This window comes from Silene latifolia, chromosome 9 (assembly GCF_048544455.1).
Source record: "Silene latifolia isolate original U9 population chromosome 9, ASM4854445v1, whole genome shotgun sequence".
NCBI classification, from domain to species: domain Eukaryota; kingdom Viridiplantae; phylum Streptophyta; class Magnoliopsida; order Caryophyllales; family Caryophyllaceae; genus Silene; species Silene latifolia.
The window spans coordinates 208,070,633-208,142,721 of NC_133534.1; the positions used below are offsets into that span (position 1 = coordinate 208,070,633).

The following is a 72,089-nucleotide window of genomic DNA, read 5'->3' on the forward strand; positions in this document are numbered from 1 at the left end:
AGTGGAGACTAATTTTAAGGCCTAAGATGGTTAGGGTAATTAACTTGTACATAAATATGAATTTATGTAATTATTGTGATTTTAATAAGTTAAATCACGCAAATCGAAAAAACCGATTAATATACGATATTGGCTCTTAAAGGCGATTTAGCATAAAATTTGGCATGCTCATACATATTATAATGCTGCATTTTATTTATGATTGTCATATTTTAATTTTATGTAATTTTTGAATTATGTAATTTTACTTAGTATGGCCTTAGTTTTAATTGGTATTACCCGAAATGTATGGGAATATCGATTCGGTTGTAATTATTGTGATCTCGTATCACCGTTTTGTAATTTCATAGATTTATTTTTATTTTAATTACAAATGTATAATAGGAAATTATGTAATTCATTTTGTAAGTTATTTATTCCGGAGTACCTTGAAGACGGTGACACTCGAGAAGGCGATCCATCAAAGAAAGTGTTGCCTTGAAATGCGTGCCAAGACCGAAGTTCAAGGGACCAAAGGAGTTGGTTTCCGAATTTGTAATAGTTTATTAGATTTACTATTTTAGGAAGGCCATACTAGGATTTTATTTATGCTTTGTATTTTATTTATATGTTGCATGCATCTCTAAATCGCCATAACTAAACATGCATTTTAAATCGAGTTAGTCGACCGTGCCAGTTACAATTATCGTAGTTCACCGCTTTAGTTCACTTAAAACGTGATAGATAATAAATTGACATGACCTCTCGCTTAAATAAACAATTGAGACTTAGCCTTACCAAAAATAAGAAACCATGAAAACCTATTTCGTGAGGGAGTGCACTCGGCCTTACCGGGGTACAAACCTTGCTACGTAGGGGAAGTGGGTGATAAATGTCTACCAACCGAATTTATAAAGATAAGGGTTGTATTCGGCTTTACCGATGCCCAAGTTGATGTAAATTTGGATCATGGACACATTTATTTGAAATTTGGGTTGAACTCAACAAAAGTATTCTCGACGGTTGTCGGATGTGTTTCGGGCTAAAGATAAATATTAATGTATTTTTATCGACCAAGAGTTCTAAAAGTAGAATCGATTAAAGAGTTAATCCACCGAGTTATATTGATGAGGGATGAATCGGCTTTACCGTGCCCAAGTTAATATGAATTTGGGTCTTGGAATCATTTATAATAGTTGGGTAGAGGTCACTATATAAATGCTCATATCTTGTTAAAATTATTTACAAGTATGATTAAAAAATGACAAATGTTAATATTTCCTTTTCCTCCATACTTGTAGTTCATTACAATGAATCCATCAAACGCTACTACACCAATAACTATTGAGTCTTGCCACAATGTTTTTGACGACGTTTGCTTCAACAATGATTTCGACACTACTAGAGAACTTCATTTTGGGATAGGTTCGGATGGAAACATAAACTTCATCACTTCTTCTAAACCTTCTACCACTACAAGATTTCTTGTGAGCCGGTCTCAGAAAGACCACCTCATAAAATCTATAGGATCTTTGTCTTTGGAAGAGAAAGATGCCAAAACTAGTGGGAGCTCAAGCAATCAAGTTCTTGCTTCCAAGGGCAAAAAGTTCAAGAAGAAGGGAAAGAAAGGGAAAAACTTCAAGCAAGTTGAAGATGAGTGCCATTATTGCTATGGCATGGGACATTGGCTTAGGAATTGTCCCGTATATTTGCGAAATATAAGGGAAGGAATCATCGTTGCAAAAGGTAAAATTCCTAAGGAAATTTATGTTATTGATGTAAATTATATTTCCACTACGACATGGGTACTGGATACCGGTTGGGGTTCTCACCTTTGTAATCATTTACAGGGGTTAAGAGACGTGAAGAGGCTTAGCAAAGGATATGTGGATCTACGCCTTGGAAATGGAGCTCGAGTAGCGGCCGAATCCAAGGGAACTTATGTATTAGCTTTGCCTAATGGATTTGAGTTGTATTTACATAATTGTTTTTATGTGCCTACACTTTCTAAAAACATTATTTCAATCGCTATGTTGGACATGGACGGTTTTTGTTTTGTCATTAAAAATAATCGTTGTACTATTTCAAAGAACGACTTGTTTATAGGCCAAGCTCCTTCCATTAATGGCATTTACATTTTAGAAACCTCGAATCTGACTAATGACATCTACAACATTCAATCAAAGAAACTCAAATCAAGTGATCCAAATGAATCGTTCATTTGGCATTGTCGATTAGGTCACATAAACAAGAATCGCATCAAAAGATTAATTTCGACTAATGTGATTACACCATTTGATTATCAATCATATGGAACATGCGAATATTGCCTTCTTGGCAAAATGACTCGTAATCCTTTTAGCGGTAAAGGAACTCGAGCAAGTGAACTATTGGGACTCATACATACCGATGTGTGTGGACCAATGAGTATCACCGCTCGAGGAAATTGACTACTTCATAACCTTCACCGATGACTTTAGTAGATATGGGTATATTTATTTAATGAAGCATAAGAGTGAAGCTTTTGAGAAATTCAAGGAAATTCAAAATGAAGTAGAGAACCAATTGAACAAAAAGATAAAAGCACTACGATCCGATCGTGGTGGAGAATATCTTAGCCATGAATTCGATTCACACTTGAAAGGTTGTGGTATTATATCACAACTTTCTCCACCTGGAACACCACAACTCAATGGTGTTGCCGAAAGGAGAAATCGAACCCTACTTGATATGGTTCGATCCATGATGAGTCAAACCGAGTTACCGAACTCGTTTTGGGGATTTGCGATTCAAACCGCAATAAGATCTTTGAACAATTGTCCCACCAAAGCCACCGAGAAAACTCCATTTGAGATATGGAAAGAAAGAGTTCCTAATCTATCCTACAAGAAAATTTGGGGATGTGATGCTTATGTCAAAACCAAAAATGACAATAAGCTAGCCCCACGATCTGAAAAATGCACCTTTGTAGGCTATTCTAACACCCGAGGTTATTACTTCTATAAACCTCAAGAAAACAAAGTGTTTGTGTCTTGTGAGGCTGTCTTCTTAAAAAGAAAATTTATTTCTAAGAAACAGAGTGGGAAAAATTTTGAACTTGATGAAGTTCAAGAGCCACAAACTGAGTTAGAGACGCCTGAAGATGTTCCTTCGTCGTCTAGCGCGGTTATCCCTCCTTCACTTAGAAGAACGCGCCGAGTTATTCGTCATCCCGTTCGATGTGTGGGACTTATCGAAGAAGATAGAACACTCGATGTGTTGCTTTTAGAAAGTGACGAGCCCGCCACCTACAAAGCCGCAATATCTAGTCCAAATTCCTCCTTATGGCTTGAAGCCATGAAGTCCGAGATGGATTCTATGCATGAAAACCAAGTTTGGAACTTGGTGGATTTGCCTAAAGGGGCAAGACCTCTTCAATGCAAATGGATTTCATGGTCAAGAATGGCATAGAAGGACATGATGATGTCTACAAAGCTAGGCTAGTAGCAAAAGTCTTTACCCAAGTCCAAGGTCTTCATTATGATGAAACCTTTGCCCCCGTAGCCATGCTAAGATCCATACGGATTTTGTTAGCAATTGCCGCATTTCATGATTATGAAATATGGCAAATGGATGTCAAAACCGCTTTTCTAAATGGGCATTTAGAAGAGGAGGTGTACATGATACAACCCGAAGGTTTTGTCGATTCTAAAAATCCTAACAAAGTGTGCAAACTTAAGAGATCCATTTATGGTCTTAAGCAAGCATCTAGAAGTTGGAATCATCGATTCGATCATGTGATAAAAGAGAATGGTTTCACTCGAAGTGTTGAGGAACCATGTTTATAAATGAAATTCAGTGGGAACAATGTTGTGTTCCTAATCTTGTATGTCGATGACATACTACTCATTGGAAATGACATTCCAATGTTGTCTTCTGTTAAGAAGTGGTTAGGTAACCATTTCCAAATGAAGGATTTAGGAGAGGCACAACGCATATTAGGTATCCGGATCCATAGAGATAGATCCAAGAGGATATTGGCACTAAGTCAAGAGTCTTATGTTGATAAGATTCTTCGACGTTTCAGCATGGACAAATCCAAAAGAGGATTAGTACCTATGGTTAGTGGGACAATATTGATCAAGTCTCAATCGCCCACCGAACCTCATGATGTTGAACGCATGAAGTTGATCCCTTATGCTTTCGCCATTGGATCAATCATGTACGCCATGATATGCACACATCCTGATGTCTCGTATGCCTTGAGCATGACGAGTAGATATCAAGGAAATCCAGGTGAGAGTCACTGGATAGCCGTCAAGAACATCCTTAAGTACTTGAGAAGAACTAAGGATTCTATCTTAGTGTTTGGAGGAGACACCGAACTCCGTGTTAATGGTTACACGGACTCAAGTTTTCAAACGGATAGGGATGACATGAAATCACAAGCTGGTTTTGTTTTCAGTCTCAATGGTGGTGCTGTTAGCTGGAGAAGCTTCAAGGAAGCTGTGACTGCGGATTCAACAACGGAGGCTGAGTACATTGCATCGTCAGAAGCTGCCAAGGAAGCTGTATGGATCAGGCAATTCACGGAAGGTCTAAGAGTAGTACAAACTGCTAATGATCCTATCACTCTCTATTGTGATAATAGTGGGACGATCTTCCAAGCTAAAGAGCCAAAATCTAGTAATAGATCTAGACATGTATTTAGAAAATATCATGTAATTAGAGATTTCATTGAAAGAAAGGAAATTGCGATATGTAAGGTTGGGACGGATGACAACATAGCCGATCCGCTCACCAAACCTTTATCGCAGGCTAAACACAATGGACATATGGTGTCTATGGGTCTTAAACGTGTACCAAGTTTGTGTTAGATTTTGAAATGAAATAAAAGTGTTATTTTTGTTCATGTTCATAATCGCATTTGTCTTTTATCTTTTCTTTATACATTGTTACATCCAAACGGGTTGTAGAGACAATTGAACCCCGTTAAAGTGAACACAGATTAACATATTATTTGCCCATAATCACTTACATGAGGTGACGTCTCGAAGTGACTAGAGTGTGATGCGATTGATGGCAAGCTCAAGTGCCATACATCCATGTGAGATGACTAGTCGATCACATAGGCAGACTGTTAGGAACACTTTGTCGGGCCTTATGACCGCTTATAGAGTTCTGGCAAATTTATATAGCCTGGTCGTGGCAAGAGCTACTATAGTATTCTAATGAGTCGATTCTTTTGACTAAATACTGTTCGCTCAAGGTGGCACAGTTTCAGATTAGCTTTGATTTATGTTACTACGACCTTCGTAAATGGGGTCCCATGGGCATATTTTGGGCTATGATGGTTGTGGCTGATCGAAGGAAATAGTGCGATAGGAATTGTCCACCCCATATCAGGGTTAAAGCAATATCTCAGGGCCACTCGAGGAGTAATGAACTGGAAATGCGTGGCCACGCTCGGAAGGTGTCTATGGTAGATAATTCCGGTCAATCAGTTATTCTCCAGATCGAGGAAACCACTCTCGATATGATCACTTGCAAGTACGACCCGAAAGACACCTTGCATTGAGTGGGAGATTGTAATAGGACAAGAGAATTGGTGACGCACACTTGTCGAGGACAAGTGGGAGATTGTTGGAATAAGTGTCCTCCGACAATAATGCGATCACAACTGTCGATCATGATGATCACATGTTTAAATCTCATATTTAAGAATACACGTGGGAAGTAATATTTTACTGTCAATTGGTCCACACATATCGGTAATGATTGGCTGACTAGAGTTTGACATTACTGTCGTGCGACGGTGGTGATCAATTGATCCCCTTAGGTCATACCTAAAGGGTGACACTCTTAATTGATTATTTAATTGATCGTATGTCGATACGAGTTAATTAAATTGCTTAAAATTGACGGACGATTTTGTGAGTATAATTGACGTGTCTTATTGTAATTCGACTAAATAAGATACGGTCTAAGTAATCAAATTGTTTGATTACTGAGATTAAATTATTGTTTACGAAACAATTGAAATTGGATGAATAATTTATTATAAATACAAGATGTTGTGATTTATAATTCAATAAACCGTTCTGGTACAAGTAATTACGAATTACTAGTCGATTTTGTATATGACATATTTTTATTAGTATGTTGATTCTTAATGTGTTAAAAATACATAAATGTGAGACATAAACATGTAACATGTTACATGTGACATTGTGACAAAATTGACAAATTGACAAAGATAAAATGGAACCCATTTTATCTTACATTGTACCGAAATTATAGGGGTGTTTAGGGTTTTGTTGTGTTTTAAATTTAAATAAGAAAAGCACATATGATTACACTACTTCTAGCCATGCATGCCTAATTGCTTTTGTGAAGAGCATCTTGGCCATGCATTGGCTCCTTTTCTTTCCCCCATTCGGTTTCCACCTAGAAGAAGCAAGAGTTTTTTTCTTCTATAATTATTCTATTTTTACACTACATAATTTCTAATGTATACATTGATTCTACTCTCTAACATTACTAGAACTTAGAGATAGAAAATACTTCACTTCTTCCTTTCTCTTGGCCGAATAAACAAGAGAGCAATATAATATTTTGAGTCAATCTTTAAGCAAGATTAATAATATTACTAGTTCATAGTATTATTAATTATTAAGAGTTACACCTTGGGTATTCACTTTTGGGAGGGATTCTAATTTGGACCCTTTGTTCATCCATTTTAAGGAAGCTTAAGAATTAACAAATAGGAGAATTTGTTGGTGCCCAAAACCGAAATCCATAAGCTTGTATGGTGATTTCTTCTCTACTCTTGTTCAAGTTTGGATGCATAAGATCTAGATTTAATTTTATGACTAAATTATATGTCACATATATGAATATGTTAATTAATGAGATTAATAAATCTAACAATAGTATCCTTTCAAGTGGTATCAGAGCAAGTGGTTGTTGCATGCATAATCGGTTTGGTTTTTCCGAGTTATTTGTAACTTAATTAAAACAAAAATTTGTGATCTATAAAGATAAAGTCACGAAAATTTTTGCATGTCATATATTCTGGTCCTAAAATGAATTTGGGTCATTTTGATGATTTATGGTAATTTATGGCTCATTTTAATAATTTTTAGTAATTTTATTACATTTTATTGAGTAAAATAGTGTTTAAAATGCTAAAAATAGTTAGACTATGTCTCTGACCTTGAACTTTTTATATGACCTCACATGCATATTTTACTTATTTTATGTAAAAATTCGTATTAATGTGTTTAATATTGCATGATTTATGATTTTTATGAGATAAAAATGTCATAAATGAAGGTAAAATGGTTAAAATTAGTTATACTTCGAAACAAGCCATGAAATTTTAATATGTTGTCACATGCACATTTTACTCACTGTGTGTAAAATTTTAGATGAACATGATTCATTTTGTATGGTTTATGAATTTTTAGGTGTAAAAATGACATAAATGGTGACTATTTTAGCAAAAATAGCTAAAATAAAATTCATGGCATGATAAAATTATTTAGGTTGCATAATTATCCCACAAGTCAGATCTAAAGTTAGAACTTTGATTAGATTAATTTTCGTGTGCTTTAGATGTTTTATTTTATAAAACCGATAAATAGCAACCATATTTTCTCGAAATAAATTCGAAAATTTTAACCTTGATTTTGACATTATGAGTATTATGGAAATTTTCCGGAATGTTCAAAAATTTAAAATTCAAATTTTGAAATTATTATAATTGGATTTATATCATAAAAGGTTATTATTTTAAGGTAAAAAATGAGCATAAATGATAAAACAAGTTGAATTATTGTCAAAAATTGAGTGATGACTAAGTTTTGAGTCCTAAAAGGTTAGGATAATTAACTTGGACTAAAATTTGATTTTAGTAATATTTTGTGTAATTTTAATAAGTTAAAATTGCGAATATCCATAACACCGATTTATATTTATAATATAAGTTTAAATAGGGCAATTTGGCACATAATTGGCATGTTAGACACATATTATATTGCTTCATTTTTCATTGATGAATGTCATATTTCTTTAATATAATTTTGAATTATGTAATTTTATCTTAGTATGGCCTTAGTTTTTATCGATATTACCCGTAATGAAAAGGAATATTGATTCGGTTGTAATTTATTGTGATCTCGTATCACTTTTATTTTATTTCATTTGATTTTATTTTACAAATGTATAATAGGAAGTACAATGTACATTTTATTATTTAATTATTTGTAATCCCGGAGTTTCCTAAAGACGGTGCCATTCGGAAAGGAGTTCCGATCAAGACGGTGTTTATCCTTAGGAGGCGTGTCAAATGAAGATTCATGGGACCAAAGGAGTTGGTTTCCGAATATGTAATAGAATATAAGATTTTCTATACTAGGAAAGGCCATACTAGGAAATTTACTTTACTTTATTTGCTTGCTTTATATGTTACATGCATTGCCAAATCGCCATTATCATCACATGCAATTTATATATATTGATATCGTTTTTCGACTGTGTCGATTATAATTATCATAGTTCACTAATATAGTTCACATAAAAAGTGATAGATAATAAATCGACAAGACCTTTCACATATTTAAAATTGAGATTAGCCTTTCCAAATAGTAGGACCCATGAATCCCTTTGACATTTGGGGTAGATTCGGTTTCCCGTGGTACTTTCATTTTTCATCGGGTAAGTGAGGTAATAACAAGTTATTACACACAAAATTTGGTTGGTCTCAACGGGACATGAAGACTAGTCTTCTGTTCCGAGGCTAGAGATGAACTTAACGTAATTTCATCGACCGAGAGTTCTAATTGTAGAATCGGTTAAAGAGTTAACCCACCAAGTCATATTAGTGAGGGATGTATCGATTTCCCGTGCCCGATTTAATATGGATTTGGATCTCTGAATCATTTATATAATTAGGTGGAGGTCATTATATAAATGCTAAAAACATGCTATAATGTTTTCATGTATTAACGATGACTGTTTCTTTTCCAATTATTTCGTTGTTTTATATTGTTCTTTATCATCGCTCCTACTCATATACGATATCATTCGATTATAACACGAGTCTCCGCTAAACCACTATTACTAATAACAAGTATAATCTCTTTCTAAATCCTCAAATGAACCGTTTAAATAGGGCATGGACTAGTTCCATAGGAATCGTTCTATTCCATAGGACTCGATAGGAGTTGTCCTTTGTCATATAAGATTAGCATCTTAAAATTCCTAACATGACTATGTATGATTTCTTGTGAAGAAATATGACTAGAGGTAATGATTAGTCAAAACATGTTTTGATAATATCATCTATGCGTCTATGGTTCAAAAGTCTTATTGCTCAAGTTAAACACTTGTCATCAAGCCCTTAAGTTGATAAGAACATGACAATGTTAAATTGGTAAATTGATTTGTCAGAAATTTTGATTGACCAAATACCACTATAGAGTTCATCCTTATGAAGGATTAACTAGGAATTTATATGAAGATAAGTCTTCATCAAATAGAAATTCTTAAAGTTAGTGGGATCAATAAGAAGTAAATACCTATCTTAATTGTTAAGGATAGAACTAGGCTCGAAAGAGAAGGTGTTAGACACTAAAATAGATACAAACTCAATTAAGTAAAGATCAAGGAAGTTGGTTGTGTGACTCCAACATATTTCTTCTTGAATATCAATGACATTGACAATGCATTCATGCGAATTATCACGTCATGAGTATTTGATACTAATCTGTGAATTATGTTAAAAATTGCCACATTTCATGATTATAAAATATGGAAAAACGATGTCAAAACCACCTTTCTAAATGGGTATTTAGATGAGGATGTGTTCATAACACTATCCGAGGGTTTTTTAAATCCTTAGAATCCAAACATTAAATAATCGTATGACGACTAGCAAGAATAAATTTAGAAATTTACATGAATGGAAGTAGGATAGTTGCCATTTCATCCATGGACATATAAGTGTTATAGTATACTGATTTTAGTTTTGTATTTAGAAATGTACCTCAATAATTGTTATGATGTACACTAAGTCTAAATAAGAATATAATTCAAGTTTTCGTATGAAACACAAAGGGTTTCCCAATTATGCAATTAAAACAAGCGTTGTGCCCTATCATACCACGATTAAGTTTATGGCGAGACCATACAAATCAAGGTAATTATATTCAAACTAAAAATAGATGTCATATATACAAGACTGAAGTTGGTAATCCCAAATCATTTCTCAATTCTCGATTGAAAATTGCATTTAGAAACTAGTTTTGACTAGAGTCCCAAACCATTTGATCGGGAATCTCTTGGCATGTGCGAATCCTGTATTCAAAGCAAGATTAATTCATGACTTCTTTCTAGGAAATGATTATGAATAGAGCAAGATATTCGCCCTATTTACAATTTGAAGTGTATGGTCGAATACAATTTCAATCAGAAAAGGTTATTACTTATTCATCTCTTTTACCAACGAACTAGGTAGATACTTGGTATCCCCTTAATGAGGTAAGAAGAGAAATTCTTTGAATAAGTTCAATGAATGTTTAAAAAGTATCAAAACCTAGAATAAAACCAAAGTATTAGTACTTTGTTAAATAGGGAACAATAAAGTGAAGACTTTTATATGCACCAAAAGGAGTGTGATATGGTATCACAAGTTCACTTTCATTATGATATGATTGAATCTTTACTATAAATTTGGAAGTAGTTTCTATCACAATTTGTCTAGTATTTATTTATTCCACTAAAACAAAACATAATTAAAGCAATCATCTATATTTCATATGAGATATGATTAGGCATGGTGCCTGAATTGTAACTTGTTTCGATAATAAACATGTGCTCTCTCTTCCTACATTATCACGAGAACAAAGGGTTTGTGGCTCGTGATGCTGTCTATCAAAGAAAAGAGGATTATTTCTTATAGACAGAGTGGGAGAAAATGTTCAAGAGCCACAAACTGAGAATAAGACGTAGGAAGATGTTCCTTCTTGGTCAAAATCAGTAATTATTTATTCGAAATCTAAGTAGACAGGAGTCATGTTATTTTTGAAAGTAACAAACCTGTAACTTATTAAGATGCTTTATCTAGTTTCAACTCCGCAAAAATTCAAAACGAGCATAAACATGAAAATGTTTATTTAGCTTGGTTAGTTGGTGGCAAAGGTTTTGTACGCAACAACAACGCTTCATTGTATTCGAATATGATTTGATATAGTTGGATTTTAAAATCATCTTGCATGAGTTTTGTAAATCGCAACTATCCTAAGGTAGGATACAAACTTAAGAAGAAATCTTAAGTAGAAGTTAAGGAGTTGAATTGTATGTTCTGATCATGTGATAAACATGTCTCGAATTGTCGAGTAGTTCTGTTTATACATGGAGTTTAGTGGGAGTAATGTGGTGTTAATAGCCTTATATGTATGGGACATATTGATCATTGTGAATGATGAAAGACTGAGGAGAGGAATAATACATCTCCAAGGTATCCAGACCTATAAAGATAGTTCTAAGAGGATATTAGCGTTAAATGAATATTCTTATATTGATAAGAGTCTAGACATGTTCAAAGGTATTGAACATGAAGAAACTGAATCCACTTGCTTTTGCTGCGGGATTAATTTATTAAGCTAAGATGTATCGCCATTCTTATAATTTGTATACTTAGAGTATGACGAAAGGTTATAAATCGAATTTAAGTGAAAGTCACTATGTAGCCATATAGTCTATTCATTAGTACTCAAGAAGCACTAATGATATGTCTTCTATGTCTCATATGTAGATAACATATTATTCATTGAGAATGATGGGACAATACTCTCTTCCGTGAAGAAGTGATTGGGAGACTAGGAAGAGGTGCAAGACATCTTTAGTATCCGAATCTATAGTGATAGATTAGAGAGGATAAATGTGTAGAAATAATCATTGGATTTATGTGCAATAAATTACACAAAACTCATATGAGGTGACTTATATGAGGTGACGTCTCCAAGTGACTAGAGTGTGATGCGATTGATGGCAAGTTCAAGTGCCATAGGGTCATAAGGAATGACTAGTCGATCACATAGGCAGACTGTATGGGACACTCTGTCGGGCAGTGATCGCTTATAGAGTTCCAGTAATTCATATAGGCAACAGCTACTATACTATTCTTTTGAGTCAATTCTTTGACTAAAGACTGTTCGCCCAAGTTGACACAGTTTCTGAGTGACTTTGAGTTATAATCTACGACTTTCGTAAAGGAGGTCAAATAGGCATCTCTTGAGTCATGATCAGTTGTGGCTAAACAAAGGTAATAGTGCGATAGGAATTGTCCACCCCTTGTCAGGGTTATTTAAAAATCTCAGGGCCACTCGAGGAGTAGTGAACTAGAAATGCGTGGCCACGCTCGGAAGGTATCTTTGGTAGATAGTTCCGGTCAGACAGTTACTCTCCAGATCGAGGAAACCACTCTAGATATGATCACTTGTAAGAACGACCTGCAAGACACCTTGCATTGAGTGGGAGATTATAATAGGACAAGAGAATTGGTGACGCACACTTGTCTCAGACAAGTGGGAGATTGTTGGAGTATGTGTCCTCAACAATGGTGCGATCACGTTATTGAAACTCATGATAAGAATACATAAAGGGATGATTCATTTATATAAATCAACTTATCAACATTAGTCGGTAATGATTGACTGACTAGAGTTTGAAATTACTGTCGTTTGACGGTGGTGGTCAGTTGATCCCTTAAGGTCACACCTAAAGGATGAAACCCAAATAGATAATTAATTAATTGTGTTTGATACAGATTAATTAATCCCTTATTTATGTGAGTAGAATTGTACATCTTATTGTAATATGATTAAATAAGATTTAATTTATTAATTAAATGTTGAGTTACTAAATTAGTTAAGGTTTTATAAATATTTTGAGGTAGAGGTAATTAGTTATTTATATTTACAAGGAGTTGTAATTTAACTAACTAGTAATTATGGGACCCATTATATAATGATATAATGGTAGTATACTATTTAAGTGTTGTGCGTATATTATTTTATTAATAGTGATATTTAATTGTTAAATGATCATATTAATAATTAATTATATAAGATAATTGATCACATGATTTATAAGCATTTGTGGGACAAATGTTAAAAATCAAAATTGGAAAAATATGGCACTTGGCCACCGATTTTGGAGAGTATTATTTTACTCTTTACTTTGTCCAAATTTCTAACTAATGTCATGTGCATATGACATTAGTATCTTACACCATAATGATAATTCTTACTCTTACACTCAAACCTTTTGCATGCAAGATTAAAATAAGAGCAAAACCTCCACTTGTCATGTGGGTGTGCCGTGTGGTACCAATATAAGGAGCATTTTTGTGCTCATTTGTTGGTTGCTCATTCTTACTCCCTTCCATACATGCAAAGTTCTTAAGACCTCTAAAATACAGAGACTCTCCACATATTTATATTTATCTATATATTACTAGTGTAGTAATGTATATAATATTAGAGTAAAAACTAGGAAATATTTCTACTTAATATCTAGTTAATATTAGTAGAGATTTTGGGTTAGTCTTGGTGCAATTAAGGGGAGGTTCTCATACTATTGAGACAAGGAGGATCATCCATTTATTTTAAGCTCAAGAACAAGTAAGAAAGGTGTTCTCACCTGTGCCCTTAAAACCATTTTGAATATTGTAAGGAACATTTTCTTTACCTTTCTATTATTAATTTGTTATGCATGCATAAGATCAACATCTAATTAAAAGAGTTATTTAGATCTAAAATTAAATGAGTTTAATTAGAGGGTATAGTATCCTTTCAGCATCACCATATCGGTTAGTTTATGGGAAGTCCTGTTATTTACCTGTGGAGTTAGAGTGTAAGGCTTGGTGGGCTATTCGTGAATTAAACTTTGATCCTAAGTTATGCGGTCAGAATCGTTTGTTGCATCTAGATGAGCTGGAAGAGTTTAGGCTAAATGCCTATGATAGCTCGCACATTTATAAAGGGAAAACGAAAAGATGGCAAGACAAACGGATCATACCTTGATAATTTCATGTTGGGCAGAAGGTGTTGCTGTTTAATGCCCGACTGCGCTTATTTCCTGGCAAACTGAAGCCTAGGTGAAGTGGCCCTTATACAGTGACTGGTGTCACCAAATTTGGGTACGTTGAATTAGAAAGTTCCGTGGGCAACAGGTTTAAAGTCAATGGGCAATATGTAAAGCATTACCATGAGGGAAATGATGTGGATGGCAGAGTTGAAGTTCTCTACTTCGACAATCCTGATAAGCCAGAAAATTGAAGCCAAAAGGTCGTGCGGGACCTCTTACACCTACGCTATCCGGAAGGCAACCAGACCTGTTTTTGTTGTAATTTTGTTTAAAAATTTTGAGTTGTTTTCATGTGCTTAGATTCTAGTTTTACCAACAATCGCTGAAAATTTAAGTTATTTTGTTAGTTCCTTAGGATTTCTGCTATATTTTGCAGGTTTCACACATGAACAGTTCGATCGAGAGCTTTGTTCACTCGATCAAACGCTTCTGTTGCTCTTTCCCTTCGATCGAACCCCTGCTCTCTTCGATCGAAGGCCTGAAAAATCAGCCTTCTCGATCGACAACTCCTCCTTTTCGATCGAGAACTTCTACCACCTATCTTACTTGATCGAGTTCTTATGCACGTTCGATCGAGTGTTGTTGATATATCTCGCATGCTACGACGTTAATGGGTTATTTGCGACCTCCTATGTTCATGGTCAGTTTGGGGAGGTCCCTACTTCACGCTATATTGTAAGTATTCCGAGTCCTACTTTCCCTTTCCTTTCAGTTTACATTCCTTTCCCCATTTTTGGTCCAACGAGGGCATTGTACGGTTTGGTTTGGGGATGTATGCATCCATATCTGTGTCTTCATGTTGTTTTGTTGCACTTTAGTTTGCACGTCTATCTATTTCTGCATGCATTGTTGTTTTAATTACGAAAATCTCATTAAAATTCAAACAAATTCACGTTTAATTCTGCTTTTAGGTTGAGTCGGAACGTTGAACTTTTATGCTACTTTGAGTTTTTTTACCCTTACCTTGCATATTTTTAACATTCTATTGGTGTGGTAATGTGCATAATCTACGAGTTTTTGGTTTAAACTTATCTGAACGAATAGACTTGACTCTTATATTGGCAAGCTACATATACATTCTAAGATTTAGAGCCTGATAAGCTGGTGACATTCATGACCAGTTTCATATAGGATGTGAGTAGTACTCTCTATAAGGCATGTAACATCAATTTGCACGTGCATGACGCCCTTTTCTCGGTACGTGTATGCATTCGATTTGTGGTGGTGACACTCGTGGAGAGGTAACTTACAATCCCTTCTTTTATTACCACCCATAAACTTCACAATAGCCAAATCTGCCTTTTTGACCCCTTAACTACATCCAAACTTAGCTCGCCCTGTAAAGCTAGTTCCAGTGGTTTTCGCGGGTATGCTGTTACCCTTGTCTATTTGGCTCGCTTTGAAAGAATTGAAGTTGGTGGTATGAACTAAAGCAATGAATTGAAAGAAAGAAAAAATTGAAAAAAGAAATACGAAGAAAGCAAAATGATGAAAGAAAGAACGAAAAAGAAAAATACATATGCGAATGAGATCGTTGAATAGAACTCCCATGCTTATCATTACTTCTTATGGGGAGTCCTTCGTTGATGTGAGTGATGTTTTGCCACAATGGCAGAGTTCTACATTTTGTATTGCGTGGTGAAGCGGGATGATCTTCTCATTTGGTTATGGTTGTACTGGCTTGACTTTATCTCCACTTATTTAAATTCATTTTGCCCTTTTTACCCAATAACCTCACCTAAAGTCATATGTAAGTCTTCGGCGTATGTCTCGGTCCTAATTGGTTTGAATGTATATGTACGGTCGGTAGAAATCGGTTTCATGTCAGCTGCATGCATGCTTTTATAGGTCGAGTTAGGTGAGTGTCTCTACTTCTTTCTATCTCTTACCAATATACTCACCTTGTGCTTAATTTATATGATGAGCGGCCCGTCAGAGTCCGATATATATGAGTCTTGCAAGGTCGACGGTTCAATAGTTTAAAGCATTGACTTAACTCGTTTGCACCTGCTTATCGCCACTTTGTGAGTTGTTGCATTAAATTAGCTTGAGTGGACGATTTGTAGCTGATAAGTTGGTTCTGTTCCATTAGTTGTCTTTAGTTGCATTCATAGTTTGCTTGGGGACAAGCAAAGGTTTGGTTTGGGGAGATTTGATGCGTGTATTTTCTATAAGGTTTTTACCTCATATTCACATGCATTTCTATGTTATCTATGTGGCATCTAGCTACAAAATGCCCCCGAATAGTCTACTTTGGTTTACCTTGTATTAATTTCAGGTATGAACCGAAAAGGAGCGAAACTGAGCCAGAACCTGTCCTAATCTCATGCATTTTGGAGAAGGAGGAATCGGAACTTGGAATTGTCACTTAGAGATGCGTGAAGTGGCTTCGGAAGGTGTCAAGGAGTCCACCCGTGCTAATATAGCTCGATCGACCAAGTTGGTTGCTTAAACTGCACGATTGAATGCTTTATCTTGCTTAAGTTCTTCGATCGAGTTCCCTCTTTACTCGATCTAAATAGTCGTTTGTTGAAGTCCTCGATCGAGTACTTATGTTACTCGATCGAGAGGTTTGATGGGTTTTATCCTCGATCGAGTGGTTTCATTTCACTCGATCGAGAGGATTGGTCTTTTAGGCGGATTCTGAGTTTATTTCAAGATTTCCTTTTGTAATTAGGAATAAATAAGAATGACGGCAGTCATTAGTACGGCTCCCTTCTCCCTTCTTCGACTTCTCTCTCCCCTTTACTCTCTCTTAGAACTTTACTTTTGGAAAACCTAATTCTCATTTTTGGCCCTTTCCTTGTAACCGGTATTCTCTACTCTTAATTAATTACTTTGCTTTATTATTTTCATTCCATTAATCTCTATTCTTTTTATTCTCTTCTTAGACTTTTACTATGTTGAATTCTTCGAGTTTGTGTGTTGTTGTTTACTCTATAATTATGCATAACTAAACCCTTTTGCTAGGACATAGGGGAGCCATGATTTTAAGGGAATTATGAATAGGTGATTAGAATTCAGTGCGAATAAGATCTATGTTGTTAATCAATGCACTTAATTGTTCTTGTCTGCTTGAGTCGACGTAATTAGATGATTAACTTTGGCACACCTTGACCTGGATCAGAAGATTGGAATGGGTAAGACCTGCAGTGAACATTAGAGCATTTTAACGAGGGCAGAAGCTAAGTTAGTAATGTTTTAGGGCGAATAGCGGACCGCAAGGACCTTTTCATTACCCTGTAGATCGAATTTGCATTGACCTAAGACCCTAGACTAGATTTCTTAAGAATCATGGTGAGCCGACTGTCTTAGCTGTTTTTCTCTACTTGATAAACTCGCCTTATTTCTAATTTACTTTATTTCTCTTTTAGTCTCCGTAGTTTAGAACAAATCAATTAAAACACCCAAGAAACAGTTACTCAGACGAACTAAGTTTAGCAGACATTTTCCCATCTCCCTGTGGAGATCAACCCTACTTCCACTAGCTTCTGTTTGTAGTTTTAGGTATTTATTTTTGGTACTAAAACGACGGTATCAACCACGATTCAAATCTGTATAGGGAACTCACCAAGTACCCGTGTACCACCTTTGAGGAGGTACAACAGAAGGTAGTGGCTGTCATGCGCCTAGAGGAGGACGAATCCATGAGGGATGATTACGACACAGAACGTACCAACAGAAAAATCACCATAGAAAAGAATAGTGAAAGATCTAAACCGTACAGCAAGAACACCGTGAACAAAGTTTCAGGCGACACCGATTGGACGGAAATTGCTAGCTTGCCTCCCAAGTTAAGTGAGTATGGGTTCACCACAGGAATCGCCGGAGTATTGAAGGCATTAAAGGAGCTCGGACATAGAGTTAGGCGGCCGAAGAAGCCGGTACCCAGGGAGAACGACAAAGGGACGCAAGTAAGAAATGTGAGTACCACCACGACATCGGACACAACACAAAGGACTGCGTAGTCCTACGCAAGGAGATAAAGCACCTTCACGGAGCAGGCTGCCTTGATCATTTACTACCAAAAGGAGCCAAGTCCGGGAAGGTAAACACATTAGAGCAGGTACTCCCCTCACCACCTCTGTTGTACTCCAAGGTTGTGAACGTTATCACAGGAGGATCAGAGATATGTGGGCTGACTTATTCAGCAGCAAAACGCCATGCAACAGAGACTAAGGGAAACAAACCAGAATCCTATTGCCGCGTTAGCAGGAATGACTTGCCAGCAGTTACGTTTGGCGAAATAGACATCCAAGATGAGGGGGAGCAATATCACGACGCATTGATTATCACCCTCTCCATTGGAAATTTCCTGGTAAGGAAGATCCTAGTCGACATTGGGAGTTCCGTTAACCTCATAATGTTGGGAACTCTGAAAAACATGGGGTTTGGCGAGAAAGACCTGCTTAGGAAGGCGGTACCCCTGGTTGGGTTCAGTGGAGAAACAAAACACTCTCTAGGAGATATTGTAATTCCTACATTTGCCGGAGGAATTAACAAACATGTGAGATCTTAGTCATCGACGGCCCGTCCACTTACAATGTTATCCTTGGTAGCCCATGGATTCATGAAATGAAAGCACTACCATCTACGTACCACCAAAGCTTGAAATTCCCAACCCCTTGGGGAGTACAGGAAATACGTGGAGACGAAGAAGAGGATAGAGACTGCTACAAGGATGCCCTCAAACCTATAGCAAGCCCACTAGCATAGCAATTACAGAGACTGTGCGTCCAAAGGGAGTACATCGAGCCACCACAGGCAGAACTTGATGAAGTACATCTGGACGCGCAGCACGCAGAACTTGATGAAGTACATCTGCGTACTAACATGGATTGTTTTGCCTGGTCGCACGATGATATGGTAGGTATTCGCCCAAGTGTTATAACGCACGGTTGAACGTCGACACCAGTTATCAGCCAGTACAACAAAAAAGGAGGATGTTTGCTCCAGAAATAAACGGGGTAATGAATCAAGAGGTAGACAATCTGCTAGCAGCATGAAAGATCAGGGAGGTCAAGTATCCATAATGTCTTTCTAACGTTGTGGTAGTACCCAAGAAGAACAACAAATGGAGGGTATGCGTAGTGTTCATGGACTTGAACAAAGCATGCCCAAAAGATCCCTTCCCATTACCACACATAGACGCAATGGTGGACGCAACAGCAGGCCACGAAATTCTCACCTTCCTTGACGCATGGAGTGGGTACAATCATATCAAAATGCACCCGGATAATCAGGAGAAAATAGCCTTCATATCTTAGAGGGGCCTGTAGTGCTGCAACGTAATGCCGTTCGGCCTCAAGAATGCCGGTTCGACCTACCAACGTCCGGTAAACCAAATGTTCAAAAATGAGATTGGGAGAACAGTTGAAGTTTACATAGACGATATGGTGGTCAAGTCAAAGCAGACGGAACAACACATGGCCCACTTGGAGAATACCTTTGGGATACTCAGAAAGTACCACATGAAGCTGACCCCCTTGAAGTGTACCTTTGGGGTGTCGTCAAGAAAGTTCCTAGGGTATCTAGTCACCTAGAGGGGAATCGAGGCAAGTACAGAACAGATACTAGCAGTGCTATAGCTGGAATCCCCCTAGAAACTAAAAGACGTGCAAAGGCTCACGGGAAGAGTGGCGGCCCTGAACCTGTTCATTTCAAGATCCTCGGACAGATGTCGGCTGTTCTATGACATCCTCAGGAAGAGCAAGCGGTTCGAGTAGACGGAGGAACATGAAAAGGCATTTGATGAACTCAAAATCTACTTGAGCACACCTCTGTTACTCTCTAAACCGGAACCAGGAGAACCCCTGTACCTTTACTTATCGGTTACGGAGGTGGCAGTCAGCGCTGTACTTGTACATGAACACGATGGAGCACAGAAACCTGTATACTATATCAGTAAGTCTCTGCTACCTGAATAGATCAGGTACACCTCACTATAAAAACTCATTTTAGCACTTGTTATTGCTTCATATAAGTTACATCCTTACTTTGAATTTCACACCATCTCCGTGATCACGAACTACCCCCCGAAAGCTATAATGAGAAAACGTGAACTGTCGGGCAGAATGGATAAGTGGTTAGTCCACTTGAGTGGGTACGACCTGAAATTTTAACCCCAAACAACAATCAAATCCCAGGCCCTAGCTGACTTCGTGTCAGATTTTAGCCCAACCCTCTAACCTCAGGCCGACAAAGACGTGTTAACCCTGAGTGAGGACAAGGGTGACCAAAGGTTGGTACTGTCTGTTGACGGGGCCTCAAATATGAGGGGAATGGGGGTAGGCCTGGTCCTACGCTCACCGCAAGGGAAACAGATCGTTCAGGCAGTACGGTGTGAGTTCAAGGCGATTCAGTTTTAAACTTTGTCGGCTAAGCTAACCAATCAAAACAATATTTATAATCTTATCTAACTACTCTTAGTAGAGTGGCAAGCAAAGGTCGGATCCCAAAGGACGGGTATCGAATTAAGTTATCGGTTGTAGAGAGCTATATCTTAGGGTGTCATAAATTGGATTGAGATTGAGGTATCAAACTAAACTACTTAACAATGAAATGAAAAGAAATGAAAGTGAAACAAAGTAAGTAAACAAATAGGGGTTTGTGAACAATTGATTAAGGCACTAGAGTATCATGGGTTTATAGGGGATTCATGGTGGTGATCATACAAACATGTTTACATAGTTAGAAGCAAATTATTGTTGTAGTGGAATCGAGTTAGTTTATTTCTTGCAATTCCTTGAAGATTTGGGACCCGGAGCCGAGTCGGTCAAGACTGTACAACACCTACAAGTCGACTTAGTTTCTTCCTATTCAACTTTATGCATGGTCTAACAAGCCTTGAGTTAGTTTATATCTTACAAGTCTTGTTGAATGGATAAGAGATTTATGCATGCAAGGTTGTTAATCAAGCAATTTATCATGCATAACATGTGCATAAGTTGAAACTATAACGAGCAAGCAATCTTATGAAAGCATATTAGATTAAGTATGGATCTACCCCCATTTTTTAGTTCCCCTAATCCCCCATTAACCCTAGCTAGGAGACTACTCACTCATGGTCATGGTAAACATGCTAATAAGGGTGTCAATCATATTAACAAGTTAAACACGGTGAATGAGTAAAGCAATAATTAATTAAGCAAAGGGTATAAGAGATTATACCAACTTAAGGATGATCCAAATAATAAGCAAAGAATAATAGAAGAACACTTGATGAATGATGAAGAATTGTAAAGTCTTCAATAAACCCCAAATAGTCTTCAAATTACCCCTAAGAACACTTGAATGATTAAAGAGGAATTAAGATTTAATTAATATTGAATTGAGTGAATACAACTTTATTAAAAATTGATTAATAATGTAAAAACTTGATTAAATCGTAATTATCTTGGTAAAACTTGGTTCTTAATCCCCTAACACAATGGGGTATTTAGACTAAGTACAAGTATTAGGGTAACTAAGGGCTTAAATGACGATTAAGTCCCTAAGAAGAAGATTAGTGCCTTGCAAGTCTCATAAGGAGCCGCCCGACTCGACCTTGAAGTATGCTCGTGCTGCCCAGGGATCCGCTCGGCCTGGTGGTGAGACGCCCGGATTGAGGCTTGGGACGCCCGACCTGAGCTCCGGTAGTCCGGATTGTAAATCAGCATCACTTCTTCTTCTTTTGATTGCCTAAGGATCCGTGAGGATCATTAAGGGGTCGTGGGGGTCTTCATCATTGCCCATTCTACTTGATTTATTCACTTAGGCCTTTAGTAATGGTCTCCTCTTTGATTCTTGGTCATTAGATGCACTGCATTTAGCTCCACTTTGCTCCATAAATGCAAGGCTAGCAATCCTCTCCTACCAAGGACACAAAACCTCAAAGAATATGCAAAGTAGAAAGATAAGAAACGACCCTAATAAGTACTAGAAAGCATAGGAACGAGGCTAGTTCGGGGACTAAATGTGCGCAAATATGAGCCACATCAAATATCCCCAAATCGTACCTTTGCTCGTCCCGAGTAAAGAGGTGTTTAAAACTATGACCCTTATTAATACTAATAGCCGATGTTAGACAATTAGCGGGTCTCACTCTGCCCCTTCAACTCGCAACAAGACACCTATAAGGTAAGATGCCTTCTTGCAAGGCAAGGTGGGGCTTGCCAAAATGGCGAGACATCCTATCATTTAAGCACACAAGATCAAGTAAGAGATGCATCTACAAAAAGAATAGCCACTTTCTTCATCTAAGTGGCGGAAATCATCTAAAGGGGAAGCAATCTAAGGGTACACACGCCATTGTAGATATCATTTCTCCAAGTTACTAAGTCTAATAGGATACCAACAAATCACCTCCAAGTTGTGTCAAACTAGGGTACTTTTATCCTCAATCGCTAAATGCCTTCGTCTAGAGTAGACTCCCTATGGTGTTAGAAACACTGTAGGATCACGAAATTCCCCCTCTTGCCTAGACAAGAAGAAGGGTCTTCCTCTCTCCACCATGAAACAAAGAAAGGATCATCAATGGATAAAAGGGATCATTATGCTTTGAGTTTCACAATGGTAGTTTGCTTTTGGGTTTTCCCCCCAAATTTCTTGTGGCTTTTACTTTTGAGAATATTTCTTTGCCATTTTTGATGTTCGCCAATTTGATACTTGGCAATTCTTTGCATTCTTTTTGAATATTTTCAAAGTAACCCCATTTTATAGCAAGGGTAATTTTATTGAAGCATAGGAGTCTATTTTTGCTCCTCTTTTCATTGATACGAATAGTAAACTATTTGATTTTCACTTTGGTGCTTTGAAATCAAATTGGAGACTTATTGGGCCCATTCCCCTTTTGTTGGCAAAACACGACGATAGAAATGAAAGAACGGTTGCATGGCTTCAAAGGTCACCTTGGAATAAACGGTAGCCAAGGAGTCATCACACCACAAGGTACTCTTGACTAGGCCTTAGTCCATGGGTCAAAAGATACTAGTATGACACATCCTAGGGTGTCTCGAGGGTATTCTAGCAAACAAAGTCTCAAGGAGAAAAATTATCTACAAGGGCCTATATACACTTGCCAAGCTTCCCAAATAGACATTTTCACAAAAAATTTCCTAATATGCAACTACATGCCATGATGCAACTAGCATATATACAACCTAATGCAAATGCTACTATCACTAGTATGCCATATAATCTAAATGCAACTCCTATGATCACATTGGTTTGTACTGCATCAAGCAAAAAGAGGCGACATTGTCATTAACATATAAGAAGACAAAGGAGGTTTGGAAAGATCATACCATGCGGTCTTGATATTCCTCATGCCTCGAAAATGGCATAGTCGGTCCAATGTGATAAGAGTGAATAACAAACAACAAATATATACAATATATACATTTCTATACTACAAAAGAGAGGAACATGTTTTTGGATTTTTAAAATTTTTAAAATTTTTATCATTTTTGAATTTTTGAGTTAGATAGTGTTAGAAGTCCCCATCCCCACACTTAGAATGGATATTGTCCCCAATGGACAAAACAATAGCGAATTGTGCAAATGCAATGGAATGATGCATGATTCTATTCTAAATTCAAACTACATATGGAATATTTACATGTGATTAATATATACAAGTGTTGAAAACTAAGCTAAACTATATGATGCATGCTTTCTATTGTTCCGAGAGCTAATTTGAATTAACTCGTATTCCCTATGTATGAACTTCCATAAACCGGACAAAACAATATTGCTAGTGCAAAAAGAAGGGAAGTTCATTCACAAGGCATGAAATACAATGCATGAATGAAGATTGTCATTTTGGATTCTTCGTAGTAGGAGCAAAAAGATAAACACCTCAATGTGACCGAGGTGGGAGTCCTTTGAGTAGTGCTAGGACCCCAAACTCAAAACTACCAAGAGTCCAAGGTGACTCTCTAAAAGGTACAAGTTAAGTAATATACACGTTATAGAAACATGAGACAAAAACAAAGCAAAAGGAGGAGTAGGAGACTCACAATGGAATAGGTCAATACTAGCATAAGTCATCAACCCCGCATATGTGATGTCCTCCTTCGTGCTTTGTCAACCATCAATTGTCGCTCATCACGACATCATCATCATCATCTACCTCCATGGAACTGGAGGTTTCACCATCATCTTCTTCGCTAGAACTTGAATTTTGCTCTTCTTCGTCATCATCTTGGCAAGACCCACTACCTTCCCCGCTCTCATCATCAACTTCTTCCTCTCTCCTTGTTTCCCGATCATCCCTTTCTTCATCTTGAGAAGCATTAGGAAAGAACACTTTCCTATCCACCCAATTTGGCAAAGAACTCGACGGATCAAGGAGTCCTTGCCTATCAAGATGTAAAAGGGGTGGATATTGGGCGTATTAGGCATTCACCCGATCATTGTGTGCTTCCTTATGCATATGTTGCATTAATAGTGTCAAATAGTCATTGCCCACCATAACATCACTCGGTTTAAACTTGTGGTAGGCAAAGGGATATGGTGGTGTAACAACAGAGGAGGAGGGCTCTTCACTTGGATTTTGTTGTTGCTTGATGATGGTCTCGGCTCTTTCGGAAACGGGAATGAGGTAGTTGGTTCGGTTGGTGGAGATGCGGCAAATCTTGCTTGGTAAGACAATGGAATTGGCATCCTTCATGAGCCACTGATAGGTATGGTCTAAGTTATCATGCTTGACCCATTGAAATTTGTGGATCAAATTGATCATATCAAGAAGGTGGTTTACTTTAACCGCTTTTTAAGTGTTGTCTTTGTTGAACTCCGGGTTAAAGTGCTTATCCCATCTTGTCACCAAGCCTCCATTAACAATGAAAGCCACACCATCTTTCCTATTCTCAATATACAACCATCTATTGATCAATAGTTGAAGAATATTGTACTCACTTTTGAGCTTCCCACCAACATCCAAAAAGAACTCAAGGTAAACAAAGTCTAATTCCGTCAAGTGATTGGCTTCTTTTCTAGCAATCAAAGTGTTAGTCACGAACTTGTGCCAATACCTTATACCCGGATGATGAATGTACAAGGCATCACACTCGAAAGTAGTGAACTCACGACCGGAGATGGCTTGCCAAAGTGGTTTGGCATCAAACTCCAAAGGTTTCTTGTTGAATCGGTCATGGTTCTTAAGCCCAAACACTTTACCAAAATCACTTTTATGCATTGTTCTAATCTTGTTTCGAGGCGGAATTTTTCACAATCTCGAGTCTCAATTCTATACTCCCTTAAGGAACTAATGAATTCTAATGTCAAAGAGGGGTATGTTATAATTATTTATATAATTTAGGTGCGTGCGAGGTCATTATATAAATGCATAATTTTAAACCTTGTTAAAATTGTTTACAAGTAAAATGATAAATGTTAATTATTTCCTTCATTTCCTTTTTTTAGTCAATTTGATTAATTTGCAATGACAACTCCGATTTCATCCGCTTCAACTAGTGTAACCGCTCCACCACTCACTAATGCTTCTTGGCTCTGATCCTTTATGGATCGATGTAAACTTGAAAAGAATGTACTAATTTTGCCGATTGGGACACGCAACTCCGCTTGGCCGCGAAAGGTGACGACAAGTTTCGTTACCTTACTGAAGCCGCTCCCGCTACACCTACTACTAGGTCATCCGCTGTGGTTAGGGAGGCCTATGAGGCTTACCTAAAGGAATAGGCCGCGATCAAGAATGTCTTGATCTTCTCAATGGAAGCCGATCTCCAAAGGAGTGCTATAAAGATAGGCACCACCTATGAGATCTACACCAAGCTTGTGACCATGTTTTCACAAGCTCCTAGGATCATCCAATATGAGGCGGCCTCCGCATTCTTTGAGCTCAACATCAAAGAGGGTTAAAAGTTTAGCCCTCGTGTGCTCAAGTTGATTGAGCATGTTGAGACGCTCAAATTGCAAGGGGTTGAAATTCTTGAGCAACTCATTATTGACCAAGTGCTCCATTCCTTGAACCACATCAGAGCATATGTTCAGTTTAGGGTAAACTACAATATGCAAAACATGAAAACCTCTCTCCATGAATTGCACAACTTGCTTGTACAAGCCGAGAGAGACATGGGTCTAAAAGTGAGTACGACCAAGGATGTGCTCAATATTAATAATAAGAGCAAAGGGAAATTCAAGAAGAGCGCTAGCAAGGGTAATAAGCCCACTCCCAACAAGGGCAAAGGGAAACCTATTGGAAATAGCTTATCCGAACCCAAAAAGGGTGCTTCTTCCGAGGATAAGTGCCACTATTGTTGTGGTACGGGCCATTGGAAGCGCAATTGCCCGAAGTATCTAGGAGATGTCAAAGCTGGACGTGCGACTCCAGTAGGCAATGAATTCTCTAATCTATTGTGTTATTGATATAAATCCCAACTTTGGTATTTAGATACAAGTTGTGATTCTCACGCCCTTTTATGTAATATAGGGCATGTGAGTAAAGACAAAGGCAAGGACAAGCAAGCTTAAGGAAGATCTTCAACAAGGGATGCTAGGGTAGCCACCCAAAGTAGAAGAACTATGGAAGCTTTGCTTTTATTTTGTATTGTCTTCATAGTATTATTGTATTTTGACTTGTTGTTTTAGAACTCATTTTGATTTCCATGTTGGACATGGAAGTTTGTTTTCTTTCCATTTTGCAAACAATGGTTATATGGATTTTAATGACTTGGCTTTCAACCCAAGTCATTCGGTTTATGGAATTTCTTTTGTTCTAAAAAATTTTCGTTATACACTTTTACATCAAAAACATAAATTATTTTGACTTAAATTGATCATAAAAGAACTACAACGATTGGATCATTGTAATAAGTTCATAAGCCATGAATTTCATTCCCTCTTATGCTTTTATGACTAAATATCACATCTTATTTGATATAAGAAATAACGATTGTAAAGTCAAATAGAGTTAGTTGAACTCAAGATAAGGAATTTTATAAACCAATTGAAAACACCACTTATAACTAATACTTGTTACCACTTATAAGACTCCATACGAGCTATGGGAGGGCTTAAGACCCTAAAATTATATAAGACATGGATGAGAATCCAATCCTTTATCTTACAAAGGCTAATGTATCTTACTACTAGATTACAATGTCATTACAAGAGGGTCATTAATTAAGGTTATAATGTGCGATATTTTCTTCCTTCATGATGTGACTCATATTTGAGCACATTTAGTCCCCGAATTAGCCTCGTTCCCATACTTTCTAGCTCTTATAATTAGGGTCATTTCTTATCTTTAGTTTTCCATTTTGCATATTCTTTGAGGTTTTGTGTCCTTGGTAGGAGAGGATCGCTAAAGGTAGGGAAGAGTATGGATCAGATATCTGATCCGAAACCGATTTCGGATCGGATATCCGTATCCAAAACTCACAAATTTCATTATCCGATATCTGATCCGAAACATTCGGATATCCGATTTTTAGTATCCGAAAATTTCGGATCAGATATCCAAATATCCGTTACCTATCCGAAAAAATCAATTTTAGAATTCAAAACGATAATTTTCATTATCTTTTAATATCCAAAACAAATTTAATATCCAAACAACAATCACTTTCATTATCAATTTCAGAATTCAAAACCATTAATCAATTATAAACTACATATTCAAGTGTGTTGAATATGAACAACCAATACATGCTCAACACGGATGGTGATTCGATTGCTGAACTCCGGTGGTCCGCGGTTGCTGGGCTCGGTCGATTGGTGATGATGAGCTCGGTTGATGCAGTGTCGACGTCGACGTGCGGAACACAGGGCAACTTGTTGACTTGTTACTGGTGACAACGGAGTCAGGTCTTCTCCTGGTTGCAGATGCAAGACGAAGTAGCGATGACACCTAAATTGAGGAGGTTGCTGCTGCTCGTCGTTGATTTTGTTGCTCCGTCGGTGGTTGGGTGGGTGAGATTCTGATGGGATGGTGGTTAGTGATGACAGAGATAAGAGGAAGGAGATGAGGGAGGCAGATGGGGAACAAAGTAGAGAGGGATTGAGGGATTGAATTTTTAGGGTTTTGTATTGGTTGGGTGAATGGGCTTTATTACATCAAAAACAAAGACCCACATCCAACCAAACAACCAAAATGAATGTTTTTTTACTTTTGGTTCGGATACCGGATATCCGAAATTTTTAGAGCTGATATCCAATATCTGATCCGTATGAGAAAGTTTCAGATCAGATATCTGATCTGAACTGCTTTTCGGATCGGATATCCACTTTTTCGGATCGGATATCGGATCAGTTCGGATAATCGATTTTTTTGCTCAGCCCTAATTTATGGAGCGAAATGGAGCTAAATGGATCGCATCTAATGACCAAGCATCGAAGATGAGACACTAGAGGCCTAAGCAAATAAATAAAGTGAAATGGGCAATGATGAAAACATCCTTGCATCCCCAACACGATCCCCGCGGATTGTTAAGGAGCCAAACAAGAGAAGAACTCTGTCCAACGATCCGAGCATCCTAAGCTCCGGACGAGCAGATCAGAGTAACGATCCGAGCGTCCCAGAGCAAGATCCGAGCGGATCAGAGAACGATCCGAGAGTCCCGACTGCCAGCCCGAGTCGATCTTCTTACAGGACAAGCCGTGCTTCAGGCAAGGACGAGCGTATCCTGGTGGGAGCTGCAACACGATCCGCGCATGTCCCTCGGGAGTTGCAAATCCTCAAGCTTCTCTTAGGGTCTTAATAGTCATTTAAGCCCTTAGTAACCCTAATCCTTATACTTAATTTTAGTATAAATACCCCATTGTACTACCTAGATTTTCATCAACTCTTAATCAGCTCTTAATATCATCTTAATCCTCTCTTAATTTAGTTATAATACACTTCTCAATATTAATCACATTTTAATCTTTCCTTAAATTCTCAATTGTTCTTAGTTTAGTTGGGTAATTAGAAGATTTTTGGGGTTTATTGGAGGATTGACAACCTTCCATCAATCCTCAAGTTACTTCTATTATTCTTTGCTTTATTATTTGGATCATCTCCATAGTTATAATCCCTTTTTTTACCCTTGATTAATTGTTGTTAATCACATCATTTATTCATCATGTTTTGCGTTGTTAGTATGATTTACAACCTTATTAGCATGCTAAACTTGATCACGAGTTAGTAGTCCTTTAGCTAGGGTTAATGGGGAATTAGGGGAAACAAACATGGGAATTGATCTATGCTTAATCTAATATGTTTTCATAATTAAATTGCTTGCTTGTTGTAATTTCAAACTATGCACATGTTATGTTTGATGAAATGCGAGCCTATGAATCCTCGCATTTTTTACCCATCTCTTATCTTTTCAATGAGGCTTGTAAGATATAAACCAACTCGAGCCCCATTAGACGATGCATAGAGTTGAATAGGAGGAGACTAAGTCAACTTGTAGGTGTTGTACAGTCTAGACGACTCGGCTCCGGGACCTAAAGCTTCCTAGGGATTGTAAGATATAAACTAACTCGATCCCATCACAACAATAAGTCCTTGCATATATTTGAAAACAAGTTTGTATAATCTATTTCCATGAATCCCCTATGAACCCATGATACCCTAGTATCTTTAATCAATTTTTTACAAACCCCTTTATTTGCTTACATTGTTTTCATTCATCTTAATGATTAGCTTAGATTACATCGCACCTCAACCCATAATTTGTGACACCCTAAGACATACACTACTTGCAATTAAAATCCTAAATCAATACCCGTCCCTTGGGATCCGACCTTTACTTACCTCTTTACAAAGAGTAGTTTGTGAAGTTATAAATATTGTTTTGGTTGGTAGCTTTGACGACGAGTTTAAACCGAACCAAAAATGGTGCCGTTGCCGAGGATGGTGTTCAATTGATTTGATTTTCGTTAAATGTTTTTTGTTGTGTCTTTCTTTACCTTGGGGAAGTCAATCTCCTTGATGTGACCATAATTAGCGCATATTTAGTCCCCGAATTAGCCTTGTTCCCATGCTTTTTAGTGCATATTTGGGTCATTTATTGTCTTTAGTTCTTTGTTTTGCATATTCTTTGAGGTTTTGTGTCCTTGGTAGGAAAGGAATGCAAACCTTGAATTTTCATGGCAAAATGAGACTAAATTGATTGAATTCAATGACCAAGCATCAAGGAGAGACAAGATTAGAAGGCCTTTGTACATATTATAGTAGATGGGCAATGATGATGAAAGATCCTTGCATCCCCAAGGAAATCCCCAAGGATTTTATGAAGAAAAGGGAAGAAAAGAAGAAGAAACAAGTCTGAGCAGCAACCCGTGCGGATTGTCCTGAATACGCCCGTCCCCAGCACCATAATCCGTGCGTCTTCCATACAAGACGCCCGGGCAGCAGCTACCAGAAGACGCCCGTCTTCTCCCAAAGACGCCCGGGCAGAGACTCACGAATCCGGCCGTCCCGAGCCTAAGACGCAGGGATTCCAAGACAGCGCAAATTCGTTTCTTCAAGCTTCAAGAAAGATGCCCATCCTTCAGAAAATACCGGCGTTTCCTTAAGTAGGGACTTAATCGTCATTTAAGCCCTTAGTTAACCATAATGCATCCACCTAATTTCCACTATAAATACCCCATTAGTCTAATTGGAAGAGCATGTTCTTCTTATCAATTCTTAGAGTAGTTAATATCAATCAAATCTCTCTTTAGTTTTGTAATCAACAATTAATCAAGTTTTAATACAAGTTTTATTTCCTTAATCTCTCTTTTGTTCATCCTTTATTTTGGGTAATTGAAGATTATTTGGGTTATTATTGGGAGATTGACAACCTCTCAATCAAGCATCAAGTACATCTTTTATTCTTTGCTTTATTATTGGAATCATTAGTAGGTATAATTCTCTTAATCCCTTTTTAATTATTGCTAATTACTTTCATTTGTTCATCATGTTTCACCAACATGGGGGAATGATTCATGCTTAAATTAATATGCTTTCATGATTTATTTGCTTGCTTGTTTTGATCTCAACTCATGCACATGTTATGTTTGATGAAATGCGAGCCTATGAATCCTTGCATTTTTTACCCATCACCTACCTTTTCAATGAGACTTATAAGATATAAACCAACTCGAGTCTCATTAGACCATGCATGTTGTTGAGTAGGGAAGACTAAGTCGACTTGTAGGTGTTGTACAATCTAATCGATTCGGCTCCGGGACCCAAACTTTCCTAGGATTGTAAGATATAGCCCAACTCAATCCATCACAACAATAATTGCTTGCTTATAATTTGAGAACATGTTTGTATGATCAATTCCCATGATTCCCCTATGACCCCATGATACCCTAGTGCTTTTTATCAATTGTTTACAACCCTTTCAATTCATCTTGCTTATTTACTTTCATTGCTATTTAGTTTAGTGACCTTCTACATCAACTCAAATTGTGACACCCCTAAGACACCACTAGTCTCAATAGAAATCTCATTTCAATTCTCGTCCCTTGGGATCCGACCTTTACTTGCCTCTTTACTAATTGTAGAGTTGTTTGTGAAGCTATAAATTGTGTTTTGGTCTAGGTGCTCCTAACGACAAGTTACCGAAAAGATTTAGTCCGACCAAAGTGGCGCCGTTGCCGGGGACGGTGTTATCTTGATTTAGATTTTCTTATATTGTTATTAGTTGTGTCTTTCTTTGCCTTGAGGAAGTAAAACTCCTCAAGGTTTGTTCTAATTGTTTTCGAGTTGTTTGATATTTTGCATGTCTAGAAGGTCACAAGGTGATTTGTTACCTTTTGATCGTGAAATTGAAAGAACTTTGACAACCAATAGAAGACTTGCTAGGAGAAATTTGAGAGGTATTAGTGAGGTTGTAGATATTCAACCAACTATTGAGTTCATCAAACCTTTTGCAAGAGAAGGTGAGGAGAACCCAACACAAAATACAACACAAAATCAACCCACAATTCCTAAGTTTTCATCACATTCCGTACCCACCGAGGAGAACCTACCCAATGGTACTCCCACACCACAACATTTGACCGGAAATTTCATTGCCAAATCCGCATTTATCCAATTAGTCGAAAAGAGCCAATTTGGGGGGATACCTAGTGAAGACCCTCACTCTCATATGGAGACCTTTTGTGACTATTGTGATGCGATTTCTCAAACCGGTGTAACTCAAGACCAAATTCGATGGGTCTTATTTCCTTTTTCTCTAATTGGCACCTCGAAACAAAGGTTGAAGGGCCTTGATAAGGCCACTCTCGGAATTGATTCTTGGAAGAAGTTGGCTCTAGCTTTCTACAAAAAATTCTACCCACCGGAAAAGACTAACATGCTAAGAGCTCAAATTACGGGTTTTAAGCAAAGGGATGAAGAATCTTTGTATGAAGCTTGGGAGCGGTTCAAAGGAATTTGTCGCTCATGTCCTCACCATGGACTTAGCGAGTGGTTCTTGTTACAACAATTTTGGAACGGTCTATATGAAGATTCAAGGAACATTCTCAACATGGGATCAAATGGAATGTTCACCGAAGTTGATGACAATCAAACTTGGAACAAAATTGAGGAAATGGCGGTCCATAACTCACAATATAGTAGACCTCGCAAGGCTACTAGAGGAGGAAAGCATGAAGTGGACTCCGTTACTCAATTGGGTGCTCAACTTAGTGCTCACATTGATACCATCAATTTGAAGTTTGAAAAAGCTATGGCTAGACTTGAAGAAGCCTCAAAATCACCAAAGCATCATGTTAATGCCATGACGGCATCTTCATCAATCCTAAGTGGGATATGTGAGAATTGTGGAACTTTGGGACATGACCAAAGTGAATGTAGGGGAATAAATGAACAAGTGAATGCTTTCCAAGCATACAAGAGTGGTACCCCTTATTCCAACTATTACAATGAAAACACCAAATTCCATCCAAATCTCTCATACAAAAGCCAAAATGTTCAAAACCCTCAAATAACATACACCCCACCTCCCATGAGAAACCAAAATCAAAGACCCTTTTACAACCAAAACCAAGGTTACCAAAATTAAAATCCATACAATCAACAAAATGACCAAGGTTTTGATGTTCAAAAAGCGGTCCTCCAAATGCAATAGAATCAACAAGAATTTTTCACTCAAATGCAAAAAGATAGTCAAGCAAAGGAAACCACCATCAACAACATTCTAGCTCACACCAAAATCTTGGAAACCCAATTGACTCAACTAGCATCTTCAAGCTCACAAAGACAAAAGGGGCAATTACCACCTCAAAGTAATCCCCCAAGACATGAAACGGTTAGCGCCATTCACTTGAGAAGTGGTACAAAGTATGAAGCACCGAAGAAGCAACTTGAGGATGAAGTTGTGGAAGCTAGTGACAAGGAAGAAATTGTGAAAAACTCCAAAGATGGAGAATCATCAAAAGAAGAAATTTCAAAAAAAAATGAAGATAAGGTCAAGGAGAAGGAGCCCATTGTGATTAGACTTCCTTTTCCAAGTCGTCAAGCCAAGCCCAAATTTGATGACCAACTTGGAAAGTTTATGGAAATTGTGAAGAATTTGGAAGTCTCAATTCCTTTCACGGAATTAATCAATCACGTGCCGACCTATGCGAAATATATGAAAGACATCCTCACAAAGAAGAAGTCGATCCGGAAGCTTGAGACTATCGCCTTCACTAAGGTGAGTAGTGCAATACTTCAAGGGAGTTCACCTCCAAAAATCAAGGATCCGGGAAGCTTCTCAATACCGTGTACCATTGGCGACACCACGATCAAGAAAGCCTTATGTGATCTAGGGGCTAGTGTAAGTGTTATACCGTACTCGGTGAGTAAAAGGTTGGGGATGGGCGAGCTTAAATGCACCAATATCACACTCCAAATGGCCGATAGATCGACGAAGACACCATTAGGGATATGGGAAGATGTTCCCGTACGAATTGGGAAGTTTTTCATCCCGGTGGACTTTGTCATTGTTGACATGGAAGAAGATTCCAACATTCCAATCATCCTAGGAAGACCTTTCTTACACACCGCGGGTGCGGTGATTGATGTGAAACATGGAGAGCTCACTCTAGAAGTAGGAGATGAGAGTATAACTTTTAATCTTGACAAAACTATGAGAGCTCCCCGTTTACATGAACCATGTTTTATGATCGATCATTATAGCCGGAAGGATGCTAGGAAGAAGTCGGAACTCCAATGGAAGAAGAAAATTGAAGATGCTCCATTCAAAGAGCAAGTGAATTGTAACAAAGAGAGTTTGCAAAGCTCACCAAAGTCAAGCAATGAAGAAGATGGCCTCATTGTCCAAGAAAGAAAAATGGGAGAGTTGTCTCCATCAAATCAAGAGATTTTTAATGATCAACTTAATGAAGTTTGTGGTCTTTGGGACGATGAGTTTGAAAGGATTTTCAATCCCTACATTGGTAATGCCATCGATCAGGACCGACAACAAGGGCAAAGATCTATTGAAGAACTTTATCACGACAATGAACAAACTTTTGATTACTTTTTCAAGTTGTTGAGCAACATCAACAATACCTTGGACATGCCCCCTTGACATCTCATCAAGAATGAGAGTTTGGTGGAGTCCACCCTAAACCAGCATTTGTAAATATTTCTAACTCCCTAACTCGCATTTTAATTCTTAATTTGCATTTTTGTCATTTTTGGATTTTTATGCCTTGATCAAGATAATTATCATGTTTGAGAGAAGTGAGGGAGGGACTAATGATTTTAATGGATGTGTAGTGCTTTAGCTTAGTGTGGGGATAACAATTGCCTAGGTTATTCATGCCTTAGTAGTGCCCCCACAATGAAGAACACGAGAATTTGAAGAATGAAAAAATGACAAGGGATATGCAAGGTACACGGATGGAACTGAATACGGCTAAAAGGGGTAGAATCCGAGCGGTTTCAAGAGAATCCGCCCGTCTTCAGGCAATCCGGGCATATTGTACAGAAGACGCCCGTCCTTCTGAGCTGAATTTTTGAAATTTTGTGTCTGTTAACGAATCCAGGCGTCCTTCAGTAGAATCCGCCCGTCTTCATAAAGACGCCCGTCCTGAAAGAGAAGACGCCCGTCTTTTGGCTGAGAAAAAACAAGAAAAATCCCTGGAAAGGAATCCGCCCGTCTTCTCTAAAAGACGCCCGTCCCGCATTTTCAAATCCGTCCGTCTTTGCTGCAATCCGCCCGTCTTTAGGCGAGAATTCCTGAAGCCCATCCAGACAGAATCCGGGTGTCCCGAAGGAAAGCCGCCCGTCTTCCCCCTGCATTTCAAATTTTTCGGGTTTATTATAAACCCCATCCCACATTCATTTCCTCATTCCTTCATTCAAAACACTACCCATAAACCCCATAACTCAAAAACCCTCATCCTCTCCATCACAAAAACAAGATTCCTCAACAACATTCACCAAAATCAAATCAAAACATCCTTTTAACAACAAATTAATCACTCCTCTTTCAACAAAAATTAAAACCAAGCACAAAATCTTCAACCTATGAGTCGATTTTTGAATTCATAAAGGCAAAGCCTTTCATCTTTAAATCGATTTGGGTACACTAGAAATTGAAGATTTTCACTCTTTTCTTTGTTTATTCATCAATGGCAAAGACAAAGGGAGCAACAAAAGCAACAATGGCAAAGGCACCAAAGGCAAAGGCACTCTCATCAAGACAAAAGAGTCTTCAAGCAAAGAAAGCATTGGCTATGGTGGTAGCTAGCCCAAACTTGGAAGTGCAACAACAACAACCTCCCATGGAAGCAACAACACCTACTACTCCGGAAATTGCTCAACTTTCGAACTATCCGGAGGTAATTTTCATTTCCAAATCCCATAGGGACACTTTTGCCAAGTTTGCTAGAAAATCATTTCTATCCACCAAATTTATTTGTGAAGATGCCTTAGATAAGTTGGGTGTCCTTGAGCAAACTAAAGCCTTCTTTAAAGCCAAGGGGTTGGAGAAATTGTTTACAACAAAAGAATTGACATACCCCTCCCTTACCTTAGAATTTTTGAGTTCTTTGAAAGTTAACAAGGTTGAGACTATGGAAACCATCGAGTTCCGCCTAGCTAATGTTAGTAGGCGCATCTCCTTTGAGGAAATGGGTAAAGCTTTGGGTCTTAGTGATTCACCGAGTTATTTCAAAAATGTTGGCAAGTATGACCCCGACCCTCTTTGGGAGGCGATTTCCGGAAAGAAATTTGAGAACTTTCATGCAAGTCGCGCTCTATTAGTCCACCATCCGGGCATTAGAGTGTGGCACAAGGTTGTAGGAAAAACCATCATTACAAGAAAAGACACCAACCATTTCACCAAACTCAATTTTGTTCTTCTTGAGTCGGCCTTGAACATTGGAAGGGAATTCACCAAGCCTTTCAACTCTCTAAGGCTTTTGGTGGATAGATGGCTAAATGTTGATTGTGGGAAGCAAGGCACTACCGTCAATGTGAATGGAGGTCTAGTCACTATTTTAGCTAAATACTTTGATCCGAACTTCAACAAGGATAGCAAGTATGTGGCGAAAAAGGGTGGTCATCTTATTGATATTGATACTATGATAAAAAAGTACAAGTGGGTCTCTCATAACCCTCTTGACACCAAGTATGGGTGGCTCACTAGTGAGGCTAGATCTTTTACTTTGCCTTCGAAGATTTGTCGTTTAAGTGTCCACCGGACCAACTATCTCCTTCCCCTTTCAAAAGAGGCCGAATACATTATCCGACAACAAAAGGGTGAAATTGAAATGCCCTCCTCTTCCATTGTCACACCACCCTATCCTTTCAAGTACCAAGAGTTCAAACCCGAAGGTGTTGAAGCAAGCAAATATTATATGACTCTTCTTATGCAAGAGATGCACAAGTAAGCCTTCAAGGATCGGGAAGATGCTTACTTAGCCCAATATCCACCCCTCCTTCACTTAGCTAGGCAAGGACTACTTGACCCTTCATCTCCTTTGCCTAGTTGGGCGGATAGGGAAGTCTTCTTTCCGAGTGCATCTAGGGGTGAGTTTCCGGGTGATAATGAGGTTGTCGGTGATGAAGAGGTTGATGATAACATTGATGAAGAAGCTAGTGAAGAAGGAGAAGAGGATGATGAGCAAGGTGAACAACAAAGTGAAGAGGGAAGTGGTTATGAGTCCACTTCTAGTGAGGAAGATGATGATAGTGATGATATGATGAAAGATTAGCAAGCTTTAGAGGCTCCTACCCTCTTGAGGTTTGTCTACTTCTCTCTTTGTTGTATTTTATTAATCTTGATCATTGTTGGAGTAGTCCTAGCAACATAGATGACTAACACCTCGGCCCCATTGAGGTGTTCTCATTTTATTGTTCCCACTTTTAAAAATATAAAATGTCAAATTTAGTTTCATGCATTGCATAGTGTGTGCATGAACTACACCCAACCTTAGGACATTAGCAATAATGTCTAACTCGGTTTGGGGAAGTACATGCATACACAACGGGAGGTAATCTAAATTATCCTCTCCGTCATAAACAAAAACCATGCATCATGTAGTGTAGATTAGTGTAGCTTGCATTTAGTGTAGAAATCATGCATCATGTTTGCATAATTTCCATCATTTTGGCCATTGAGGACAATGCCCATATTAGTGTGGGGATGGGGAATTCTAATCTAACTTTTATTCAAAAATCCAAAAAAATTGAAAAATTTCAAAAAACCATAAAAATTTGAAAATTGAAAAACCAAAAACATGTTCATTTCCTTTGTAGTGTAGTCATGTATATATTATTGTATATATTGTGTTTGTTCTATCCTTGTTCACATTGATCGACCACGCCACATCCGAGACATGAGGATAATGAAGACCGCATGGTATGATCTTTCCAATCTCCTTTTTCCTCTTTATGTTAATGACTATGTGGCTTTATTTTGATTGATGCGGTATAACAATGTGAACTTAGGACTTGAATTTAGTTTATATGTCATATTAGTTGGTATAATCACTTGCATTAGGATGTATATAATAGTTGCATCATGGCATATAGTTGCATTTAGATGAAATGTTTTAAAAAGTGCCTAATTTCAACTTTGACAAGAGCAACTAAGCCATTACAAATACTTTTTCAACTTAAGACTTCGCCTACTAGAATGGATGTAAAACACCCTAGATTGTGTCATACTAGTGTCTTTCGACCCATGACCCAAAGCATAGTCAAGGGTTTGCATGTGAGTCACCTATCCAACCCCGTGATGCGATGTGGACTTGGTTAACTTGTCTAGGTGACCTTGATTGACCTTGTGGTATGGCAACCCAAAAATACTTTCTATCAATAAGTTTGAAGTGCTCATTTCAAAGATTTTGTATGTGGAAACGTTTTATTGCCAAGGAAACCTCAAATGTTATGAAATGTTGAAATATTGAGAATTTTAGTTGTTTTGATGGAGGCGTACCACTTCGATGTGCTTTGGAGAGGGATCCATTGAATTGGGCCCCCACACAGTTGTGAATTCAACCGCCCAGAGACAGAGTGACTATCACCCCGAAAAGCTATTGTCTAGAGGTTAACCGGTTGCCTAATAAGCGATTGGCGAAAGCAAAGGACATTAGCACGGAAGGGACAAACCCCATCTCTAATTTTTGAAATGTGAAAGTTGAATGAGGTCAATTTTTGAATGCTAGTCATATCCACCCTTGTTTACAACTATTTGAGCATTTCATTCCCAAAAAGCCTTTTTGTCAAGCCACTTTGTCGAGCTTGGGACGATCCATGACCTTTACTTTTGTAGAGAACTCGAGACTTGTCATGTCATATGCTACTAGCATCATGGGGATCATCATTCCACGCCATCCGATCGCTCTTGACGAAAGTATTTGGAAATTGAGGACGAAAGTAGTCTAGTTTAACCCCATTTGGAGGTGATTTAGTGCCATCCTCTTAGCCTTAGTGATTTGTTGAACTAGTATTTGTGACGGAATATATGCTCTTAAATTTGTTCTCTTTTAGTTGACTCCGCCACTTGATGAGGAAGTGGCTATTCCTTTTGTAGATGCATCCATTATTTGATTTTGTGTGCTTAATGTTTGGATGTGTCGCCATTTTGGCAAGACCCACCTTGCCTTGCAAGAAGGCATCCTACCTCATGGTTGTCTTGTTGTGAGTTGAAGGGGCGGAGTGAGACCCGCAAATTGTCTCATATCAGCTATGTTATTAGGTTAGTTTAAATAATGGTCCTAGTCTTTGTCACCTCTTTACTCGGGACGAGCAAAGGTTCGGTTTGGGGATATTTGATGTGACCATAATTAGCGCATATTTAGCCCCCGAATTAGCCTTGTTCCCATGCTTTTTAGTGCATATTTGGGTCATTTATTGTCTTTAGTTCTTTGTTTTGCATATTCTTTGAGAATTTGATCCCTTGGTAGGAAAGGAGTGCAAATATCGGCTATGTTATTAAGTTAGTTTAAATAATGGTCCTAGTCTTTATCACCTCTTTACTCGGGACGAGCAAAGGTTCGGTTTGGGGATATTTGATGTGACCATAATTAGCGCATATTTAGTCCCCGAATTAGCCTTATTCCCATGCTTTTTAGTGCATATTTGGGTCATTTATTGTCTTTAGTTCTTTGTTTTGCATATTCTTTGAGGTTTTGTGTCCTTGGTAGGAAAGTAATGCAAACCTTGCATTTTCATGGCAAAATGAGACTAAATTGATTGAATTCAATGACCAAGCATCAAGGAGAGACAAGATTAGAAGGCCTTTGTACATACTATAGTAGATGGGCAATGATGAGGAAAGATCCTTGCATCCCCAAGGAAATCCCCAAGGATTTTATGAAGAAAAGGGAAGAAAAAAAGAAGAAACAAGTCTGAGCAGCAACCCGTGCGGATTGTCCTGAAGACGCCCGTCCCCAGCACCACAATCCGTGCGTCTTCCATACAAGACGCCCGGGCAGCAGCTACCAGAAGACGCCCGTCTTCTCCCAAAGACTCCCGGGCAGAGACTCACGAATACGGCCGTCCCGAGCCTAAGACGCACGGATTCCAAGACAGCGCAAATTCGTTTCTTCAAGCTTCAAGAAAGATGCCCATCCTTCAGAAAATACTAGCGTTTCCTTAAGTAGGGACTTAATCGTCATTTAAGCCCTTAGTTAACCCTAATGCATCAACCTAATTTCTACTATAAATACCCCATTAGTCTAATTGGAAGAGCATGTTCTTCTTATCAATTCTTAGAGTAGTTAATATCAATCAAATCTCTCTTTAGTTTTGTAATCAACAATTAATCAAGTTTTAATACAAGTTTTATTTCCTTAATCTCTCTTTTGTTCATCCTTTATTTTGGGTAATTGAAGATTATTTGGGTTATTATTGGGAGATTGACAACCTCTCAATCAAGCATCAAGTACTTCTTTTATTCTTTGCTTTATTATTGAAATCATTAGTAGGTATAATTCTCTTAATCCCTTTTTAATTATTGCTAATTACTTTAATTTGTTCATCATGTTTCACTTTGTTGGTATGATTGACAACCTTGCTAGCATGTTCAACATGATAATGAGTGAGTAGTTCCATAGCTAGGGTTAATGGGTAATTAGGGGAAACCAACATGGGGAATGATTCATGCTTAAATTAATATGCTTTCATGATTTATTTGCTTGCTTGTTTTGATCTCAACTCATGCACATGTTATGTTTGATGAAATGCGAGCCTATGAATCCTTGCATTTTTTACCCATCACCTACCTTTTCAATGAGACTTGTAAGATATAAACCAACTCGAGTCTCATTAGACCATGCATGTTGTTGAGTAGGGAAGACTAAGTCGACTTGTAGGTGTTGTACAATCTAATCAATTCGGCTCCGGGACCCAAACTTTCCTAGGATTGTATGATATAACCCAACTCAATCCATCACAACAATAATTGCTTGCTTATAATTTGAGAACATGTTAGTATGATCAATTCCCATGATTCCTCTATGACCCCATGATACCCTAGTGCTTTTTATCAATTGTTTACAACCCTTTCAATTCATCTGGCTTATTTACTTTCATTGCTATTTAGTTTAGTGACCTTCTACATCAACCCAAATTGTGACACCCGTAAGACACCACTAATCTCAATAGAAATCTCATTTCAATTCCCGTCCCTTGGGATCCGACCTTTACTTGCCTCTTTACAAATTGTAGAGTTGTTTGTGAAGCTATAAATTGTTTTTTGGTCTAGGTGCTCCTAACGACAAGTTACCGAAAAGATTTAGTCCGACCACTCCTCAAGGTTGTTCTAATTATTTTCGAGTTGTTTGATATTTTGCATGTCTAGGAGATCACAAGGTAATTTATTATCTATTGATTTCGAGATTGAAAGGACCTTAACCAACAATAGAAGAGTTGCTAGAGGTACTTCAAGAGTTGTAGGTATTGGAGTGATTGTGGACATTCAACCAAATAACATTGAGTTTGTCAACCCTTTTGTAAGAGGAGAGGATAACCCAATTCAAAACCCACCACAAAATCAACCAACAATGCCTAAATTTTCATCACATTCCGTAGCAACCGAGGAGAACCTACCAAACGGTACTCCTATACCACCACATTAAACCGGTAATTTCATTGCCAAATCCGCATTCATACAATTAGTTGAGAGAAGTCAATTTGGAGGGATGCCTAGTGAAGACCCTCATTCACATATGGAGACTTTTTATGACTATTGTGATGCAATTTCTCAAACCGGAGTTACTTAAGACCAAATTTGATGGGTATTGTTTCCTTTTTCTTTGATCGGTACCGCAAAGCAATGGTTGAAGAGCCTAGACAAGGCTACCCTTGGTATTGATTCATGGAAGAAGTTAGTACTTGCTTTCTACAAGAAATTATATCCTCCGGAGAAGACTAATATGTTTAGAGCCCAAATCACCGGGTTCAAGCAAAGGGATGAGGAATCATTATATGAAGCATGAGAGAGATTTAAGGACACTTGTCGTTCTTGTCCACGCCATGGACCTAGTGAGTGGTTCCTTGTGCAATAATTTTGGAACGGCTTATATGAAAACTCCCGCAATGTTATTAATATGGGATCCAATGGGATGTTTATCGAAGTTGATGACAATCAAACATGGGCCAAAATCGAAGAAATGGCGGTTCATAATTCCCAATATAGTAGGCCTCGAAAGGCCACTAGAGGAGGAAAGCATGAGGTAGATTCCATCACACAGTTGGGTGCTCAACTAAGTGCTCATATCGACACCATCAATTTGAAGTTTGAAAAGGCCATGGCTAAGCTTGATGAAGCTTCCAAATCACCCAAACAACATGTCAATGCTATGGTGGCATCATCCTCAATTCCAAGTGGAGTATGTGAAAGTTGTGGAACCTTGGGGCATGATCAAAATGAATGTAGGGGAACAAATGAACAAGTGAATGCTTTCCAAGCATACAAGAATGACACCCCTTATTCCAACTACTATAATGAGAACAACAAATTCCATCCAAATCTTTCATATAAGAGCCAAAATGTCCAAAGCCCCCAACCCACATACACTCCACCTCCAATGAGAAACCAAGCTCAAAGACCCTTTTTCAACCAAAGCCAAGGTTATCAAAATCAACCTTCCTACAACTAATCAAATGACCAAAGCTTTGATGTTCAAAAAGCGATCCTCCAAATGCAAAAGAACCAACAATAATTCTTCACCCAAATGCAAAAATATAGCCAAGCTAAAGAAATCACCATCTGTAACATTCTTGTCCACACCAAAATGTTAGAGAATCAAATGACCCAATTAGCATCTTCTAGCTCCCAAAGATAAAAGGGGCAATTACCGCCTCAAGGTAATCCCCCAAGAAATGAGACGATTAGTGCCATCCATTTGAGGAGTGGTACAAGATATGAGGGGCCAAAGAGGCCAATTGGTGAAGATATTGTGGATGTTAGTGACAAGCAAAGAGTTGTGGAGAACTCTAAGGAGGTAGATCCTACCACCAATGAAGTTTCAAAGAAGAAGAATGAAGAGAAGGCTAAGGAAAAAGAGCCTATTGTGATTAGACTTCCATTCCCAAGTCGCCAAGCTAAGCCTAAGCTTGATGAGCAACTTGGAAAGTTCATGGAAATTGTGAAGAACTTAGAAGTCTCAATCCCATTCACGGAATTAATCAATCATGTTGCGGCTTATGCAAAGTACATGAAAGATATTCTTACCAAGAAGAAATCCATCGGAAAGTTGGAGACTATTGTCTTTACCAAAGTGAGTAGTGCTATTCTTCAAGGGAGTTCCACTCCAAAACTCAAGGATCCGGGAAGTTTTTCTATTCCATGTACCATTGGCGACACTACAATCAACAAAGCATTAGGTGATCTTGGAGCAAGTGTAAGTGTCATGCCATACTCGGTATGTAAGAGGCTAGGAAGGGAGAGCTCAAATGCACCAACATCACTCTTCAAATGGCGGATCGATCAACAAAGATACCTTTAGGGGTATGGGAGGATGTGCCCGTGAGAATTGGTAAATTCTTCATCCCGGTAGACTTTGTCATTGTAGACATGGAGGAGGATTCCGACATTCCTATCATCTTAGGAAGACCTTTCTTGCATACCGCCGGAGCGGTAATCGATGTGATACATGGAGAGCTCACACTTGAAGTAGGGGATGAGTCAATCACTTTCAATCTTGACAAAACAATGAGAGCTCCCCGACTACATGAGCCATGCTTCATGGTCGATCACTATAGCCGAGAAAGTGATAGTAAGAAGTTAGAATCTCTATGCAAAGATCAAGCCATGGGTAAAGAAACACCACCCGTATGGAAGAAGAAAGTGGATGACCTTCAAGTAGCTCTATTCGGAGAGCAAATAATATTCAACAACAACAATGAGAGTTTGAATAGCTCACCCATCATGACAAGTAATGAAGAAGGCCTCATTGGCCAAGATAACAAGAAAGAAGAGTTGCTCTTGTCAACTCATGACATCATTGGGGAACAAGCTAGTGAAGTTTGCGGTCTATGGGATGATGAATTTGAAGCATTGGTCAATCCTTATATTTGAAATGCTATGACCTTAGACCAAGGCTTTGTTGATCCTTGTCATCACTTTGACTTGGATTACTACAACAATGAAGAGAACAATTTGCAAAGGTCTACCCAAGACCTCTATCATGAAAATGAGCAATCCTTCGACTACTTCTACAAGGTGTTGAGCAAAATCGACAACACCTTGGCTTTGCCCCCTTGACATCTCATCCAAGAATGAGAGTTTGGTGGAGTCCTCCCTAAACCACCATTTGTAAATATTCTAACCCCTTAACTCGCATTTTATTTCCTTTATTGCATCTTTGTCATTTTTGGTTTTGCATTTTTGTGCTTTGATCATGATTTTTGACATGAGAGCAAGTGAGGGAGGTATTTTAACGTGTTTTGATATATAGTGTTTGACAAAGTGTGGGGATGGAAAATGCCTAGGCTAACCAAGACTTTGTAGTGCACCCACAACATTTAACAAAGGAGAAGAAGAAAGAATAACATGGGAAAAGGAATCCCCACGGGCAGACCTGAGCTCGTGGGAGCTGAAAAGGATCCGAGCGTCCCAGCTTCAATCCACGCGTCATGGCCTTAGGACGTGGGAGCTGGGAAAGTTTAAATTGAAGAAAACGTCCTGTAAGGAAATCTGCGCAAGCCAGCCTCAATCCGCTTGTCCCCAACTTCAGGACGCTCGAGTTGTAGTGAATCCGCGCGCCCGAAGATGCTTCAAGTCTATGAAATTTCGCTGTAAGGATATCTGCGCGTCCCCAGGACGATCCGAGCATCCTGGCAGAAATTCGCTTGAGCTGAGATGAATCCGCGCGTCCTGGCACTGGTTTGTTATTTCAGGACGTCCTGTAAGACAATCCGCGTGTCCCCAAAACAATCCGAGCGTCCCAGCCTGTTACTTAAGAAAAACAGGGGACACCCCTTCCTTCCCAATTCATTTCTATCTTTCAAAAACACAAACACACACCTTTTCTCACACTTAAACCCTCAATCAACCCATTCAAAAAACACCAATTTCTCAATAAAATTCACCACCATCCAAACAAAACGTGCTCAAAACAAGATTAAATCACTCCTTTATCAACAAAAGACCATCTAAACATCAAATTCCTCACAAATTGAATCAATTTTCTAGGGTTTGGGAAAAAATTCAACAATCCTAAATTGATTGAGGAATTTGTAGAAGTTTGAAGAAGCAAGGAACATTTAAGCAAATTCTTAGTTTGTTGATAACAATTTGAGAAGGAGAATACAATGGCAAGGACCAAAGGCGGAACCAAGGCACCCAAAACAACAAATTTATCAAAGAGACAACAAGCTCTTCTTGCATCTAAGGCTTCCGTAGTGACCCAACCAAGGGTGGCAATCCAAGAAACCGCAATTCCTATTGGGGAAGCTACCACACCTACTCCGCTTATAGAACAATTGCCAAATTTTCCGGAGGTAACTTTCTTAACCGATGCTCATAGGAATGCATTTTTATCCCTTGCTAAAAAGACTATTGTGGCTACCAAGTTTATTTGTCAAAACACTTTGGAAAAATTGGTGTGCTTGAGCGACTTAGAGCATTTTTCGAGTCCATGAGGTTGTTAACCCTCTTTGAAATGGAAGAATTGACTTACTCTTCATTGACTATGGAGTTCATAAGCTCCTTGAAGGTGTATAAGATAGAGACTCAAAATTATGTTGAATTCCGTCTTGAGAACAAGAGTAGAAGCATGACTAAGACCGATTTTGGTAAAGTGTTTGGTCTATTGAAATATGATCATTTTGAGAAAAAAAAACCTTTGAAGTATGATGCCGCACCCCTTTGGAAAGCTATTACCGGTCGAAAATTTGATTCTTTCCGGGAGTGCCATGCTTTATATGTTCACCATCCGGGCATAAGAGTATGGCACAAGTTCATGGGCAATACCTTGATTGCTAGAAAAGGCACCAATCATTTCATCGAACTTGATTTTGTCTACCTTGAGTCCTTCATGAATATCAATGGAAAGTTCACCAAAAAGTAAAACATTCTTCAACTATTGCTTGATCGGTGGCTTGAGATTGATAATGGGAAAGAGGGAGCTGCATTCATTGTAAACGGCGGCTTGGTAACGAGGCTAGCTAAGAACTTTAACCCAAATTTCAACAAAGATAACACCTACAAACCGGTTAAAGGGAGCAACCTCCTTGATATGAGCACTATGATCAACAAATTCTATTGGGTCAAGAATGACAATCTTGACAACAAATATGAGTGGCTCATCAAAGAAGCTAAGTCCTTTGTCTTGCCTAGCAAGATTTGCCGTATCTCCGTCCATAGACCAAACTACCTATTGCCCGTCTCCAAGGAAGACGAAGTGATAAGTAAGCAACATAGGGAACCAATTGCAAAGCCCTCCTCCTCCACCATTTTGACTCCACCATATCCCTTTGCCTACCAAGAATTCAAACCGATTTGCTCTAATGTCGTGGTAGGCAACGCATATTTGACCCAATTAATGCAACAAATGCATAAAGAAGCTCACGATGATCGGGTGAATGCTTACCGTGCCCAATATCCACCCCTACTACATCAAGCTAGATAAGGACTTCTTGATCCTTCATGTCCTTTACCTAGTTGGGCGGATAAGGAGGTATTCTTCCCAAGTGCTTCTCAAGATGTCGAAATGGATAGTCGGGTGGCTAGTGGAAAGGAGATTGTTGTTGTTGAAGACGGGGAAGGTATTGGTTCATGCCAAGAAGAAGAAGAGCAAGGTTCAAGTTCTAATGATGATGATAAGAGTGGTGAATCCTCCGGGTCAATGGAGGTGGACGATGAAGAAGATAATGAAGAAATTGATGATAATTCCGATGATGATGATGACGGCAATGATGCCGGTGATGAGAATGTCGCAATGAGCGACAATTGAGGGTTGACAAGGCTATTTGGAGGATACCACATATGCGGGGTTGATCACTTGACTTCAACCCATTCCATTGTGAGTTTCCTACACCTTCTTTAGCTTTGCTTTTATCTCTTGTTTTAAAATTTTAATCTTGATCATTTGTTGAGTCAATCTTGACTCTTGGTAGTTTTGAGTCCTAGCAACACTTGAAGGACTCCCACCTCGGTTCCATTAAGGTGTCTCATTTATTATTCCCGCATTTGAAAATCCAAAATGACAATTAGGATTCATGCATTGCATCCTTTCTTTGTGCATGAACTTCCCTATTTTTACACTAGAAATAGTGTCTTACTCGGTTTGGGGAAGTTCACACACAAGAAATGCGAGTTAATTCAAATTAGCTCTCCGAACAAAAAAAAACATGCATCATGTAGATTAGATTAGAATGCATCACTTATATATATGTCATATAGTTTGCATATTAGTGTAGAAATCATGTATTTTCATATAACTTGCATTGCATAATTTCCTATCGTTTTGGCCATTGAGGACAATGCCCATACTAGTGTGGGGATGGAAAATACTAACTTAACTTTTAAAATCACAAAATGATAAAAATTGAAAAATTGTGAAAAAAACTCAAAAACATGTTCTTTTATTTCACAAAAACAAAAACCATAAAAATTTGAAAAAATTAAAAATCCAAACATGTTCATTCCTTTGTAGTATAGAATTGTATATTGTGTATACACTTGTGTTTGTTTGTCCTCTTATCACATTGGATTGACTACGCCACATCCGAGGCATGAGGAATATGAAGACCGCATGGTATGATCTTTTCAAATCTTCTTTTTCCTCTCTATGTTAATGACTATGTGGCTTTATTTTGGTTGATGCGGTACAAACCAATGTGATCGTAGGAGTTGCATGTAGTTTATATGGCATACTAGTTGATATAAGCATATGCATTAGGTTGTATAAATGTTAGTTGCATCATGGCATGTAGTTGCATTTTAGGAAATTTTTTGTGAAAATATCTGTTTGGGAAACTTGACAAGTGTATATAAGGCCCTCGTAGATACTTTTTCTTCTTGAGACTTTGCTCATTAGAATACCTCTAAAACACCCTAGGATGTGTCATGCTAGTATCGTTTGACCCATGGACTAAGGCCTAGTCAAGAGTACCTTGTGGTGTGATAACTCTTTGGCTACCGTTTATTCCAAGGTGACCCTTGAAACCATGCAACCATCTTCCACTTCTATCACCATTTTTGTCAACAAAAAGGGAACGGGCACAAAAATTATCAATTTGAGTTCAAGTACCAAAATGAAAATCAAGAAGTTTGCAAATTGCATCAAAGAAAAGAGGAGTACAGAAATATGAACTCCTATACTTCAAATAAAAACACCCTTGTTACAAATTGGGGTGACTTTAAAAATGATCAAAAATGCAAAAGTTGAAAATTGTCAAGCATCAAATTGCCAAACATCAAAGAAATGGCAAAAGAAATTGTTCTTAAAAATGTCAAATACCACAAGAAATTAGGGGGAATAACAAAACCAAAAGCAAACTCCCACTATGAAACTCAAAATCTATTGATCCCGTTTTTTTTTCCATTGATCCCACTTTTGTGCATGGTAGAGAGGGGACGGCCCTTCTTCTTGTCTAGGCAAGAGGGGGAATTCTGCGATCCTACAGTGTTTTTAACACCATAATGAGTCTACTCTTGACTAAAGCATTTAGCAATTGAGGACGAAGGTACCCTAGCTTGACACAACTTGGAGGTGATTTGTTGGTATCCTCCTAGGCTTAGTAACTTGAAGAAACCATATCTATAATGGAGTGTGTACCCTTAGATTGCTTCCCTTCTAGATAACTTCCGCCACTTAGATGAGGAAAGTGGCTATTCATTTTTGTAGATGCATCCATTACTTGTTTTTTGTGCTTAATGCTTGGATGTATCGCCATTTTGGCAAGCCCCACCTTGCCTTGCAAGAAGGCACCCTACCTCATGGATGTCTTATTGTGAGTTAAAGGGGCGGAGTGAGAACCGCTAATTATCTCATATCGGCTATATTAATAAGGTAGTTTAAATAAAGGTGATAGTTTTAGTCACCTCTTTCCTCGGGATGAGCAAAGGTTCGGTTTGGGGATGTTTGATGTGACTCATATTTGAGCACATTTAGTCCCCGAATTAGCCTCGTTTCCATGCTTTCTAGCACTTATTAGGGTCATTTCTTACCTTGCATTTATGGAGCGAAATGGAGCTAAATGGATCGCATCTAATGACCAAGCATCGAAGAGGAGACCGACACTAGAGGCCAAACCAAATAAATAAAGTGAAATGGGCAATGATGAAAAGATACTTGTATCCCCAACACGATCCCTGCGGATTGTTAAGGAGCCAAACAAGAGAAGAACTTTGTCCAACGATCCGAGCATCCTGAGCTCAGGACGAGCAGATCAGAGCAATAATTTGAGCGTCCCAGAGCAGGATCCGAGCAGATCAGAGAACGATATGAGCGTCCCGACTGCCAGCCCGAGTGGATCTTCTTACAGGACAAGCCGTGCTTTAGGCAAGGACGAGCGGATCTTGGTGGGAGCTGCAGCACGATCCGCGCATATTCCTCGGAAGTTGCAAATCCTCAAGCTTCTCTTAGGGTCTTAATAGTCATTTAAGCCCTTAGTAACCCTAATTCTTGTACTTAATTTTAGTATAAATACCCATTGTACTACCTATATTTTCATCAACTCTTAATCAACTCTTAATATCATCTTAATCCTCTCTTAATTTAGTCTTAATTTAGTTATAATACACTTCTCAATATTAATCACATCTTAATCTTTCGTTAAATCCTCAATTGGTCTTAGTTTAGTTGGGTAATTAGAAGATTATTGGGGTTTATTGGAGGATTGACAACCTTCCATCAATCATCAAGATTACTTCTATTATTCTTTGCTTTATTATTTGGATCATCTCCATAGGTATAATCCCTTTTTACCCTTGTTTAATTATTGTTAATCACAACATTTATTCATCATGTTTTGCTTTGTTAGTATGATTGGCAACCTTATTAGCATGCTAAACTTGATCATGAGTGAGTAGTCCTTTAGCTAGGGTTAATGGGGAATTAAGGGAAACAAACATGGGAACTGATCTATGCTTAATCTAATATGTTTTCATAATTAAATTGTTTGCTTGTGATTTCAACCTATGCACATGTTATGTTTGATGAAATGCGAGCCTATGAATCCTTGCATTTTTTACCCATCTCTTATCTTTTCAATGAGGCTTGTAAGACATAAACCAACTCGGGCCCTATTAGACCATGCATAGAGTTGAATAGAGGAGACTAAGTCGACTTGTAGGTGTTGTACAGTCTAGACGACTCGGCTCCTGGAGCTAAATCTTCCTAGGGATTGTAAGATATACACTAACTTGATCCCATCACAACAATAAGTGCTTGAATCTATTTGAGAACATGTTTGTATAATCTATTTCCATGAATCCCCTATGAACCCGTGACACCCTAGTGCCTTTAATCAATTGTTTACAAACCGCTTTATTTGCTTACTGAAGAGTCTATCGATCCGAAATACTTAAGAGGGGGGGGGGGGGTGAATTGAGGATTAAAAAATTTTACCTACCTTTTCGATTGTAATTGTATAATTAATTATTTACAGTTTATTGATTAAACTTTAACTAATTAACTAATTAACGAAATAGAATAAAGCTAATAAACGAAAGTAGAAGAGAGACACACGGTTTTTGAAGTAGTTCAGTTTCACAAATCGAAACCTACGTCCACTATTCTCGATTAAAAAATTTAGTACCTTTCTACGGATTACAAATTTACTAACCCAACTCGTACAACTAACCCTAGTTGTAAATCAAGTGAGTACCGTTAGATACTCGAGTGACTAACTTACGCTAATAAGAAAGCACTAATGATTCTTCTAAAAGTTCAGGTTAATGAACGAGTAAGAAATCGATTGAGCGCTATTATCTTATAACGATAACAAAAGAATGAATGCACAAGTTTATAAACACACGACCTTTTCGAAAATTGCAAAAACGGTTTTCTTGTTTTGAAACACACGGTTTTTTGCTCTTAGAAATATAATCAATTTATGCTTAAAGGTCTTACTTTTAAATGTTGCAAAGTTCAAAGTATTTATAGAAAAGGAAAGAGCATGGCACTCGGTTTCACACGAAATCCTAATGGCCAAAATACCAGATATGTAAACATCATATCTTTGTTAATTCTTTCCTTAAACCCCTAAGAGATAATAGAGAATATTCCAAAAGATAATTTACAAATTATTATCCTATTATTCTTTCCTTAAATCTTAAGATATGATAATATTTTCCATAACAAGAATATCCTTATCATAAATAACCATATTAAGCTAAGTATAAAAGATATGTTAAGATAATTCTAGAGAATAAAATCTTAACAATAACAACTTTTATTCCTTAGGTTTACACGAAATAAACACGGCCCATATGCCTCGTTTTTCGTGAAAACCCTAGCTTGAAGTTAGGTTAGATTTTAGGGTTTAAGAGTATGCCTGGTTAAAACCCTAATTAGTAATATGGCTCAACTCATAAGTTGATCCAACATAATTAATAGTTATAAGTTTAAAATAAAATCACACTCTATATGAATATGGGCTTCCTTATTAAATAAATACTTTTGTTAGAACATTTAAAAGAAACAAAAACATTTTTTCAAAAACAATTTGAAAACATCTTGAGTCGTGTGTAATACAAACTCAGCATCTCAATGTTATAGTAGAAGAGCTATAACATTGAGCTCTTACATAAGTAATGTTATAGTTGTCAAGCTATAACTTTACCAATATAAGAAATCCACTCATATGTTACCATTACGAGATAATCACCTACACTATTCTAATCTTCTTAGGAGATCTTCGAGTGTAGGCTACTTCATCATTCAAGCTTGATTAATCTTTAGACGTGCTTCGTCTTCTCATGATGCTTGAATACTTTTTCCACAATCTTGAAAAATCTTGATCCGTAATTGAGGGCTTGATCATAATATAGGCTTGTATACTTTTATCACAATTCTTTAAGCTTGGCAAATAGTAAGTCTAATCTGAAGGGACTAAATAAACAATTACGCGCAACAAGTATATAAAAAGTAAAGCACTTTTGACATCATCAAAACATAAACATATACTCCCTCCTATTCTAAATAACTCTCCCTATTTCCTGTTTCATCTATTCACAATACTCTCCCTATTTCCTTATTTGGCAAACTTTTATACTTATTTTAATTACCCCACCCCACAACAATACCCCACAATACTCATAATTTATCTTATTTTAATCACTTTACCCCACAACAATCCTTATTTTAATCACCTTACCCCACAACAATACTTATTTTAATCACACAATACCTTCCCTCTCTCCAATTTCCTACCCCAATCCAATACTTTATCATATAATACTCCCCTCCCTTAATTCCCGTGCCCTCCATGAAAGGGGAGGGTTATGTAGAATAAGAGGGAGTATTCTCTATGGTTCAACAAATTCCCCCTTTTTGATGATGGCAAGTCTCCGAAAATTGTGACTAAGTAAATAGTTCCCCCTCAATATAATACCGTCATCTTTATAGATAAAGATCAACGCAAGATCAAACGATTAACACAAGATCAAAACTTATAGGACTTTAAGAGACAATTGGTCTTGACAAGGAGCAAGCTTAGGTAAATGCTTACCATGGTCGTTCTTTCCCCCTCTTGACATCATCGAAAAGATAAGAACAAACATAAAAGGACTAAAATATTATATGACGAGACAAGAGATAAGAACGATATGATAAACTAATAAACCATAGATAAACATAAGTACCTACGAATTAAGATAGCATACAAACCAAAGAAAACATGTCTATGCCAAATGGGCCGAATGAACAACACGTTTAGAACAATTTGGGCCATAACCACAAGTAGCATGCCAAAAATGGGCCAAATGGTTTAGAGTTTTAGGATGCAAAATACACCATTAAAAAAAATAAGACTAATAAGGGAAAATGCGAAAACAGGGAAGGGGTAAGGCAAAGCTATATTTGACGGGTTTTGTACGGGTTAACGTAATCGGGACGAGTACGATGTTCCAAGGCATCAAGACGATCAAATGAGCTCCACAAAAGTGTAGCTTGAGCTTGAAGGCTTCTCTCAAACTTAAGAACTTTCAAGGACAAAACCTTTGTCGCCTCCAAACTAAGAGATTGACCGGCCTTCATTGCTTTTCCGTCCATGACCAACGCACCCCCTTCACTAGTAAGGTAAGAGAGACGATGACCGTGTTGGAACACTTCCTCACGAATTGCCACCAAATCCCTCTCAAAACCCGTAAGCCTCTTATCAACCCCGTCCATCCACGCATAAACCCGAGCACTATCCAAGCCACCGTCCGAAGACCGTGATGGTCCAACCCGAGACATGGCCGTAGCTAATGCCGTGGTTTGCTCCTCAACCTTAGCCATCAAAGATCCCATAAAAGCATCCAATTTGGCTTCCATAGCCACCAATCCAACATCACTAATGTTCTTTTCAACATTCTTAGCAAAGACCAATTCAGGTCCTTTAAACCCGATACCCATCAACTTAATCACACGATCACACATGCCATCTTTTGCACTCACACCGTAACTCTCTCGACCTATAACTCTCTTAATCTCCAACAACCTTGATATCCACATCCCATATGGAAGATCGAGAGTAGTGCTATGTTTCTCCTTGGTAACGATTATGCTTGTTTGAATTATATGATTAAAACACAAGACTCGCCAAATTAACTTTTCGACCCTCCAACCAAGAATACACAATGATAGCCTCATAACTTGACACTTTATCCCATCCACCCCTTCTCGGCACAATATTGCTACCTTTCGAACTTGATTTTTGCCAAGAGAGGACGGACCACAATATTGCTACCTTTCGAACCAACCTCATCAAAGTACCTTTTAATGACAAATTGCTTGTCATCATCAATATTAGACCATTCCAAACTTGGATCAATATCAATTCCATCATGAGGAATTTTAAAAGCCGAACAAAAATCGTCAATAGTGACGGTGACATCGACACTGTTCACGACCATATGCAATACACCATTCTTAATTTTGACCGAAGCAAAGAATTGTATAACCTCAACCGGGTAAGTAGAACCCAAAAACCGACTCACATCACCCCAACCTTGAAAATCAAGAAAATCGACAAATAACTTAAGAGACGGAATTTGGGGGAACCAAGATTTAGGGTAATACCTTCCTCCATGAATTGAGTATTGCAAAACCCAAGAAACAAGGATGCTTTCCCCTCTGGTCATCCGAACCCGGTTCAATCCGGCTTTAGTCGTGCTTTTCGAAGCCTCCCGAAACAGAGTCCTCGATTTCCCATCCCGAACAACTACTTCGGGTTCACTAGCTTCCTCAACATCATCTACTACCATCTTATTTTTTCCTTTATTGAGCCGACGCCTTTTACCTTCGAAAACCGCATCATCCCGACCACAAAACAGAGGAGGTGATGGTTGTGGGTTTGGTGAAGTAAAGGTAGAGGAATTATGGTGATGAGACGGTGGTTGTTGTGGTTGATTGCATGGTTTTTGTTGGTGGTTGTTGCGGGTTGAAGATCGTGTAGTTGCATGTGGGGGTGTCATGGTGAAAGGTTGAAGATGATGATGATTATGGAGATTGTGTGAGGATTTGGTAAAGAGAAAGTAAAAGCAAGTGGGGTGGTGTATCCAATGTTACATGCTTAGGGGTAAATATAGGGTAGGAGTCTAGGTTGAGAAGAGTCTAGATTTAGGTAAAAAGTGGTTGTTTGATTAAATATGGTAAGTAAATAATATAGGATTTGGGATAAAATTGTTAGACGAGATATTGTATTGAGATATAAGAAGGATTTTGATAAGATTTGGAAAATAAAATAATATGGTATATCTCAATTTTGGTAAAAGATTAAGTTTGTATGCCACACAAATTCTTAAATACAAATAGAGTATATACGACAAATAAGTTTCTATAAACGCAAATATTCATGTAACGCAATATACGGACACAGTCATATAATCTTATCTTTACTAATGAATTATTGAGAGATTAAACATATATAGAAGCTTAGGTACCACCGATTAAACCAATTTCCAACCGTAAAGTCTCAAAACGTTCTCTAGCTAATGATTTTGTCAAAATGTCCGCCCATTGTTTCTCAGTACTACAAATATCAAGTTTTATATTCCCTTTCTCAACATGGTCTCGTATAAAATGGTGTCTAATTTCAATGTGTTTGGTACGCGAGTGCTGTTCGGATTTTTTGGAAATAATAATAGCACTCGTATTATCACACAAAATAGGAATACAACCTATGTAAACACCATAATCACATAGTTGTTGCTTAAGCCAAAATAATTGAGTACATACCAGTCCTGCTGCAATATATTCAGCTTCTGTTGTTGAAAGGGCAACTGAATTCTGCTTCTTTGAACCCCACGTGATAATACAAGGTCCAACGAACGTGGCAACACCTGACGTACTTTTCCTGTCTAGGGAACATCCTGCGTAATCAGCATCTGAATATCCGACAAGGTCGAAATTGCATTCCATCGGATACCATAAATAGAGTTTGGATGTTCCAATAAGATATCGTAAAATTCTTTTTACGGCCGTCATATGGGATTCTTTGGGAGATGATTGATATCTAGCACAAACGCATGCGCTGAACATAATATCTAGTCTACTTGCAGTTAAATATAGCAATGACCCAATCATTCCTCGGTAAGTTGTTTCATCAACTGACTTACCGTCTTCATCTAAGGTTAATTTCTTGTCTGCGACCATCGGAGTAGGCATAGCATGGGAATTTTCCATTTCGAACTTTCGAATTAATTCCTTAATATATTTCTGTTGATGAATTGTGATGCCTTCCTCGGTTTGTTGAATTTGCAGACCTAAGAAGAATTTCAATTCTCCCATCATACTCATCTCGAATTCGGAAGTCATCAACTCCGAAAAATACTTGCATAGACCACGGTTGGTTGATCGAAAAATAATATCGTCTACGTAGATTTGAGCAACCAAAAGGTCAGTACCCTCGGATTTTAAGAAAGGGTTTTATCAATAGATCCTGATGCACAAAAAACATGGATATGCAATAAACAAAAATGCTCAATACATTTCTGAACCGTCAAATTCGTGCAGCTAGTTTCAAAGATAAATATCTCAAAATCTATGACTCGTTTTGCGCTCAAATCAATTGGAAATGAAAGTTCGTGTTGTTAGCTTTCCAACAAGTGGTCTTTTGCGTGATTCGATTGTGTAACGAAAGAGATATGCCTGTTTTAAATTCAGCTGTCGAAATCCTACGGGAATGCAAATTAACTCGGATATAGCTCACGCTACAAGCTAAGGGAATGAGATCAAAAGATTATATGATGCTGCTACTTTATTATATCATTTAGTTGTTATTTCCTCTTACAATTGTGTTATCTTTTAGTTATCTTATTTAACAAGAATAAGATCTTTTAGAAGATCATTTGAATAACCTAGAATATTCTAATCAAGCCTATATAAGGCGAGATGTGCTGCTGTATTTTTCAGATTTGAGATTATGAAATTGATGTTTAATATAAACACAAAAACCGTTACATGCTTTTGATCTTCCCGATTAGTTTGTATACAAAATTCGATATTGTACTTCGAATCGACGTTTGAGGATTGGGCTCCAATCTCATCGTTATTAGCTGCGATTTCAGGTCAAAATTCAAGGCTAAATATCCCTTTTTATTTCGTTATTTCTTCGTTACATTGTTGCTGTATTTTAATCATCAAAAACACACAAAAAACAACAACAAATTGTTCATTTCATTTATGGATCTTAATGCTCGTGAATCGAACAGCCATAACGACTGTACAATCTTTTCTTTTCCGCTGCACAAGTGATATAAAACGTGGACGCAATTAACAAATTAAATGTGATGATTTAAGAGTCGAATTTCAGCAACTAACAAAAACAGAATAGCGAAAACAAAAGGCTTGTTTTTGTGATTTTATGACGCAATAACCGCAGCAATACTAACGAAACAACGGGTGAACAGTAACGGATGAATAGTGACGGGTGAACAGTAATGATGAATAGTATGACGATGAATAGTAAAACGAATGAACAATACAATCACGAAACAGGAAAGGGATATTTAGCCTTGAATTTCGACCTGAAATCGCAGCTAATAACGATGAGATTGGAGCCCAATCCTCAAACGCCAATTCAAAGTACAATCTCGAATTTTGCATACAAACTGATCGGGATGATCAAAAGCTTGCAACGGGTTTTTGTGTTTATATTAAACATCAATTTCATAATCTCAAATCTGAAAAATACAGCAGCACATCTCGCCTTATATGGGCTTGATTAGAATATTCTAGGTTATTCAAATGATCTTCTAAAAGATCTTATTCTTGTTAAATAAGATAACTAAAGGATAACATAATTTTAAGAAGAAATAACAACTAAATTATATAATAAAGTAGCAGCAGCATATAATCTTTTGATCTCATTCCCTTAGCTTGTAGCGTGAGCTATATCCGAGTTAATTTGCATTCCCGTAGGATTTCGACAGCTGAATTTAAAACAGGCATATCTCTTTCGTTACACAACCGAATCACGCATAAGACCACTTGTTGGAAAGCTAACAACATGAACTTTCATTTCCAGTTTATTTCAGCGCAAAACAAGTCATAGATTTTGAGGTATTCATCTTTGAAACTAGCTGCACGAATTTGACGGTTCATAAATGTATTGACCATTTTTGTTATTGCATATCCATGTTTTTTGTGCATCAGATCCTCTCTTAAATCCACTGTCAAGTAGAAACTTTGATAATCTGTCATAACCGGCCCTTGGTGCTTGCTTCAATCCATACAGGGCTTTGTCTAATTTAAAGACGTGGTCTTCAAATTTGTTGTTCTTAAATCCAGGAGGTTGTTCTACGAAGACTTCTTCTTGTAGATACCCATTTAGAAATGCTATCTTGACATCCATTTGTAAGAGTTTCATTCCCTTATGAGCTGCGAATGCTATCAAAAGTCTAATAGCTTCAAGACGAGCAACAGGTGCAAAGGTCTCGTCATAATCTATTCCCTCTTGTTGATTATACCCTTGTACCACCATTCTTGCCTTATTTCGAACTATGACCCCGACATCATCTAATTTATTTCTGAACACCCATCTGGTTCCAATTACAGATCGATCTTTGGGTCTAGGAAATAAGCGCCAAACTTTGTTCCGTTCAAATTGTTGAAGCTCTTCTTGCATAGCTATTATCCAATCTTATTCTGCGAGAGCTTTCTTAATATTTGTTGGTTCGATCGTAGATAGGAATGAATAGAACGAACAGAAATTGCTCAAAGATCGTCTCGTTTGAACTCCCTTCTTAATATTGCCGAGAATATTATCCATTGGATGTGAACTCTTGTATTTCCACTTGGTTGAAGTACTTGGTTCTTCATTGTTTGAACTTGACCCATCATTATTTGGCTCAGAATTTGAGGACGTTCCCCCTGAATCCAATCCTGGTGTTGTAGTAGAGTCGGGTATAACTTCGGACTCATCACCTTGATTTGGATTCAATTTTATAGTAACATCACCTATAACATTAGTTTGGGAGTCCTCTTCTTGAGACAATGTTATAGTATCATCAACTATAACTTTAGTTTTCTCCTTTTTATCTTTAGAAGAATGATCAAGCTCATCATTAATTCCTTCAATCTCATTGTCCTCAGTTTCCAATTCTGGGGGATCGTCTCTGGAAAGACGAAAGTCAGGTTCATCCATATCTTCTTCCTCATCCTGTAAGGGCTTATCGAATACATTATCTTCATCAAAAATAACATGAATACTTTCTTCAATGCAAAGTGTTCTTTTATTAAAAACTTTTTAAGCTTTGCTATGATCCGAGTATCTTATAAAAATCGCTTCATCACTCCTAGGGTCGAACTTACTTAACCTATTTTTACCATTATTATGAACAAAGCACTTACTCCCAAAACAACGAAGATCAGAGATATTAGGTTTACGACCTCTTAGAAGTTCATAAGGGGTTTTCTTAAGGATAGGTCTTATCATAGTACGGTTATGAATATAACATGAGTACTAATGGCTTCAGCCCAAAACTTACGAGGTAAACCACTACATAAGAGCATTGTATGAGCCATATCCTCTAGTGTCCTATTTATACGTTCAACCACACCGTTTTGTTGAGGAGTTCGTGGTGCAGAGAAGTTATGTCCTACACCATTAATTCTACATTTGATGTAAAATCTGGTCGATTTTATAGATATGAACAGTACGTTGGACTGTTCGGACTTTTCTGTAAAAAACGCAGCGGAATATTAAACTGTTTATTTGATTTTTATATGTATTTGGACGAAAATTTTAAAAGATATGACGTGATCACTCCCTCCTCCCTCGCAAGGAATTTGTTTGTAACTCACGACTGGTTTTTGTGACTCTCACCTCGCAAGGATCAACCACACTCTAATCTCTCCCTCGCAAGAAAGAAATAACACTCAAAGCTCGCAAGCAATAAGCAACAAGAAAACTTGTATTAATCTCTAAACTTGAATTAATAAAACTGAATACAATGACCCTTATTTATACTAAGTAGACAACCGATCTCCCTTCCCTAAACTTCCCTAAAAACGTCCTAAACTGTTTAGGAAATCCGACCCATATTATGGCAAATTGCCTTATTACAATCTTGCTAAGATTAGGAAAGAACTAGAACTAGGAAAGCTTTCCTATAGATTTTAGGAAAGTGCTACCACAACTCGAATTTAAACCTTTATATTACCTTTTTCTAAATTCTAAACATACTAGGATATGACTCCTTAGGTAAGAAGTATCGACATCACTACCTTGGATGCCAAGTAATCACGTGAATCTTGTCTGAATAATACTGGAGCATTTTGAACAGTTCTGACGGATGTTCAATAATTTTCATTTCGACAGATTCCATTCCAATCCTTGGTTACTACCCATTGCTCCTGCATCATTCTCCCTTTCTTAGAAAAAAATTGTCCTCAAATTTTGAAGATATGTGAAACCACCCGGATCAAAAACAAACCATACGAATTTAATAATGACAATAGTTACGATCCCAAGTAGAATCCCTTCAAGCTCCTCTAATGTAGCATTCCTCTTTTAGCTTCTAGGACCATCCCCTTTGTTTTTAAGTCTATACTCTTCGGACCACCCTTTCTTGTGCCTTCCACCCCACCTCCCTCCTTGCACAAGTATAGCAAAGTCAAAACGATACTTTTTTGGAACAATAAGATTACCTTGAACCTCCACCTGAATCGAATTCATGAAGTAATATTGATAGTTTCCATTATAGAGTTTCTTGTCAATGGAGATATCAAGTGGCGACTTATACGGTTATTTGAATGGAACATCAGAACAAGTATTATCTTGTAATAATTCCTTACCCAGGATTGGTAATAAACAAGAATTGTCGGACTCACCATTGGACATATTTGGAATTTCTTTGTTATCATCTTCATCTAATGGTTCAACAATATTTGTGACAATCTCGTTTTCCACCTTTGCTTTATCATTCGGAATCTGACAGTCTTCAGCACCGTTCGTTTCAACAAGATCATGCATCTTCACAATCTGACAGTCACTTGTGCTGTTCTGTGCATGCTTTTTTGCTTCTTCTTCGTGAACGCCTTTGAAAGACTCAACTCGTTCTTCTTGAAGATTGTTTTTGACATGCTCTTCTTCTTCCTCATGAATAGCAACAAACTCAATCTCTTCTTCCTTGATTGGACTAGTTTGAAGATGTAAATTGCGAACCACTTCTTCTTGTTGATCATCATCACTCAATGGTTCAACATCATAAACCATTCTTTCTTCTTCTTTTACACCATCAATGATCAGATTTGTTTCTTTTTTGGGCATGACAAGTTCAGGAATCATCTTGCAAAGCTCTTGCGTGGTTAGAGCTCGTTTTTTAGTAGACTCATTAGCTATGTGTCCATAACCTTGACACTTGAAACATCACCTCATAGAACTTGTATTCTTAGGCTCCATAGCAATTGTTTTCCCTTTGTCTTTAGGATCTTCTATTTGAACTTCCTTAGGCTTGCTAAATTCTGGCTCCGAATAAGAACTTGAATCTAAATTTGATCCTCTTGAATAGGCATAAGATTTCCTTGTTTTGTCTTGCTTTTCGAATTTTAGAGCCAAACGACACACATCATCAAACCCATTGTAAATCTGAACCTCAACTTTTGACGCAAGTGACGGTATTAGACCCTTGATGAATCTTGCAACTCTAAGCTCTTCCTTCTGTTCAAGATCACAAACAATCATCATCCTTTCGAATTCTTTAATGTACTCGGCCACGGACAAATTTTCTTGTGATAAAGATTTCAATTTTAGGTAATTTTCTTGCTCATAATCTCTTGGTAAGAATCTCCTCATAAGGTGCTTCTTAAGTTTCTCCCAAGTATCAATCTTGCTTTTGTTATCTCGCTTCCTCTGTTTTTTCAAGTTTTCATACCACAATGATGCATATTTAGTGAGTTTTAGAATAGCTACCTTGAATTGTTTATGCTCATCGTATTCCTTGTACTCGAAAACTCGTTCAGCTTGTCTAATCCAATCCAAAAACTTTTTGGGATCCAAATCTCCATTGAAATCAGGAATGTCAAGTTTTAGACCTCGATCATCATCGTTTTTGTTCTCCTTTTTGGACTTGGACACCGCATCATGAGAATATGATCCACGAGACCTACTACGACTTGGACTTCATTCTCTACCTCGTCCAATTGGAAGGTTCTTCATCATATATTTTAGCTCGGCCATAGCTTGTTTCATCTCGTCTAACTGTTCTTAAAGTGTGCTTGAACCATCACCGATAGCCTTGCTGGAATCGTCCTCTCCCGGCATCCATACTTCCCAAGATTAACTTATTAAGAAACAAATTAATAACCTTACTCTGGTAACCAAATTGATGTAAAATCTGGTCGATTTTATGGATATGAGCAGAACGTTGGACTGTTCGGACTTTTCTGTAAAAAACGCAGCGGAATATTAAACTGTTTATTTGATTTTTATATGTATTTGAACGAAAATTTTAAAAGATATGACGTGATCACTCCCTCCTCCCTCGCAAGGAATTTGTTTGTAACTCACGATTGGTTTTTGTGACTCTCACCTCGCAAGGATCAACCACACTTTAATATCTCTCTCGCAAGAAAGAAATAAGACACTCAAAGCTCGCAAGCAATAAGCAACAAGAAAACTTGTATTAATCTCTAAACTTGAATTAATAAAACTGAATACAATGACCCTTATTTATACTAAGTAGACAGCCGACCTCCCTTCCCTAAACTTCCCTAAAAACATCCTAAACTGATTAGGAAATCCGACCCATATTATGGCAAATTGCCTTATTACAATCTTGCTAAGATTAGGAAAGAACTAGAACTAGGAAAGCTTTCCTAAAGATTTTAGGAAAGTGCTACCACATCTCGAATTTAAACCTTTATAGTACATTTTCCTAAATTCTAAACATACTAGGATATGACTCCTTAGGTAAGAAGTCTCGACATCACTACCTTGGATGCCAAGTAATCACGTGAATCTTGTCTGAATAATACTGGAGCATTTTGAACAGTTCTGACGGGTGTTCAATAATCTTCATTTCGACAGATTCTATTCCAATCCTTCGTTACTACCCATTGCTCCTGCATCAACAATATTCTATAAAGGCTTGATTATCAAACTCGGTGCCATGATGCGTACGAATAGACACAAGGTTAGTCTTATATTTATTTTGAACAAGTTTCATAAGACAAACAAACTCATCAAAAGTCTCGTCTTTTGAATGAAGGAAGATAGGCCATACATACCTTGAGTAGTCATCTACGAGGACAAAGACATACCTGGATCCTCCTCTACTTCTTACCTTCATAGGACCACATAAGCCCATGTACACTAATTCCAAAACTTGATTCATGCTTACCACTCTTTTAGGTTTGAACGATGATCTCACATGTTTACAGCGTACACAAGTGTCACACATCTTTTCTTGATCGAACCTGATCTTAGGTAGTCATTCGACCAAGTCCCATGTCTTGAGTTTGTTTAACGTAAGTGAGCTAATGTGACCAAAACGCTTGTGCCATAAACAAGGATCATCAAGTGTAACTTTCATATATGTAAAAGAGTTAGTAGGCACGGCATTTAATTCTACCATATACACATTCCTTTTCCTATGGCCTTCAAGAATAATATTACTTGTTCCTTCAATTATAATGCGACAAACATCAATATGAAAAACAACCTTGTTACCTTTGTCGCATAGTTGAGATATGCTAAATAGATGATGCTTGAGACCATCCACTAGATAAACATCACTGATTGCGTGTGATTTAGAAATTCTAACTTTGCCCACACCAATCACTTTACCCTTCTTGTTGTCCCCAAACGTCACCTTTCCTCCATTGAATGGTTTGAGTGAAAGAAACAAATTCTTATCTCCAGTCATGTGTCTTGAGCATCCACTGTCAAGATACCATTGATTGTTTTCTTTCACCATTACCTGCAAAAGGATTAGATACAATTTTTAGGTACCCAAGCTAGGTTGGGTCCTTTACGGTTAGTTACTCTATATACCAAATCATTTCGTACCCAAACTTGTCTAATGGTTGTATTTCTAAACCTTGGGTAGTTCTGTATAGGAGGTGTTCTAGGTTTAGGGATTTCTCTAGGTCTAAGGATTTCTCTAGGTCTCACATAACCATTCTCCTTGTGTTTAGGTTTTCTTTGTTTAGATTGACAAGGAGTTTGTGAGGTGCTAGGCTTTTTGGTGTAATCAAAAGCCATATCGCAGAACCAACAAAAGTTATTATTCCTTTCTTTGTTAGGTTCATCTATATGTGGATTCTTCATCCTCGACCGTTATGCCAACCGTTTCAACAAATTCGGTATTTTTTCGTATATCTCGTACACGTTTGACACAGTTATCTTGGATGTGACCCGTATGACCACAATAATTGCAAATCAGATATTCAGGGAGACCAACATATTTTCTTTTTCTGAAATTATACTCAGAAGGTGTTGATTTGCATTTAGAGTGATCTCTACGGCTGTAGCACTCATATCTTAACCCCATCTTCATATTATTGTCAGATTGTTCGGTTAGGAAGTTTAGGACTTTTGTGCTACCTTCCCACTTGTCATGGACTTTCCTTGCGTGTAGAAGTAAGTCCTTTAGGTTCTTAATTTCTTCAAGACATTTCGTGTGATCTACATCATTTTTCTTCTTATAATTGTCACGAAAGTCTTGGAATCTTTTGTTAAGAATAAATAAAACATCTGAATGTTGCTTCTTAACATTGATCATCTCAATTTTAGATTCCTTTAATTGCTTTGTGAGAGAATCTATTTCTTTGTTCTGATCTAGGATCACAGCTTCATTAGCCGTGGCATTAGATACTAAGAGTTCTTTGGCGTTTCTAAGTTTTAAAGTTATAGCTTCATTAGCTATAACTTTGGCTTGAAGGTGCTTGATGTTAAGCTTTAGATCTGAATTTATAGCTTCATTAGCTATAACTTTAGATTCTAATTCCTTCTTTTCAGCATTAGCAGTATCTAATGTTGTAGCTTTATCAGCTGTAACTTTAGATTTCAACTTCTTAGCTTTTGCCTTTAGAATATGATTCTCCTCAGCAATATCAAGAATTTGTTCCTTTAGATCCTTTAGTTCCAGATCCTGTTCATGAGATTTATCGAGGGATTGCTCAAAAAATTCAATTAGGCCATTTTTAGAAAACTTCTTAACACGTTTTTTGAGTTCAAGATAACTAACCTCATTAACGTCATCTTCATCTGATTCTCCTAGAAAGCAATAATCTGAGTGAGAATTCGTTCTATCCTCGTCGCTGTCAGAGATTAGGTCAAGACTGATGCTGTTGAGACAAAGGTTGGCCACTTCGTCATCTTCGGATCCTTCATCATCTTCTGAGTCAAGATCTCCCCAACACGAAGCATCATTACTTGTTTGAACTCATTCTTTGTCTTCTCACGTTTCGCCTTATCCTTGATTTTATCCCATGTTGGACAATCTTTGATCATTTGATCAGATTCTCCATACTTGAAACAACCTTTATTAGCAAATGATGATTTTGGTTCTATTGCTTTCTTGTTAAATTACTTGTTGTTATAAGAAGATTTTGCTTGCTTGTTTCGAAAGATTCTATTTTTAAAACGACGTGCAAACAATACGGTCTCGTCCTCTATGTCGGAGCTAACTTCTTCCCTTTTCAAGGCCATATTTTTGCCTCTACTCGGTTCTGCGTCATCGGCATTTAATGTAATTTCATGGGCCATGAGAGCACTAATGAGTTCTTGGTAGGATAGGTTTTCAAGATCTCGCGATTCCTCCATTGTTGTGACCATGGCACGCCACTTTTTAGTCAAGCCTCTAAGAACCTTCCTTGCAATGTCCTCGGTGTTGAACTTTCTTCCCAAGTTTTTTAGTTCATTTATAATGCTTGAAAAACGTGCGGACATACTATACAAGGACTTATTTGGCTCCATACTGAATAGCTCGTATTTCTGCATTAATAGATCTATGCGGTGTTTCCTAACAATGGAAGTACCTTCATAAGCTAGTTCAAGGCCGTTGAGCACGAAGAGAAGTGATCGAACTCTGTAGTAGTCATGCCGTTTTGCAATAGACTTATAGCTTTAGAGTTCTTTTCGGCCTTCTTCTAGTCAGCCTCGACATAGTCCTCTTCCTTTTTCTCGTAGGTAGTGCCTTCAGTGGAAGCAACCAAGATTTTATTCGGTCCACTTTGGATAATCTTCCAACAGACCCAATCATGACCTTTCACATAGTGAGTCATCATGTTTTTCCAAAACCCATAATTCTTCCCATCAAAGACGGGACCCTTAAGTTATTTGGAATCCATTTATCATGTGATAGGCAGCGGAATATAAAACGATAAGATAAATAAAGATAGACATATCAGCCTCTTTGCGGTTAGACAATCAAGAGCACGAGACTCTGATACCAATTGAAGAGTCTATCGATCCAAAATACTCAAGAGGGGGGGGGTGAATTGAGGATTAAAAAATTTTACCTACTTTTTCAATTGTAATTGTATAATTAATTATTTAAAGTTTATTGATTAAACTTTTACTAATTAACTAATTAACGAAATAGAATAAAGCAAATATACGAAAGTAGAAGAGAGACACGCGGTTTTTGAAGTGGTTCAGTTTCACAAATCGAAACCTACGTCCACTATTCTCGATTAATAAATTTAGCACCTTTCTACGGATTACAAATTTACTAACCCAACTCGTACAACTAACCTTAGTTGTAACTCAAGTGAGTACCGTTAGATACTCGAGTGACTAACTTACGCTAATAAGAAAGCACTAATCATTCTTCTAAAAGTTCACGTTAATGAACGAGTAAGAAATCGATTGAACGCTATTATCTTATAACGATAACAAAAGAATGAATGCACAAGTTTATAAACACACGACCTTTTCAAAAATTGCAAAAATGGTTTTCTTGTTTTCAAACACACCGTTTTTTGCTCTTGAAAATAAAATCAATTTATGCTTAAAGGACTTACTTTTAAAGGTTGCAAAGTTCAAAATATTTATAGGAAAGGAAGGAGCATGGCACTCGGTTTCACACGAAACCCTAATGGCCGAAATACTAGATATGTAAACATCATATCTTTGTTATTTCTTTCCTTATAACACTAAGAGATAATAGAGAATATTCCAAAAGATAATTTATAAATTATTCTTCTATTATTCTTTCCTTAAATCTTAAGATATGTCCATAACAAGAATATCCTTATCATAAATCACCATATTACGCTAAGTATAAAAGATATGTTAGGATAATTCTAGAGAATAAAATCTTAACAATAAATACTTTTATTCCTTAGGTTTACACGAAATAAACACGGCCCATATGCCTCGTTTTTCGTGAAAACCCTAGCTTGAAGTTAGGTTAGATTTTAGGGTTTAAGAGTATGCCTGGTTAAAACCCTAATTAGTAATATAGCTCAACTCATAAGTTGATCCAACATAATTAATAGTTATAAGTTTAAAATAAAATCACACTCTATATGAATATGGGCTTCCTTATTAAATAAATACTTTTGCTAGAACATTTAAAAGAAACAAAAACATTTTTTCAAAAACAATTTGAAAACATCTTGAGTCGTGTGTAATACAAACTCAGCATCTCAATGTTATAGTAGAAGAGCTATAACATTGAGCTCTTACATAAATAATGTTATAGCTGTCAAGCTATAACTTTACCAATATAAGAAATCCACTCATATGTTACCATTACGAGATAATCACCTACACTATTCTAATCTTCTTAGGAGATCTTCGAGTGTAGGCTACTTCATCATTCAAGCTTGATTAATCTTTAGATTTGCTTCATCTTCTCATGATGCTTGAATAATTCTTCCACAATCTTGAAAAATCTTGATCCGTAATTGAGGGCTTAATCATAATATAGGCTTGTATACTTTTTTCACAATTCTTTAAGCTTGGTAAATAGTAAGTCTAATCTGAAGGGACTAAATAAACAATTACGCGCAACGAGTATATAAAAAGTAAAGCACTTTTAACATCATCAAAACATAAACACATATTCTATATGGTTCAATACTTACTTTGTTTTCATTCATCTTATTGATTAGCTTAGATTACATCGCATCTCAACCCATAATTTGTGACACCCTAAGACATACACTACTTGCAATTGAAATCCTAAATCAATACCCGTCCCTTGGGATCTGACCTTTACTTACCTCTTTACTAAGAGTAGTTTGTGAAGTTATAAATATTGTTTTGGTTGGTAGCTTTGACGACGAATTTAAACCGAACCATTTCCCAAGTTTAAGTATCAAATTGTTTGTTGCTTATATAGCTATCTTTCGAGAAAAAAAATAGGTGTATTTTTCAAAAGATAGAGTAGGAGAAAATTAGCAACAAACTCAAGAGTAGTGAGGAGACTAAAAGAAAGCTGCTTAGGTTAAACTCAAGACTAGTGAGGAGACAAAAAGAAAGATTCTTAGGTTAAACTCAAGACTAGTGAGGAGACAAAAAGAAAGCTTCTTAGGTTAAACTCAAGACTAGTGAGGAGACCAAAAGAAAGTCTTCTTCAATAAATATTATGAAGTGGTTCTATCAAGTAATTTCAATTCAATTTTACATAAGAGCTTAATGAACCAAAGTGAAATCTGTGCATAAGAGTTGCATAGATAGACATTAAGTTGTCTACAAAGCTAAGTTAAAAGGTAACTATGCTAAGATGCATATCATCTAAGATCCATATCATCATTGCTACACTTATACTGTGTATAATTAAGTTAGATGTTAAAACAAATTTCTAAATAGGTATTTAGAAAAGGGTGTGTGTACGACATAAGCATGAGATTTTAATTAACACTTAAAAATTGCAATGATCATTTCAATTATGTGATAAGAAAATGGTTTCACTCGAGTTGTCGAGAAGCCATGAGTGTACATGGATTTAAGTAGGAGTCAAAATTGCCATGTTTAGACATGAAGTTCAGTGGGAGAAATTGTCTTTCATGTTAATGTCATATTACTCATTGAGAATGTCATGCTGACACTACCATCTATGAAGGAGTGTTTTGGTTTTCAATTCTCGATGAAAGTTGACACGATGCATTCTAAAATTTCAAATCTATTATGACATAGGGAAATTTAGATTGACACTTAGATAAGTATCTTATGTTGATAAGATTCTTTATCTGTATAATATCAACATTTGTTGAGGAGGTTATTCATTTTGATGAAAGTGGAATTACTATGATAGAGTCATAGTCATTCACTGAACCCAATGAGTTGTTGACCACAAGAAATCGATTGCTAATGTTTCCGCCATTAGAACGATCATGTATGCTAATATATGCACATACTCTGATGTATCATATGCTTGGAGCATAATGAGTCAATGACAAGTTATTTTATATGAATGTCATTTGAAAGCCTTCAAGAACATCCATTATAATTCCTGAGAAGAACTGAGGATCCGTTCTTGTGTTTGGATTACATACTAAGTTGTGTGTTGAAGAAATGTACAAACTATAGTTTCAAAACTTGTAAGGATTTATCGAAATCCTAGGCTAATTTTATCGACTCAGGAGTTAATGACTAGAAAAATGTTTTAGTATCAATCATTGCAAGTTCTACAAATGGAGTCTCAGTACATTGTGATAAGGTGGTTCATAAAGGGACTATAGGTAGATCCTTCCACCAAGCATTTTATCACAAGTTATATGATGACAGTAGGAGCATCTTTCAAGTTAAAGAGCTCAAGTCTATGAAGAAGTCTAGACATGTACTTAGAAAAGTTCATGACATTAGAAATGACATTGAATAGAAGGAAAAAGCAATTAATAAAGTTGGATTGGATGGATACATGGTATCTCCACTAACCAAGCTTTTATTGCACTTTGACATGTGTAAAATGTACACTTTAGATTATAAGATATGAAGTAGTAATATGGTATTGACTATTCATGTGTGATAATCGCATTTATCGTTTGAGTTTCTTAAACTCATCTATTGCTTTGTTATATCCAAATAGTTGTTAAGACAATATTGAACCCTATCAATGTGAACTGGATTAACATAGTGATTGCCCCTAGTTACTTATATGAGGTGACGTCTCTAAGTGACTAGAGTGTGAGTCGATTGATGGCAAGTTCAAGTGCCATAAAGTCATAAGAGATGACTAGTCGATCACATAGGCAGACTGTTAGGGACACTCTGTCGGGCAGTGACCGCTTATAGAGTTCTGGTAATTCATATAGCCTAGTCGTGGTAAGAGCTACTATAGTATTCTTTTGAATTAATTCTTTGATTAAAGATTGTTCGCCCAAGTCGGCACAGTTTCTGATTGGCCTTAATTTATACTCTTAGACTGTTGTAAATAAAGTCAAATGGGTATCTTTTGGACCATGACGAACTGTGGCTGTACGAGGGAATAGTGTGATAGGAATTGTCCACTCCCTTGTCAAGGTTATTCAAAAATCTCAGGGCCACTAGAGGAGTAGTGAACTGAAAAAGCGTGGCCACGCTCGGAAGGTATCTACGGTAGATAATTTCGGTCAGACAGTTACTCTCCAAATTGAGGAAACCACTCTTGATATGATCACTTGCAAGACACCTTGCATTGAGTGGAAGATTGTAATAGGACAAAAAAATTGGTGACGCACACTTTTCTCGGACAAGTGGGAGATTGTTGGAGTATGTGTCCTCAACAATGGTGCGATCACATTATTGAAACTCATGATAAGAATACGTAAAGGGATGATTCATTAATATAAGTCAACTGATCAACATTAATCGGTAATGATTGGCTGACTAGAGTTTGACATTACTGTCGTTTGACGGTGGTGATCAGTTGATCCCTTAAGGTCACACCTAAAGGGCGATTCCCTTGATATATAGATAAATTAATTAACTGTATATTGATACAGATTAATTAATTCCTTAAAATTGAACAATTTATATATGTAACTAAGAATATATATATATATATATATATATATATATATATATATATATCTTATTGTAATTCGATTAAATAAGATTCGTTTTAGTAAATAAAATGTTATATTACTAAAATTTTGCTTATGAAACAATTAAATTAAGAATGATTGGTTAATTATAATTACAATATGTTGTAGATTATATTAACATGAACCATTTTATATACTTGTGATTATGAATTACTAGTCGATTGATATATATAATTAAATTAATATAGGTAATGATATTTAATTGTTAAATATTCATTAATAATATTAATAACATGTTACATGTTACATGTTACACATTACACATTATATGACAAAATGACAATTGACAAAAATAAAATGGATTCCATATTAGACAAAGGCACCGGTGTTTAGAGGTGTTTAGGGTTAAAATGATTAATTATTTTTAATTGTTAAAACCACAATGATTAACATCTAAACCTAGACTACACCCTAGTTCATTTTCAGAAGAACAGCTCTAAAAAGAGAAAGGGCATGCATTGACTCCCTTGGCCATTCCCTCCCACCGGTTTTCCTCCCCCACTACAAGAATAAGAATTGTTCTTATTCTTACATTCATTCTTACATTTTGTTTTTACAACAATTTCTCTCTTATTCTCTCATCTCTCTAAAATAAGTTTTAGAATATATAATTGTTCAAAAAATCTAATTTATTTAGATTACTAAAGTTGTAATAAGAAATAATATTAGATTAAATTTTAAGGTTTCTAATAATTATATCTAGTTAATATATTATTAGAATTAAGGGGTAGTCTTGGTGCAATCAAGAGAAGAATCTCTACTATTGGGATTTTGGAGGATCATCCATAAACTTGTAGCTCAAGAACAAGTATGGGAAGGAGTCCTCACTTTTGCCCTAAAACCGATTTCTACAAATGTAAGGAACATTGTTCTTACTTTTCTCTTTATATTATGTTATGCATGCACTAGATCATCATCTAAATCAATGAGAAATTTAGATCTATAATTAAAAGAGTTTAATTACAGGGTTAAGAATCATTTCATAAAATGCAATGAAAAAATTGAGTAATGTACAAGTTAAATGAAATGCAAGTTAAGAGGTTAGAATATATACAAATGGTGGTTTAGGGAGGACTCCACCAAACTCTCCTTCTTTTGAGAGGTGTCAAGGGGGCAAAGCCAAGGCGTTGTTGATGTTGCTCAACACCTTGTAGAAGTAGTCAAAGGTTTGTTCATTTTCATGATAAAGGTCTTGCATAGACCCTTGCACATTGTTGTCTTTATTATTGTAATCCAAGTCAAAGTGTTGACAAGGATTTATCAAGCCTTGGTCTAGAGTCATAGCATTCCCAATGTAGGGATTAACCAATCCCTCAAATTTATTGTCCTATAGGCCATATACTTCATTTGCTTTTTCCCCTATGTTGGGTGGATCATGAGTTGACAAGAGTAACTCTCCTTCCTTGTTATCATGGCCAATGAGGCCTCCATCTATACTTGTCAAGGGTGAGCTTTGCGAGCTCTCATTC

At 37.3% G+C, this 72,089-nt stretch overlaps 2 non-coding genes across 2 annotated transcripts; both read right to left on the reverse strand.

Annotated features, from left to right (window-relative positions):
• Nucleotides 1-32,387: 32,387 nt before the first annotated feature.
• LOC141602915 (small nucleolar RNA R71) lies at nucleotides 32,388-32,494 on the reverse strand. The gene has a single exon (XR_012524819.1). It is a non-coding gene; the product is annotated as a small nucleolar RNA R71 (small nucleolar RNA).
• Nucleotides 32,495-41,913: 9,419 nt separating this feature from the next.
• LOC141603729 (small nucleolar RNA R71) lies at nucleotides 41,914-42,021 on the reverse strand. Its single transcript, XR_012525587.1, has one exon. It is a non-coding gene; the product is annotated as a small nucleolar RNA R71 (small nucleolar RNA).
• Between the last annotated feature and the right edge of the window lie 30,068 nt (nucleotides 42,022-72,089).